The sequence below is a fragment of the Ranitomeya imitator genome, chromosome 1, assembly GCF_032444005.1.
Source record: "Ranitomeya imitator isolate aRanImi1 chromosome 1, aRanImi1.pri, whole genome shotgun sequence".
Classification (NCBI taxonomy): domain Eukaryota; kingdom Metazoa; phylum Chordata; class Amphibia; order Anura; family Dendrobatidae; genus Ranitomeya; species Ranitomeya imitator.
In genome coordinates, this window is record NC_091282.1 from 353464051 (window position 1) to 353536139 (window position 72089).

The 72089-nt window shown below is 43.6% G+C and overlaps 1 protein-coding gene across 10 annotated transcripts; it reads right to left on the reverse strand.

Annotated features, from left to right (window-relative positions):
- Positions 1-31209: 31209 nt before the first annotated feature.
- Positions 31210-52946, reverse strand: HNRNPC (heterogeneous nuclear ribonucleoprotein C). 10 transcript variants are annotated; one of them, XM_069760458.1, is made up of 10 exons: positions 52766-52946; positions 42397-42936; positions 41792-41903; positions 37280-37555; positions 36879-36957; positions 35034-35081; positions 34794-34951; positions 33548-33658; positions 32022-32158; positions 31210-31693 (listed from the first exon to the last, which is right to left on the reverse strand). In XM_069760458.1, the coding sequence occupies exons 3-10, from the start codon at positions 41796-41798 to the stop codon at positions 31613-31615; spliced, it is 897 nt and encodes a 298-aa protein (XP_069616559.1). In that variant the 5' UTR covers positions 41799-41903; positions 42397-42936; positions 52766-52946; the 3' UTR covers positions 31210-31612. The 10 variants fall into 10 exon arrangements, with proteins under 10 accessions (XP_069616559.1, XP_069616576.1, XP_069616551.1 ...); XM_069760475.1 differs by having other exon boundaries at positions 34818-34951; positions 42397-42426; positions 52766-52945; XM_069760450.1 differs by having other exon boundaries at positions 42397-42426; positions 52766-52945.
- Between the last annotated feature and the right edge of the window lie 19143 nt (positions 52947-72089).

The window sequence follows — 72089 nt, forward strand, 5'->3', positions numbered from 1 at the left end:
GTAGAGCAGCTTAGTATACATTTTTTGCAAAAAACGTATCAACCAAATACCCTGTTTTTTACATCTTTTACTAGCACTTGCGGATTACTGCAACATTTTTTCAAACTGAGTGTTTTTGGTTTTACTACTCTCTTTTGTGTCTTCAGGTTTCTTGGTGGTGTGTGAACATGATCATACAGACTTGTTCACTGTGCAAGTAGCCCATGTGTTCCTGTTTCCATAATTGTTCTCTTGTGTCTACAAGACTGGGGAGTTCCACCACTCCTCTTGGGCTATCTGCACAAAAGCTGTTCTACCCTGTATGCACACATGGATTTTTCCTCTCTGAACCCTGTTCACACAGGTTATATACAGATGATCAGGTTTTTAAATACATCAGATAGGGATTGCATACATTAGTTAGGACTGCTCTGATAAGGGTATACCGTGAAGATTGGTAGAGCAGCTTAGTATACATTTTTTGCAAAAAACGTATCAACCAAATACCCTGTTTTTTACATCTTTTACTAGCACTTGCGGATTACTGCAACATTTTTTCAAACTGAGTGTTTTTGGTTTTACTACTCTCTTTTGTGTCTTCAGGTTTCTTGGTGGTGTGTGAACATGATCATACAGACTTGTTCACTGTGCAAGTAGCCCATGTGTTCCTGTTTCCATAATTGTTCTCTTGTGTCTACAAGACTGGGGAGTTCCACCACTCCTCTTGGGCTATCTGCACAAAAGCTGTTCTACCCTGTATGCACACATGGATTTTTCCTCTCTGAACCCTGTTCACACAGGTTATATACAGATGATCAGGTTTTTAAATACATCAGATAGGGATTGCATACATTAGTTAGGACTGCTCTGATAAGGGTATACCGTGAAGATTGGTAGAGCAGCTTAGTATACATTTTTTGCAAAAAACGTATCAACCAAATACCCTGTTTTTTACATCTTTTACTAGCACTTGCGGATTACTGCAACATTTTTTCAAACTGAGTGTTTTTGGTTTTATTACTCTCTTTTGTGTCTTCAGGTTTCTTGGTGGTGTGTGAACATGATCATACAGACTTGTTCACTGTGCAAGTAGCCCATGTGTTCCTGTTTCCATAATTGTTCTCTTGTGTCTACAAGACTGGGGAGTTCCACCACTCCTCTTGGGCTATCTGCACAAAAGCTGTTCTACCCTGTATGCACACATGGATTTTTCCTCTCTGAACCCTGTTCACACAGGTTATATACAGATGATCAGGTTTTTAAATACATCAGATAGGGATTGCATACATTAGTTAGGACTGCTCTGATAAGGGTATACCGTGAAGATTGGTAGAGCAGCTTAGTATACATTTTTTGCAAAAAACGTATCAACCAAATACCCTGTTTTTTACATCTTTTACTAGCACTTGCGGATTACTGCAACATTTTTTCAAACTGAGTGTTTTTGGTTTTACTACTCTCTTTTGTGTCTTCAGGTTTCTTGGTGGTGTGTGAACATGATCATACAGACTTGTTCACTGTGCAAGTAGCCCATGTGTTCCTGTTTCCATAATTGTTCTCTTGTGTCTACAAGACTGGGGAGTTCCACCACTCCTCTTGGGCTATCTGCACAAAAGCTGTTCTACCCTGTATGCACACATGGATTTTTCCTCTCTGAACCCTGTTCACACAGGTTATATACAGATGATCAGGTTTTTAAATACATCAGATAGGGATTGCATACATTAGTTAGGACTGCTCTGATAAGGGTATACCGTGAAGATTGGTAGAGCAGCTTAGTATACATTTTTTGCAAAAAACGTATCAACCAAATACCCTGTTTTTTACATCTTTTACTAGCACTTGCGGATTACTGCAACATTTTTTCAAACTGAGTGTTTTTGGTTTTACTACTCTCTTTTGTGTCTTCAGGTTTCTTGGTGGTGTGTGAACATGATCATACAGACTTGTTCACTGTGCAAGTAGCCCATGTGTTCCTGTTTCCATAATTGTTCTCTTGTGTCTACAAGACTGGGGAGTTCCACCACTCCTCTTGGGCTATCTGCACAAAAGCTGTTCTACCCTGTATGCACACATGGATTTTTCCTCTCTGAACCCTGTTCACACAGGTTATATACAGATGATCAGGTTTTTAAATACATCAGATAGGGATTGCATACATTAGTTAGGACTGCTCTGATAAGGGTATACCGTGAAGATTGGTAGAGCAGCTTAGTATACATTTTTTGCAAAAAACGTATCAACCAAATACCCTGTTTTTTACATCTTTTACTAGCACTTGCGGATTACTGCAACATTTTTTCAAACTGAGTGTTTTTGGTTTTACTACTCTCTTTTGTGTCTTCAGGTTTCTTGGTGGTGTGTGAACATGATCATACAGACTTGTTCACTGTGCAAGTAGCCCATGTGTTCCTGTTTCCATAATTGTTCTCTTGTGTCTACAAGACTGGGGAGTTCCACCACTCCTCTTGGGCTATCTGCACAAAAGCTGTTCTACCCTGTATGCACACATGGATTTTTCCTCTCTGAACCCTGTTCACACAGGTTATATACAGATGATCAGGTTTTTAAATACATCAGATAGGGATTGCATACATTAGTTAGGACTGCTCTGATAAGGGTATACCGTGAAGATTGGTAGAGCAGCTTAGTATACATTTTTTGCAAAAAACGTATCAACCAAATACCCTGTTTTTTACATCTTTTACTAGCACTTGCGGATTACTGCAACATTTTTTCAAACTGAGTGTTTTTGGTTTTACTACTCTCTTTTGTGTCTTCAGGTTTCTTGGTGGTGTGTGAACATGATCATACAGACTTGTTCACTGTGCAAGTAGCCCATGTGTTCCTGTTTCCATAATTGTTCTCTTGTGTCTACAAGACTGGGGAGTTCCACCACTCCTCTTGGGCTATCTGCACAAAAGCTGTTCTACCCTGTATGCACACATGGATTTTTCCTCTCTGAACCCTGTTCACACAGGTTATATACAGATGATCAGGTTTTTAAATACATCAGATAGGGATTGCATACATTAGTTAGGACTGCTCTGATAAGGGTATACCGTGAAGATTGGTAGAGCAGCTTAGTATACATTTTTTGCAAAAAACGTATCAACCAAATACCCTGTTTTTTACATCTTTTACTAGCACTTGCGGATTACTGCAACATTTTTTCAAACTGAGTGTTTTTGGTTTTACTACTCTCTTTTGTGTCTTCAGGTTTCTTGGTGGTGTGTGAACATGATCATACAGACTTGTTCACTGTGCAAGTAGCCCATGTGTTCCTGTTTCCATAATTGTTCTCTTGTGTCTACAAGACTGGGGAGTTCCACCACTCCTCTTGGGCTATCTGCACAAAAGCTGTTCTACCCTGTATGCACACATGGATTTTTCCTCTCTGAACCCTGTTCACACAGGTTATATACAGATGATCAGGTTTTTAAATACATCAGATAGGGATTGCATACATTAGTTAGGACTGCTCTGATAAGGGTATACCGTGAAGATTGGTAGAGCAGCTTAGTATACATTTTTTGCAAAAAACGTATCAACCAAATACCCTGTTTTTTACATCTTTTACTAGCACTTGCGGATTACTGCAACATTTTTTCAAACTGAGTGTTTTTGGTTTTACTACTCTCTTTTGTGTCTTCAGGTTTCTTGGTGGTGTGTGAACATGATCATACAGACTTGTTCACTGTGCAAGTAGCCCATGTGTTCCTGTTTCCATAATTGTTCTCTTGTGTCTACAAGACTGGGGAGTTCCACCACTCCTCTTGGGCTATCTGCACAAAAGCTGTTCTACCCTGTATGCACACATGGATTTTTCCTCTCTGAACCCTGTTCACACAGGTTATATACAGATGATCAGGTTTTTAAATACATCAGATAGGGATTGCATACATTAGTTAGGACTGCTCTGATAAGGGTATACCGTGAAGATTGGTAGAGCAGCTTAGTATACATTTTTTGCAAAAAACGTATCAACCAAATACCCTGTTTTTTACATCTTTTACTAGCACTTGCGGATTACTGCAACATTTTTTCAAACTGAGTGTTTTTGGTTTTACTACTCTCTTTTGTGTCTTCAGGTTTCTTGGTGGTGTGTGAACATGATCATACAGACTTGTTCACTGTGCAAGTAGCCCATGTGTTCCTGTTTCCATAATTGTTCTCTTGTGTCTACAAGACTGGGGAGTTCCACCACTCCTCTTGGGCTATCTGCACAAAAGCTGTTCTACCCTGTATGCACACATGGATTTTTCCTCTCTGAACCCTGTTCACACAGGTTATATACAGATGATCAGGTTTTTAAATACATCAGATAGGGATTGCATACATTAGTTAGGACTGCTCTGATAAGGGTATACCGTGAAGATTGGTAGAGCAGCTTAGTATACATTTTTTGCAAAAAACGTATCAACCAAATACCCTGTTTTTTACATCTTTTACTAGCACTTGCGGATTACTGCAACATTTTTTCAAACTGAGTGTTTTTGGTTTTACTACTCTCTTTTGTGTCTTCAGGTTTCTTGGTGGTGTGTGAACATGATCATACAGACTTGTTCACTGTGCAAGTAGCCCATGTGTTCCTGTTTCCATAATTGTTCTCTTGTGTCTACAAGACTGGGGAGTTCCACCACTCCTCTTGGGCTATCTGCACAAAAGCTGTTCTACCCTGTATGCACACATGGATTTTTCCTCTCTGAACCCTGTTCACACAGGTTATATACAGATGATCAGGTTTTTAAATACATCAGATAGGGATTGCATACATTAGTTAGGACTGCTCTGATAAGGGTATACCGTGAAGATTGGTAGAGCAGCTTAGTATACATTTTTTGCAAAAAACGTATCAACCAAATACCCTGTTTTTTACATCTTTTACTAGCACTTGCGGATTACTGCAACATTTTTTCAAACTGAGTGTTTTTGGTTTTACTACTCTCTTTTGTGTCTTCAGGTTTCTTGGTGGTGTGTGAACATGATCATACAGACTTGTTCACTGTGCAAGTAGCCCATGTGTTCCTGTTTCCATAATTGTTCTCTTGTGTCTACAAGACTGGGGAGTTCCACCACTCCTCTTGGGCTATCTGCACAAAAGCTGTTCTACCCTGTATGCACACATGGATTTTTCCTCTCTGAACCCTGTTCACACAGGTTATATACAGATGATCAGGTTTTTAAATACATCAGATAGGGATTGCATACATTAGTTAGGACTGCTCTGATAAGGGTATACCGTGAAGATTGGTAGAGCAGCTTAGTATACATTTTTTGCAAAAAACGTATCAACCAAATACCCTGTTTTTTACATCTTTTACTAGCACTTGCGGATTACTGCAACATTTTTTCAAACTGAGTGTTTTTGGTTTTACTACTCTCTTTTGTGTCTTCAGGTTTCTTGGTGGTGTGTGAACATGATCATACAGACTTGTTCACTGTGCAAGTAGCCCATGTGTTCCTGTTTCCATAATTGTTCTCTTGTGTCTACAAGACTGGGGAGTTCCACCACTCCTCTTGGGCTATCTGCACAAAAGCTGTTCTACCCTGTATGCACACATGGATTTTTCCTCTCTGAACCCTGTTCACACAGGTTATATACAGATGATCAGGTTTTTAAATACATCAGATAGGGATTGCATACATTAGTTAGGACTGCTCTGATAAGGGTATACCGTGAAGATTGGTAGAGCAGCTTAGTATACATTTTTTGCAAAAAACGTATCAACCAAATACCCTGTTTTTTACATCTTTTACTAGCACTTGCGGATTACTGCAACATTTTTTCAAACTGAGTGTTTTTGGTTTTACTACTCTCTTTTGTGTCTTCAGGTTTCTTGGTGGTGTGTGAACATGATCATACAGACTTGTTCACTGTGCAAGTAGCCCATGTGTTCCTGTTTCCATAATTGTTCTCTTGTGTCTACAAGACTGGGGAGTTCCACCACTCCTCTTGGGCTATCTGCACAAAAGCTGTTCTACCCTGTATGCACACATGGATTTTTCCTCTCTGAACCCTGTTCACACAGGTTATATACAGATGATCAGGTTTTTAAATACATCAGATAGGGATTGCATACATTAGTTAGGACTGCTCTGATAAGGGTATACCGTGAAGATTGGTAGAGCAGCTTAGTATACATTTTTTGCAAAAAACGTATCAACCAAATACCCTGTTTTTTACATCTTTTACTAGCACTTGCGGATTACTGCAACATTTTTTCAAACTGAGTGTTTTTGGTTTTACTACTCTCTTTTGTGTCTTCAGGTTTCTTGGTGGTGTGTGAACATGATCATACAGACTTGTTCACTGTGCAAGTAGCCCATGTGTTCCTGTTTCCATAATTGTTCTCTTGTGTCTACAAGACTGGGGAGTTCCACCACTCCTCTTGGGCTATCTGCACAAAAGCTGTTCTACCCTGTATGCACACATGGATTTTTCCTCTCTGAACCCTGTTCACACAGGTTATATACAGATGATCAGGTTTTTCAATACATCAGATAGGGATTGCATACATTAGTTAGGACTGCTCTGATAAGGGTATACCGTGAAGATTGGTAGAGCAGCTTAGTATACATTTTTTGCAAAAAACGTATCAACCAAATACCCTGTTTTTTACATCTTTTACTAGCACTTGCGGATTACTGCAACATTTTTTCAAACTGAGTGTTTTTGGTTTTACTACTCTCTTTTGTGTCTTCAGGTTTCTTGGTGGTGTGTGAACATGATCATACAGACTTGTTCACTGTGCAAGTAGCCCATGTGTTCCTGTTTCCATAATTGTTCTCTTGTGTCTACAAGACTGGGGAGTTCCACCACTCCTCTTGGGCTATCTGCACAAAAGCTGTTCTACCCTGTATGCACACATGGATTTTTCCTCTCTGAACCCTGTTCACACAGGTTATATACAGATGATCAGGTTTTTAAATACATCAGATAGGGATTGCATACATTAGTTAGGACTGCTCTGATAAGGGTATACCGTGAAGATTGGTAGAGCAGCTTAGTATACATTTTTTGCAAAAAACGTATCAACCAAATACCCTGTTTTTTACATCTTTTACTAGCACTTGCGGATTACTGCAACATTTTTTCAAACTGAGTGTTTTTGGTTTTACTACTCTCTTTTGTGTCTTCAGGTTTCTTGGTGGTGTGTGAACATGATCATACAGACTTGTTCACTGTGCAAGTAGCCCATGTGTTCCTGTTTCCATAATTGTTCTCTTGTGTCTACAAGACTGGGGAGTTCCACCACTCCTCTTGGGCTATCTGCACAAAAGCTGTTCTACCCTGTATGCACACATGGATTTTTCCTCTCTGAACCCTGTTCACACAGGTTATATACAGATGATCAGGTTTTTCAATACATCAGATAGGGATTGCATACATTAGTTAGGACTGCTCTGATAAGGGTATACCGTGAAGATTGGTAGAGCAGCTTAGTATACATTTTTTGCAAAAAACGTATCAACCAAATACCCTGTTTTTTACATCTTTTACTAGCACTTGCGGATTACTGCAACATTTTTTCAAACTGAGTGTTTTTGGTTTTACTACTCTCTTTTGTGTCTTCAGGTTTCTTGGTGGTGTGTGAACATGATCATACAGACTTGTTCACTGTGCAAGTAGCCCATGTGTTCCTGTTTCCATAATTGTTCTCTTGTGTCTACAAGACTGGGGAGTTCCACCACTCCTCTTGGGCTATCTGCACAAAAGCTGTTCTACCCTGTATGCACACATGGATTTTTCCTCTCTGAACCCTGTTCACACAGGTTATATACAGATGATCAGGTTTTTAAATACATCAGATAGGGATTGCATACATTAGTTAGGACTGCTCTGATAAGGGTATACCGTGAAGATTGGTAGAGCAGCTTAGTATACATTTTTTGCAAAAAACGTATCAACCAAATACCCTGTTTTTTACATCTTTTACTAGCACTTGCGGATTACTGCAACATTTTTTCAAACTGAGTGTTTTTGGTTTTACTACTCTCTTTTGTGTCTTCAGGTTTCTTGGTGGTGTGTGAACATGATCATACAGACTTGTTCACTGTGCAAGTAGCCCATGTGTTCCTGTTTCCATAATTGTTCTCTTGTGTCTACAAGACTGGGGAGTTCCACCACTCCTCTTGGGCTATCTGCACAAAAGCTGTTCTACCCTGTATGCACACATGGATTTTTCCTCTCTGAACCCTGTTCACACAGGTTATATACAGATGATCAGGTTTTTCAATACATCAGATAGGGATTGCATACATTAGTTAGGACTGCTCTGATAAGGGTATACCGTGAAGATTGGTAGAGCAGCTTAGTATACATTTTTTGCAAAAAACGTATCAACCAAATACCCTGTTTTTTACATCTTTTACTAGCACTTGCGGATTACTGCAACATTTTTTCAAACTGAGTGTTTTTGGTTTTACTACTCTCTTTTGTGTCTTCAGGTTTCTTGGTGGTGTGTGAACATGATCATACAGACTTGTTCAATGTGCAAGTAGCCCATGTGTTCCTGTTTCCATAATTGTTCTCTTGTGTCTACAAGACTGGGGAGTTCCACCACTCCTCTTGGGCTATCTGCACAAAAGCTGTTCTACCCTGTATGCACACATGGATTTTTCCTCTCTGAACCCTGTTCACACAGGTTATATACAGATGATCAGGTTTTTAAATACATCAGATAGGGATTGCATACATTAGTTAGGACTGCTCTGATAAGGGTATACCGTGAAGATTGGTAGAGCAGCTTAGTATACATTTTTTGCAAAAAACGTATCAACCAAATACCCTGTTTTTTACATCTTTTACTAGCACTTGCGGATTACTGCAACATTTTTTCAAACTGAGTGTTTTTGGTTTTACTACTCTCTTTTGTGTCTTCAGTTCTCTGTAGCTCAAAAGTGGCTTTACCTGGGGAATGCGGCACCTGTAGCCCATTTCCTGCACACGCCTGTGCACGGTGGCTCTGGATGTTTCCACACCAGACTCAGTCCACTGCTTCCTCAGGTTCCCCAAGGTCTGGAATCGGTCCTTCTCCACAATCTTCCTCAGGGTCCGGTCTCCTCTTCTCGTTGTACAGCGTTTTCTGCCACATTGTTTCCTTCCAACAGACTTACCATTGAGGTGCCTTGATACAGCACTCTGGGAACAGCCTATTTGTTGAGAAATTTCTTTCTGGGTCTTACCCTCTTGCTTGAGGGTGTCAATGATGGCCTTCTTGACATCTGTCAGGTCGCTAGTCTTACCCATGATGGGGGTTTTGAGTAATGAACCAGGCAGGGAGATTATAAAAGCCTCAGGTATCCTTTGCATGTGTTTAGAGTTAATTAGTTGATTCAGAAGATTAGGGTAATAGGTCGTTTAGAGAACCTTTTCTTGATATGCTAATTTATTGAGACAGGTTTTTTGGGTTATCAGGAGTTGTATGCCAAAATCATCAGTATTAAAACAATAAAAGACCTGACAAATTTCAGTTGGTGGATAATGAATCTATAATATATGAAAGTTTAATTGTAATCATTACATTATGGTAAATAATGAAATTTAACACTATATGCTAATTTTTTGAGAAGGACCTGTACACATCGAGGTCGCCAGCTAATTCCATGCTCCCAAGGTCCGTAGGGGGTGCTGCAATTGAACCGCCTGTCATGGCTGCCTCCGGCTTGGAACGCCGGCCGGCGCGCACGCGCAGGCTCCGGAGCATGGTGGCTTAGACCGGAAGTGTCACTTCCAGTGCACGTCGCGCAGCCTCCAGCAGCAGCAAGGTGGGAGGAGAGCCGGGGAGCTACAGGAGGACCCCGGAGAGCTTCACCGCCCTGCTTTGTCCCACGAGGAGGCCCAGGAAGGGCGGGATGGAGGGTCCCAAGTCACGCGGTGCATGCGGAGATGGGAGCAGTCACCAAGGAGGAGAGCGGAGCCCCCCGACCTCAACTGCCCGGCTATTCAGGCAACAGTGCTCCGATCACCGGCCACGGCAGCATTATCTGAGAACCTCTCCATGCCCCATAGGGGACAGGAAAAACACTGGTGGTTGCAGGAAGGTGAGGGTATTCAACCTCTGATTTCCTGTCCCCTATTAGAGCAGGGAGACATCCTCCGATTCTGCTGTCGTGGAAGGTGACTGGAGAAAACAGGCTTGGGGGGGAGGGGCTAACAAGTGCTGAAGATGACGCAGACTCCTTTCTTCCCTTGGATGATGATTCTACCGCTGCACTTAGTATAACTCTTACCATTTTTATTATTTTGTTCATATTGAATCCAAGCAAGGTTGCTAAACTATGGAAGTCTGCTACTTTCCAGGAACCAGGGATCACCAACCATGCATTTGTGTGGGGAATATTAGGCTATGTGCACACGTTGCGGTTTTTGTGTGCGGAAAAATTTTTCCGCACCGTTTTTTAAAAGCCGCAGGTAAAACACACTGTGTTTAACTGCGCATTAACAGCAGATTTACTGCAAATTTCCTGCATTTTTTGTGCGGATTTCACCTGCGTTTTTACACCTGCGGATTCCTATTGAGGAGCAGTTGTAAAATGCTGTGGAATCCGCACAAAGAATTGACATGCTGCGGAAAATACAACACGTTTTCACATGGTTTTTTCCCGCTTTATGTGCACTGAGGTTTTTGTTTTCCATAGGTTAACATGGTACTGTACACATCGAAAACTGCTGCGGATCCTCAACATGTGCACATACCCTTCTAACCATAGTTACCTAATGCACATTTGTATTGCCTATTTGTACAGGTGTTTATTGTTACCAGAATGTACTAATACTACCATCTTCCTCACTTTAATTGGCACAAGTGCCCTTTCATGCTCTGATTTTAAAGTTTTATAGAAATGAATGACAAAACACGGGTAATACTTACCTGGTAATGTGTTTTTTTTCATGAACCATGACAGCACCACAAGAGAGGGGATCCGCCCTTTAAAGGTAACCTGTCACCCCGTTTTTTCAGTAGGAGATAAAAATACCGTTAGATAGGGCCTGAGCTGTGCTTTACAATAGGGTATTTTTTGTCCCCTGATTCCCTACCTATGCTGCCGAAATACCTTACAAAAGTGGCCTTTTTCGCCTGTCAATCAGGCTGGTCAAGTCAGATGGGCGTGGTCACAGCGCTGTTTCTTCCCCCACATCTTGCTTATGTTCCCGTTGGTGGCGTAGTGCTTCTCGCATGAGATTCGAACTCGGCTTCAGGAAAATGGCCGCCGCGATGTCCATCTGCGCACGCGCGGCATCCCGCGGCCATTTTCCTGAAGCCCCGGGAAGCAGGAGACTCCATCTGCGCACGCGCGGCCTCAGGAAGATGGCCGCACCCACCGATAAACCGCTGAATAGCGGCGAGCGCGCTCTTTTTCTACAGCTGCGCAAGTGCATTCGGCACTTGCGCATGCGAGAAGCACTACGCCACCAACGGGAACATAAGCAAGATGTGGGGGAAGAAACAGCGCTGTGACCACGCCCATCTGACCTGACCAGCCTGATTGACAGGCGAAAAAGGCCACTTTTGTAAGGTATTTCGGCAGCATAGGTAGGGAATCAGGGGACAAAAAATACCCTTTTGTAAAGCACAGCTCAGGCCCTATTTAACGGTATTTTTATCTCCTACTGAAAAAACGGGGTGACAGGTTCCCTTTAAGGCCAGGAAACCTTCAAGACAAAAAGGGCAGCTCCTCTCTCGGCATCATTTGTTTTACAGAGCATGATAGGAACTCCGCAGATTAGTGTACATTCAAAAATAATAGTCTTTATATTTCTAGCCCACTAACACCTCAGTGAGCGCCTAAGCATAACTATACACCGAATTAAAACATGATCAATAGGGAGGGAATATAAGGGTGCCATCATGGTTCATGAAAAAAACCCACATTACCAGGTAAGTAATACCCGTGTTTTTCCATCACCCATGACGGCACCACGAGAGAATTACAGAGATTTGTAGACTCTTAGGGAGGGATCACAGCCTGTAACACCCTTCTCCCGCATGTGGTCAGAGGAAGCAGACAGATCTAATCTGTAGTATCAGAAAAAGGTAGCTGGAGAGGACCAAGTGGCCACCTTACAGATCTGGTAGATGGAAGCGTCTGCTCTCTCTGCCCAGGATGTTGCCATGGCTCTCCTGGAATGGGCCTTGACATTCTGGGATAGTTCTACCTACACTACTATATGCTAGCATGATGGCTTCTCTCACCCATCTATAGTTTGTTTAGAGACTTTAAGGCCTCTCCTTGACCCGTGAAATGAGACAAACAAGGCCTGTGCTTTCTCCAAGGTTCTGTCACCTCTAGGTTTTGTAGGAGACATCTAACATCCAGGAAATTAAGCCTCTCCTGCTTCTGGTTACTAGGGTTAGGACAAAAGGATGGTAGGATCATTTCCCGAACCCTATGGAACTTTGACACCGCCTTGGGGAGATAAGCTGGGTCTAATCTTAAAACAATTCTGTGGTCCATGACCCGAGTGTAGGAAGAGTCTGCTGATCGTTGCATCCGAAAAAGATAAAGCTATAGCCTTAAAATAATTAACATGTTTATTTCAATAAATTTATAAACAAAAAGAGAAACAATATAGCAAAGGTTTAAAAGACTATGCGGATACAAAGTGCAAATGATATAATCGGACCAGACTATACGCAGGCAGTGTCACGGGTCATCTGACAGGAGTATAAAATATATAAAGTGCAGAGTGCAACCAAGAGCGTGGAGGCGCTTCTGATAACAAGTATGTGTGCTAACGTGCTATAGTGCACTAACTCTAAGCAGCAAAGAGGGGCTGGTAGAAAAAGGGCTAAGAAGCTTCACATAAATGTAGGTTATCTCAATAGGATATGCGGCCTAGCTAGGCTCCAGGGAAGTGAGCAAGCCCTAATAAACCAAGTATAAGAGCCTTAAAGAGTAACGCACAGTGGCGGAGACACATTACCTGTTAGCCGTGGAACGATTCCCCGACGCGCGTTTCGCGTGTAGCTTTTACGAGGGGTGCTTGCAAATCACCTACTCTACGGGCCGAAGTAAAGGTACCGTTACACTAAACGACTTACCAACGATCACGACCAGCGATGCGACCTGGCCGTGATCGTTGGTAAGTCGTTGTGTGGTCGCTGGGGAGCTGTCACACAGACAGCTCTCTCCAGCGACCAACGATCAGGGGAAAGACTTCGGCATTGTTGAAACTGTCTTCAACGATGCCGAAGTCCCCCTGCAGCACACGGGTAACCAGGGTAAACATCGGGTTACTAAGTGCAGGGCCGCACTTAGTAACCCGATATTTACCCTGGTTACCATTGTAAAAGTAAAAAAAAAAAAAAAAAAACCAGTACATACTCACATTCCGATGTCTGTCACGTCCCCCGCCGTCAGCTTCCCTGCACTGTGTCTCAGCGCCGGCCGTAAAGCAGAGCACAGCGGTGACGTCACCGCTGTGCTCTGCTTTACGGCCGGCGCTGAGACACAGTGCAGGGAAGCTGACGGCGGGGAACGTGACAGACATCGGAATGTGAGTATGTACTGGTTTTTGGGTTTTTTTACTTTTACAATGGTAACCAGGGTAAATATCGGGTTACTAAGCGCGGCCCTGTGCTTAGTAACCCGATATTTACCCTGGTTACAAGTGAACACATCGCTGGATCGGCGTCACACACGCCGATCCAGCGATGACAGCGGGTGATCAGCGACCTGATCATGAAAAGGTCCTGATCATTCCCCAACGACCTCCCAGCAGGGGCCTGATCGTTGGTCGCTGTCACACATAACGAGATCGTTAGCGGGATCGTTGCTACGTCACCAAAAGCGTGACGTTGCAACGATATCGTTAACGATATTATGTGTGAAGGTACCTTAAGTGCCACTAATAAGGCTGTCTTTAATGAAATTATCTTGATACTGTGTTCAATGGGACCTTCTGTTAAGGCTGATAACACTAGATTTAGGATCCCAAGGAGGAGGAGTAGGAGAAAGGGACAGAGTTTGCTTACAGGCTCTGATAAACCTTGCCACCCACCTATCATTTGCCAGGTCACAGTTAAATAATGCCGCCAACGCTGAAACCTGCACCTTGAGGGTACTGACTGCTAACCCCAACTCTAAACCCTTCTGCATGAATTCTAGTATGGCCACTATCGGGATTTCCCCCTCACATATTGGCCCTGAGACAGATAAAAATGTATTCCATATTCTCCCAGAAATTCTGGTGGTTATTGGCTTCCTGCTACTAAGCAGTGCAGACACTAACCCTGCTGAAAAACCCTTCTTCTCTAGCAGTGACCTCAAATTCCAGGCTGTTAAATGCAGCCCAGACTGCTGAGGATGACGGAAGGGTCCTTGCGTTAGAAGATCCTGGTCTTCTGGGAATACCCACAGATCAGACACGGACTTTGTCATTAGCCAGTAGAACCATGACCTCTTTGGCCAGAATGGGGCTATTAAAATTACTGTGTTATTGTCCTCTGATCTTTCTCAATACTGCAGGTATGAGGCATATTGGGGGAAAGGCATATGAGTCCTGATGTCCACTCTATTCTGAAGACGTCTACTGCCACTGGCCTGTCCACTGGACTTGCGGAACAATATGTCTGAACCCTCTTGTTGGCTCTCAAAACAGATCTATCATGGGTCAACCCCACATGTCTACAATCTGATTGAAAATTGACTCTTTTAGGGACCATTCTCCCTGCCTCAACTGATTGCAGCTTATATAGTCTGCCTTCAGGTTGTCTATTCCTCGGATATGCAGGGCCGACAATGATAGGAAATTATATTCTGCCAGACATAGAATCCTTTCTGTTATCTGCATCAGAGCTCGAGACCGGGTACCCCCTTGGTGATTTATGTAGGCCACTGCGACTGGTTGTCTGGTAGGACTCTTACATGTTGTCCCTGTAGTTGAGGTAACAGCCCGTTTAGTGCTCCCTCAACCACCAGCAGTTCCCATTCGTTTGATGATAGGTCTCTTTTTAGTGATGAGCGAGTATACTCGTTGCTCGGGTGGTCTCCGGGTATTTGTGACTGCTTGGAGATTTTGTTTTCATTGCAGCAGCTGCATGATTTGCGGCTACTAGACAGTTTGATTACATGTGGGGATTCCCTAGCAGCCAGGTAACCCCCACATGTAAATCAGGCTGGCTAGCAGCTGTAAATCATGCAGCTGCATCAACAAAAACTAAATCTCCGAGCAGTCACAAATACTCAGAGACCACCCGAGCACCGAGTATATTCGCTCATCACTATCTCTTTCCTCTTGGGACCATGGATCTTGGAGCCACATGGTGTCTAGGTGAGCTCCCCACCCCCAGGGACTGGCATCCCTTGTGACTACCACTACCCTAGAAGCCTTGTATACCCAGGGCACACCACTTGGGGCTGCTTCGATCTGCAACCATCAACTTAAGTGACCCGAATACCGAGTCTGGGAGGGTAAGCTTTTGATCTAATTGACCCTGTAGTGCTAGACCATTTTGTAGTATGCACCACTGAAGCTCTCTTGTATGGAACTGGGCCCATTTCACCGCTGGTATGTAGGTTAGGGACCCCAGCAACGACACCGCTTTTCTGAGTGTCATTTCACGCTTCTTCATTGATGCTAAGATTATTTGATCTTCTGCTCTTTTTCCTCTGGGAGGCAACACCGAATCTATTAGTAGCCCCAAGAACATCTGTACTGTTGCCGGTTTCAGTCTTGATTTTTTTTTTAACCCCTTCATGACCCAGCCTATTTTGACCTTAAAGACCTTGCCATTTTTTGCAATTCTGACCAGTGTCCCTTTATGAGGTAATAACTCAGGAACGCTTCAACGGATCCTAGCGGTTCCGAGATTGTTTTTTCGTGACATATTGGGCTTCATGTTAGTGGTAAATTTAGGTCGATAATTTTTGCGTTTATGTGTGAAAAAATTGGAAATTTGGTGAAAATTTTGAAAATTTCGCAATTTTCAAATTTTGAATTTTTATTCTGTTAAACCAGAGAGATATGTGACACAAAATAGTTAATAAATAACATTTCCCACATGTCTACTTTACATCAGCACAATTTTGGAAACAAATTTTTTTTTTGCTAGGAAGTTATAAGGGTTAAAATTTGACCAGTGATTTCTAATTTTTACAACGAAATTTACAAAACCATTTTTTTTAGGGACCACCTCACATTTGAAGTCAGTTTGAGGGGTCTATATGGCTGAAAATACCCAAAAGTGACACCATTCTAAATACTGCACCCCTCAAGGTGCTCAAAACCACATTCAAGAAGTTTATTAACCCTTCAGGTGCTTCACAGGAGCAGAAGCAACATGGAAGGAAAAAATGAACATTTAACTTTTTAGTCACAAAAATGATCTTTCAGCAACAATTTTTTTATTTTCCCAATGTTAAAGGAGAAACTGAACCACGAAAGTTGTTGTCCAATTTGTCCTGAGTACGCTGATACCTCATATGTGGGGGTAAACCACTGTTTGGGCGCACGGCAGGGCTTGGAAGGGAAGGAGCGCCATTTGACTTTTTGAATGAAAAATTGGCTGCACTCTTTAGCGGACACCATGTCACATTTGGAGAGCCCCCATGTGCCTAAAAATTGGAGCTCCCCCACAAGTGATCCCATTTTGGAAACTAGACGCCCCAAGGAACTTATCTAGATGCATAGTGAGCACTTTGAACCCCCAGGTGCTTCACAAATTGATCCGTAAAAATGAAAAAGTACTTTTTTTTCACAAAAAAATTCTTTTAGCCTCAATTTTTTCATTTTCACATGGGCAACAGGATAAAATGGATCCTAAAATTTGTTGGGCAATTTCTCCTGAGTACACCGATACCTCATATGTGGGGGTAAACCACTGTTTGGGCACATGCTAAGGCTCGGAAGGGAAGGAGCGCCATTTGACTTTTTGAATGAAAAATTATCTCCATCGTTAGCGGACACCATGTCACGTTTGGAGAGCCGCCGTGTGCCTAAACATTGGAGCTCCCCCACATATGACCCCATTTTGGAAACTAGACCACCCAAGGAACTTATCTAGATGCATATTGAGCACTTTGAACCCCCAGGTGCTTCACAAATTGATCCATAAAAATGAAAAAGTACTTTTTTTTCACAAAAATTTTATTTTAGCCTCAATTTTTTTCATTTTCACATGGGCATCAGGGTAAAATGGATGCTAAAATTTGTTGGGCAATATCTCCTGAGTACACCGATACCTCACATGTAGGCGTAAACCACTGTTTAGGCGCACAGCAAGGCTCGGAAGGGAAGGAGCGCCATTTGACTTTTTGAATGAAAAAATAGCTCCAATCGTTAGCGGACACCATGTCACGTTTGGAGAGCCGCCGTGTGCCTAAACATTGGAGCTCCCCCACATATGACCCCATTTTGGAAACTAGACCACCCAAGGAACTTATATAGATGCATATTGAGCACTTTGAACCCCCAGGTGCTTCACAAATTGATCCATAAAAATGAAAAAGTACTTTTTTTTCACAAAATTTTTATTTTAGCCTCAATTTTTTTCATTTTCACATGGGCATCAGGGTAAAATGGATGCTAAAATTTGTTGGGCAATATCTCCTGAGTACACCGATACCTCACATGTAGGCGTAAACCACTGTTTAGGCGCACGGCAAGGCTCGGAAGGGAAGGAGCGCCATTTGACTTTTTGAATGAAAAAATAGCTCCAATCTTTAGCGGACACCATGTCACGTTTGGAGAGCCGCCGTGTGCCTAAACATTGGAGCTCCCCCACATATGACCCCATTTTGGAAACTAGACCACCCAAGGAACTTATCTAGGTGCATATTGAGCACTTTGAACCCCCAGGTGCTTCACAAATTGATCCATAAAAATGAAAAAGTACTTTTTTTTCACAAAATTTTTATTTTAGCCTCAATTTTTTTCATTTTCACATAGGCATCAGGGTAAAATGGATGCTAAAATTTGTTGGGCAATATCTCCTGAGTACACCGATACCTCACATGTGGGGGTAAACCACTGTTTGGGCGCACGGCAAAGCTCGGAAAGGAAGGTGCGCCATTTCACTTTTTGAATGAAAAATTAGCTCCAATCGTTAGCGGACACTATGTTGTGAATGGAAGGTATGTAGTGTATGTCAGGTTGGTGTGTGTGTGGTGTAGTATTCACCACACACACACACACCTGACGTACACTATACCACACCACACCACACCAAACTGACGTACACTACGCCATACACACCCTGACACTACGTCAGGTTGGGTTGTGTAGTGTATGTTAGGTTGGTGTGTGGTGTAGTGTACGTCAGGTAGGTGTGTGTGGTGTAGTGTACACCACACACACACCAACCTGACGTACACTATACCACACCACACACCAACCTGATGTACACTACGCAACACACACCAATCTGACACACTACGTCAGGTTGGTGTGTGTGGTGTAGTGTATGTCAGGTTGGGGTGTGGTGTAATGTACGTCAGGTAGGTGTGTGTGGTGTAGTGTACACCACACACACACACACCAACCTGACGTACACTATACCACACCACACACCAACCTGATGTACACTACGCCACACACACCAATCTGACACTACGTCAGGTTGGTGTGTGTGTGGTGTAGTGTATGTCAGGTTGGGGTGTGGTGTAGTGTACGTCAGGTAGGTGTGTGTGGTGTAGTGTACACCACACACACACCAACCTGACGTACACTATACCACACCACACACCAACCTGATGTACACTACGCCACACACACCAATCTGACACACTACGTCAGGTTGGTGTGTGTGGTGTAGTGTATGTCAGGTTGGGGTGTGGTGTAGTGTACGTCAGGTAGGTGTGTGTGGTGTAGTGTACACCACACACACACACACACCAACCTGACGTACACTATACCACACCACACACCAACCTGATGTACACTACGCCACACACACCAATCTGACACACTACGTCAGGTTGGTGTGTGGTGTAGTGTATGTCAGGTTGGGGTGTGGTGTAGTGTACGTCAGGTAGGTGTGTGTGGTGTAGTGTACACCACACACACACACCAACCTGACGTACACTATACCACACCAACCTGATGTACACAACGCCACATACAGCAATCTGACACACTACGTCAGGTTGGTGTGTGTGGTGTAGTGTATGTCAGGTTGGGGTGTGGTGTAGTGTACGTCAGGTTGGTGTGTGTGTGTGGTGTTGTGTATATCAGCCTGGTGTGGGTGAGTTCTGTAGTGGAATATCAGGATGTGGCTAGTCCACGGACGTGTGATGAATTCTGAAGCATTCATTCAAACACAGTCCAGGTTTGTCGGGACACGTTTCACATTGGAAACGAGTTTCCCTTCTTATCCCCCTTTTATAGCACACCCGGCACCTTTTTTTTGCTCTCCCCTCACAGGGAAAATGTTGCACCGGTACCATACGGGAACCTTGAGTTCCAGGGGTGCTGGGGCCCGCTCCTTCCACGCCTCCAATCAGGGCCTTTATCACCGCCTCCTGGAACTGAAGGAAGGTGTTGTTGGTCTGGCCTGCACATCGTGATAGCACGTATGCGTTATACAGTGCCATTTGTACGATGTGCACAGCCAGTTTTTTATACCACACCTTCGTTTTCCGCATGGCACTATAGGGCTGGAGGACTTGATCAGAAAGATCAACTCCCCCCATGTGTTTGTTGTACCCCAGCGCACAGTCCGGTTTGTGGACCTGTGCTGGGGTACCTCGAACAGTGCTGGCCGTGGTGCCGGGACCATGGATTGTTGTCAAGAAAAAGACATCCCTTTTGTCTTTGAACTTGACCGCAAGCATGTTGCCACTACATTGGGCCCGGCTCTCACCCTTTGGGAGAACCTGCTCAATTAGTGACAAAGGGAGACCCCTCTTGTTTCTGCGCACAGTACCGCAAGCGACGGTAGCTCTGGCAGAGAGGGATTGAAAGAGTGGGATGCTTGTATAAAAGTTATCAACGTACAGATGGTAACCTTTATCAAGCAGTGGGTGGACCAAATCCCACACTATTTTCCCACTCACCCCCAGAGCAGGTGGACAATCTGGGGGCTGGATACTGCTGTCCTTTCCTTGATAAACTCTAAAGCTGAGAGTGTACCCTGAGGTACTCTCACAGATCTTGTAGAGTTTTATCCCGTACCTCGCCCTTTTGCTTGGCAGGTACTGATGGAACTGAAGCCTCCCTTTGAAGTGGATGAGGGATTCATCCACACAAATTTCCCTTTGGGGAATGTACACTTCAGCAAACTTGTTGCTGAAGTGTTCGATGACCGGCCGAATTTTGAACAGTCTATCAAAATTCGGGTCATCGCGAGGAAAGATGTCCGTATTGTCCCTAAAGTGGAGAAATTTATGAATCGCCTCAAAACGTTTGCGATTCATAACCATGCCAAATATTGGAGTTTGATATAAAATATCAGTACTCCAGTATTGGCGAATTTCTGGTTTCTTCACAATTCCCATGTGAAGGACCAGTCCCCAATATTTCATCATTTCTACGGAGTCAACGGGATTCCAAGTAGAAAATGATGAACTTGGGTTTTGGGCAAAAAATTGCAGGGTGTACAAATTTGTTTGCTCCACCATGAGACTGACGATTGACTCCGAGAAAAAGACTTTGAAAAAGTCTATCTCCCGGAGGTTGGCAGTCTCAAATTGGATTCCTGATTGGGGAATGAAATCAGGAATCCGTGGAGCAAAGTTTTCAGGGACGGGGGCACTAGTGCTAGGTTGGGCGTCACTAGCACTAGGTTGGGGGTCACTTACACTTGGCTCCGACTCTCCTCCCCTGGGCTCCGGCTCCCCTCCCCTGGGCTCCGGACGATTTCTCGACCTGCGACATCTTGGGGGTGGCGAGTCGGTGTCACTAGGGGAGGAAGAGTGGGAGGAATACAGAAAAGTGGGGTCCTCTCCCTATCAGCTTTGGAGGCAAGAAAGGAATATGCCTCCTCAGCTGAGTACAGCCTTTGTGACTGGGATGACTGGGATGAGCGGGACATTGTGTGTGTGGTGCGTGTGCGTGTGTAAAAAAAAAATCTAAACTTTATTATAGTGTTGCGTGTGTATGTGCGAGTGTTTGGTGCAACTCTTCTGCAGGAGGAGGCTATCAGGTGCGGGGAGCTGTCAGACGCGCGTGGGGGCTGTCAGGCGCGTGGGGGCTGTCAGGCGCGGGGGGGCTGTCAGGCGTGGGGGGACAGGAGGGGGCTGAGGAGATGCAGCGTCAGATGGAGATGAAGCTGGCAGCAGCAGGTGATCAGGGGGGCAGGGGGTGATCAGGGGGTGTAGGGGGTGATCAGGGGGGGCAGGGCGTGATTAGCAGTGATCACTAAAGAGGGTGATCACCAGGGGAGGAGGGGATGACAGACGTAGGGGGCGGTAGGAGAGAAGAAAACACAGCAGCAGGTGATAAAGGGTGGCAGAGGGGTGATCAGGTGGACAGGGGAGGGGTGGGGGGGTATTGGCAGGGAGTGATCAGGGGGGGCAGGGAGTGATCAGGGGGGCAGGGGGTGATTAGCGGTGATCACTGAAGAGGGTGATCACCAGGGGAGGAGGGGCTGACAGACGCAAACGCGGTAGGAGAGAAGAAAACACAGCAGCAGCAGCGGGTGATGAAGGGGGGCAGAGGGGTGATCAGGTGGACAGGGGGTGATCAGGGGGGTAGGGGGTGAGCAGGGGGTGATTAGCGGTGATCACTGAAGAGGGTGATCACCAGGGGAGGAGGGGCTGACAGACGCAAACGCGGTAGGAGAGAAGAAAACACAGCAGCAGCAGCGGGTGATGAAGGGGGGCAGAGGGGTGATCAGGTGGACAGGGGGGGGGGCAGGGGGTGATCAGGGGGGGTAGGGGGTGAGCAGGGGGGGGCAGGGGGTGATTAGCGGTGATCACTGAAGAGGGTGATCACCAGGGGAGGAGGGGCTGACAGACTCAGGGGGCAGTAGGAGAGAAAACAGCAGCAGCAGGTGATAAAGGGGGGCAGGGGGTGATCAGGTGGACAGGGGGGGGGGGGGGCAGGGGGTGATCGGGGGGGGGTAGGGGGTGATCAGGGGGGGGCAGGGGGTGATTAGCAGTGATCACTAAAGAGGGTGATCACCAGGGGAGGAGGGGCTAACAGATGCAGGGGGCGATAGGAGAAAAGAAAATAGAGCAGGAGCTGGTGATAAAGGGGGGCTGGGGGATGATCGGGGGGGGGGCAGGGGGGAGGGAGCGGAGGTTGGGGGGAGTGGAGGACAGGAGAGGGGAGGTACCTGTCCTCAGCAGCAGCGGTGGTACTGGCGGTAGCAGTGGGGGAGGCGGCGGTAGCAGTGGGGGATACGGCGGCGGCGCTCTGAAGAGGTGTGCGGCGGCGATCGCGGTGTCTGGGGGGGCAGGTGAGCAGTCGGGCACCTCGCTCCTCAGCTTCCACGGATGGGATGAAGCTGAGGAGCGAGGCAGACACTGTTTTTCTCTGCCCCTCCAGCTCTGATTGGAGTGCTAGCGTCACATGGACGCTAGCTCCAATCAGAGCTGGAGGGGGTTAAAAAAAAGGTCACCAGGAGCGATCGTAGACCCGGGGGGGGGGGGGGGGGGCAAAGCCACCCCCCCGGGGTGAAGTACAGGTCCCCCTGCACCTGCGGGTACGGTGACATTTGAATGACCCCGGTCACCGGACCCGCAGGGAAGCATTCCCGCCATGACGCCACATAGGCATCATGGGTCGGATTGGCACCGACTTTCATGACGCCTACGTGGCGTCATGGGTCGGGAAGGGGTTAATTTAGCTGCCATCCCAGCTTCTGTAATGTGTCCATGACTATCTTGACCTGTCCTTGACAATGAGAAAAACTTTTCCCACAATCAAGAAGTCATCCAGATACGGTATTATTAGAACTTAGAACATCCCTCAGATGCGCCGTGACTTCTGAAATCAGCTTTGTAAAAACTCGAGGGGCTATTGCTAACCCAAAGGGCAGAGCTCTGTACTAAAAATGGTTTGAGACTTTATTTGCACTGCCAACCTGAGAAACTTGCGATCCTGCTGGCGGATAGGGACGTGGTAGTATGCATCCTTGAGGTCTAGGACTGCCACGTAACATTGTGGGAAGAGGAGTTTTACTGCCAATCTTACCGTCTGCATCTTGAGTGGATTGGATTATCCGATAGCTGTTGAGACCCTTCAGATTTATAATGGTCCTTTAAGAGTTGTGTTTTTTTTTTTTAATGAGAAAAAGGGGGAATAAAATCCTTTCCTTCTTTCTTCCACCGGAACTTCTTCCAGCACGTTTCTTCAACAGCAACACGACATCTCCTCAGGCCTCGTTTTTCTTGAGAGGGCTGTATTGGAGTCTGTGTGTACCTTTGTGGCGGCAGCGCATGGAACCTCAACTTTAGGTCCAATCCCACGATCTGCCAAATCCAGGTGCTGGATGAAATCCTCTCCCAGGTGAGGAGGAAGTGAGAGCTTCCCTCCTACCTGGGAGAAGCAGTCACTGGGGAATTTCTTTGTGTCTCTGGAGGGCTTGCCGAAGTAAAAACCTCTCCCTCCCTTGGATCGCTTGTCCGTCCTGTCTTTGAAGTGCTGTCTCCTGGATCCGCGACCACGTCGAAAGGATTGAAAAGGTAGTTTAGGAAAATCTTTATCTTCGACACTTCATTTAGTGCCAGTCCAAATAAAACGTTACCTTCACAAGGCAGGGAGCAGAGTTTTACTTTCGCTTGAGTATACCCCGACCAACACTTATGCCATACTGTGCGACGTCCAGCATTAGCCAGTGCTGCTGACTTGGCCGCCAGCTTTGCAGAGTCTGCAGAAGCCTCTCCTTCCTAAGAATATGGCTGCAGCTCTGATGGCAGGAATTGCCTCAAAGACGGATTCTCTGGGGACTCGCAGTTACAGCTGATCTTCTAAATTGTTTATCCAGACCTTCAAGGATCTAGCCACACAAGTGGCTGTAATGGCTGGCCTTAATGCCCCCGCCAAGGCCTCCCAAGCAGTCTTTTAAAAAAACTTTCAGTTCCTATCCAATGGCTCCTTCAGGGACCCCCAAATCCTCAAACAGGAGGGAAGACTTTCTAGAGACTTTTGAGATTGCCACATCTAGTCTCGGTGCATTATTCCAGGATGAAGAAGCTTCTTCAAACGGATATTTATTTTTTAAAGAACCAATTGTGTTCTCTTTTCCAGTTTCTTGCATTCTCTTTTAATGAGATCTTGTAATTGCTCATTAATGGGGAAGGCCCTGCATTTCTTTGTAAGCCGCCAAACATTAGTTCCTGGGCCAACCTTTTAGCCTTTCCATAGTAGATCTGTCTTTATTAACTTGCCAATAGCTTCTACAGGGAACCTCTCGTCTTCCTCTGAACTACTCTTAGAGTATTGTGATCAATCCGAGTCCTTTGGTTCTGAACCTCTGGAATCTTGTGACACAGTAAAGGCAGGGATAGATCCAGCCCCTCTTTTGTGTGTCCATTGTGGGCTGTAATGTTCTGACTTCTAGACTTCGGACTGTATCAGGGATCTTAAGTTTTCAGAAAAAGTGGGAGTCTTCTGCAATTGTCCTGTCAATACAGCCCTGGCATAGCTTCTTATTCCAGGAGGCTCCTAATTGGCATCCGCATAGGGGACACTCCCTATTCTTAAGCTTGGACTTGCTTTTCCTACGGACCCCCTATACTCCACCCCAGGAATGCATAGAAAAAGAGAGGGTAGGAAACAGAACGAACAGACATTGTGCTGTACTTTCTCGGAGCTCACTCACCACTGGGACGCTTCAAACGGGTACCGGATCTGGAAGCTTAATGGTCTTCTCAATGTCTCCAGACTATGGACCCCTCCTTCCTGAAATCACAGGGATCTGCCTGTGCGCTGCCCGAGCAGCCCCCAATGCTGCTGTGGCGTAGCTGTCTTTTCCTGTGAGGGCAACGGCTTTTCTGTCTCCTACTGCTGGTGAGGCTGCAATTGCTCAGGCGACAAGGCTTCCATGGTTGCCACCGAATGCAAGCCTGTCGCTCCTTTAAAATAATGAGTCCTAAAACTAACAGAAGGGTGCCACCCCTTCCTTGTACACATCTGCCCAGCATGTCTTTTCTACCGATGCTCTGATTGCATTTTTGAATAGCGCTGCTCGTTGTCTAGGTATGCACAAACCCCAGTGTGCTCTCTGACGTGCGCCAGTTTTACCTTGCTGCGCACTCCCCCGCAGCCTCAGACCCCGCGCACACCCGGCATCTACTTCCGAAGCGCACTCCAATTGTTTCAGACCCTGTGCGCACCCGGCATTCCCCTTCCAGTGGCGCTGGGGTCAGTTCCGGTGTGACTCCCACACGTGCTACCGCTATGGTGCCTTGCGGCCATCCTCCTACCCGGGTCCCGGAACCACACCGCCAGATGCAGTTTTGTTGTGCACCCGAGGCCTCACAGGCACCAGGGAGGGCATGGTGGGTCTGCTGCACCTGCAGGCTGAAGAGCCTCTCAGCCACCAGGAGGGCACGTGGCTTGGAGCTTCCTCTTCACCCAGGGCACCGATGTGCCTCACAGGCTGCCATATTCCACAGGGAGGGCACGATAGTGTGGCCTCCATGGCTGATCTTTCTTCACTTGGACATTGCCTCATGGGCTGTGGCCATGCTTTCGCTCAGGGAAGGGCACGGCGAGACGTGGCCTCTGAGGCACAACCGGTACCTGGTGACGGATGCAGAAAATCACTGCCTGCCAAAACCCATCCGACCCAGCCATCCTCTTCTGTCTAAGGCTGCCGTCACACTAGCAGTATTTGGTCAGTATTTTACATCAGTATTTGAAAGCCAAAACCAGGAGTGGGTGATAAATGCAAAAGTGGTGCATATGTTTCTTTTATACTTTTCCTTTATTCCACTCCTGGTTTTGGCTTACAAATACTGATGTAAAATACTGACCAAATACTGCTAGTGTGACGGCAGCCTAAGGCTATATTCACACTTTGCGGATTTTGCTGCGGATCCGCAGCGGATTTGACCGCTGCGGATCCGCAGCAGTTTCCCATGAGTTTACATTTCAATGTAAACCTATGGGAAACAAAAAACGCTGTGCACATGCTGCAGAAAAATCCGCGCGGAAACGCTGCGGATTACATTCCGCAGCATGTCACTTCTTTTCTGCGGATTTTCAGCTGCTCCAATAGAAAACTGCAGTTGAAAATCCGCAGAAGAAAACGCAGTAAAAACCGCGATAAATCCGCAGTAAAAACCGCGATGGGTTTTCACTGCGGATTTTGCAATTCCGCTGCTGAAAAATCCGCAGTGGAATCTGCAAAGTGTGCACATAGCCTAAGGATTTCATCTTGGTTACAGCCGGGACCAGCTGCTTGGAAAGCATCACCAAACCAGGGATTCAAGCTTGAGGAGGCGAATTTTTGCCTGTAGGATATTATTGCAAGAGAGCTTGGCTGAGTAGATTACACAAGAAGGAAAACACACAGCAAGTCAGCAGGATCTAGGAGCAACATGGCAGATGTGACAACCTACATGGTGAGCTGCAGCATGTGCTACATGTTCACAGATCGACCAGAAGAAGAATCAAATTTCACCTGTCAGAAGTGTAGACTAGTGGCCCTTTTAGAAGAAAAGGTGCGGGGTCTGGAAGAAAGAATAGCAACTTTGAAACTCATCAAAGAGAATGAAGACTTTCTAGACAGAACAGAAGCATCTCTACTGGTCACAGAAGGTGAAAAAAGTGTCAGAGAACCTCCAAAAGCAGATGAGTGGAAGCATGTGACCAAAAGAAGCAAGAAGACCATGGAGAAATCACCAACCACACAACTGAAGAACCGATATCAAATCTTTGTAGAGGATGAAGATGGCACACCTAAGGATGAAGCAATACCAGCAAGCAAAAAAGAAAAGGGCACACAGCAACAAGTGACAGTAAAAAGTACAGCCAAGAAGCAACGAAGAGTGGTGGTGTTGGGAGACTCACTACTGAGAGGCACAGAAGCAGCCATCTGCAGACCGGACATAACTGCAAGAGAAGTATGCTGCCTTCCAGGTGCGATGATCAAGGATGTGACCGATAGGATACCAATGCTCTTCAGCTCCAAGGACGTCCACCCATTTCTTCTGATACATGTTGGCACCAATGACACGGCAAGGAAGGACCTACCGACAATCTGCAAAGACTTTGAAGAGTTGGGGAAGAAAGTAAAGGAACTGGATGCACAGGTAGTTTTTTCTTCTATCCTTCCAGTAGACGGGCATGGCACCAGGAGATGGAACAGGATCCTTGATGCAAACAACTGGCTAAGACGATGGTGCAGACAACAAGGATTCGGATTCCTGGACCACGGTGTGAATTACTGGTACGATGGACTCCTCGCCAGAGACGGACTACACCTCAACAAACCTGGGAAACACACATTTGCCAGAAGACTCGCTACACTCATCAGGAGGGCGTTAAACTAGAAGAAGTGGGGACGGGAAGAAAAACATTAGACTTGAACAAAGAAGACACAGGAAAACATACTCAGAAGGGGAGGTAAGAACATTTCTAAAACAATCCACAGCGAGGAGATTGGAACAAAACAAAATCCTCTAAACTGCTTGCTCGCAAACGCCAGAAGCCTGACAAACAAGATGGAAGAACTAGAAGCAGAAATAGCTACAGGTAACTGACATAGTGGGAATAACCGAGACATGGTTAGATGAAAGCTATGACTGGGCAGTTAACTTATAGGGTTACAGTCTGTTTAGAAAGGATCGTAAAAATCGGAGAGGAGGAGGGGTTTGTCTCTATGTAAAGTCTTGTCTAAAGTCCACTTTAAGGGAGGATATTAGCGAAGGGAATGAGGATGTCGAGTCCATATGGGTCGAAATTCATGGAGGGAAAAATGGTAACAAAATTCTCATTGGGGTCTGTTACAAACCCCCAAATATAACAGAAACCATGGAAAGTCTACTTCTAAAGCAGATAGATGAAGCTGCAACCCATAATGAGGTCCTGGTTATGGGGGACTTTAACTACCCGGATATTAACTGGGAAACAGAAACCTGTGAAACCCATAAAGGCAACAGGTTTCTGCTAATAACCAAGAAAAATTATCTTTCACAATTGGTGCAGAATCCAACCAGAGGAGCAGCACTTTTAGACCTAATACTATCTAATAGACTTGACAGAATAACAAATCTGCAGGTGGTTGGGCATCTAGGAAATAGCGACCACAATATTGTACAGTTTCACCTGTCTTTCACTAGGGGGACTTGTCAGGGAGTCACAAAAACACTGAACTTTAGGAAGGCAAAGTTTGACCAGCTTAGAGATGCCCTTAATCTGGTAGACTGGGACAATATCCTCAGAAATAAGAATACAGATAATAAATGGGAAATGTTTAAGAGCATCCTAAATAGGCAGTGTAAGCGGTTTATACCTTGTGGGAATAAAAGGACTAGAAATAGGAAAAACCCAATGTGGCTAAACAAAGTAGTAAGACAGGCAATTAACAGTAAAAAGAAAGCATTTGCACTACTAAAGCAGGATGGCACCATTGAAGCTCTAAAAAACTATAGGGAGAAAAATACTTTATCTAAAAAACTAATTAAAGCTGCCAAAAAGTAAACAGAGCAGAACATTGCTAAGGAGAGTAAAACTAATCCCAAACTGTTCTTCAACTATATCAATAGTAAAAGAATAAAAACTGAAAATGTAGGCCCCTTAAAAAATAGTGAGGAAAGAATGGTTGTAGATGACGAATGGTTGTAGATGACGAGGAAAAAGCTAACATTAAACACCTTCTTCTCCACGGTATTCACGGTGGAAAATGAAATGCTAGGTGAAATCCCAAGAAACAATGAAAACCCTATATTAAGGGTCACCAATCTAACCCAAGAAGAGGTGGGAAACCGGCTAAATAAGATTAAAATAGATAAATCTCCGGGTCCGGATGGCATACACCCACGAGTACTAAGAGAACTAAGTAATGTAATAGATAAACCATTATTTCTTATTTTTAGGGACTCTATAGCGACAGGGTCTGTTCCGCAGGACTGGCGCATAGCAAATGTGGTGCCAATATTCAAAAAGGGCTCTAAAAGTGAACCTGGAAATTATAGGCCAGTAAGTCTAACCTCTATTGTTGGTAAAATATTTGAAGGGTTTCTGAGGGATGTTATTCTGGATTATCTCAATGAGAATAACTGTTTAACTCCATATCAGCATGGGTTTATGAGAAATCGCTCCTGTCAAACCAATCTAATCAGTTTTTATGAAGAGGTAAGCTATAGGCTGGACCACGGTGAGTCATTGGACGTGGTATATCTCGATTTTTCCAAAGCGTTTGATACCGTGCCGCACAAGAGGTTGGTACACAAAATGAGAATGCTTGGTCTGGGGGAAAATGTGTGTAAATGGGTTAGTAACTGGCTTAGTGATAGAAAGCAGAGGGTGGTTATAAATGGTATAGTCTCTAACTGGGTCGCTGTGACCAGTGGGGTACCGCAGGGGTCAGTATTGGAACCTGTTCTCTTCAACATATTCATTAATGATCTGGTAGAAGGTTTACACAGTAAAATATCGATATTTGCAGATGATAGAAAACTATGTAAAGCAGTTAATACAAGAGAAGATAGTATTCTGCTACAGATGGATCTGGAGAAGTTGGAAACTTGGGCTGAAAGGTGGCAGATGAGGTTTAACAATGATAAATGTAAGGTTATACACATGGGAAGAAGGAATCAATATCACCATTACACACTGAACGGGAAACCACTGGGTAAATCTGACAGGGAGAAGGACTTGGGGATCCTAGTTAATGATAAACTTACGTGGAGCAGCCAGTGCCAGGCAGCAGCTGTCAAGGCAAACAGGATCATGGGGTGCATTAAAAGAGGTCTGGATACACATGATGAGAGCATTATACTGCCTCTGTACAAATCCCTAGTTAGACCGCACATGGCGTACGGTGTCCAGTTTTGGGCACCGGTGCTCAGGAAGGATATAATGGAACTAGAGAGTACAAAGGAGGGCAACAAAATTAATAAAGGGGATGGGAGAACTACAATACCCAGATAGATTAGCGAAATTAGGATTATTTAGTCTAGAAAAAAGACGACTGAGGGGCGATCTAATAACCATGTATAAGTATATAAGGGGACAATACAAATATCTCGCTGAGGATCTGTTTATACCAAGGAAGGTGACGGGCACAAGGGGGCATTCTTTGCGTCTGGAGGAGAGAAGGTTTTTCCACCAACATAGAAGAGGATTCTTTACTGTTAGGGCAGTGAGAATCTGGAATTGCTTGCCTGAGGAGGTGGTGATGGCGAACTCAGTCGAGGGGTTCAAGAGAGGCCTGGATGTCTTCCTGGAGCAGAACAATATTGTATCATACAATTATTAGGTTCTGTAGAAGGACGTAGATCTGGGGATTTATTATGATGGAATATAGGCTGAACTGGATGGACAAATGTCTTTTTTCGGCCTTACTAAGGCTACGTTCACATTAGCGTTGCGCGCCGGTGCGTCGACGACGCAACGCGCGACGCACCAAAAACGCTGCGTTTTGCAACGTGTGCGTCGTTTTGACGAAAATCGGACGCACGAAAAATGCAACTTGTTGCATTTTCGTGCGTCCGCGACGCTAGCGTCGAAAACGACGCACATGTCGAAAAACGCTAACAAACACGCGTCCCCTATGTTAAACATAGGGGCGCGTCGCCGCTGCGTCACCGACGCAACAGCGACGCACATTAGCGTAACGCTAATGTGAACGTAGCCTAACTATGTTACTATGTTGAGGGTTCCCCTTCAAGGACAGGAAACCGACTGATGCAGAGAGAGGAGCTGCCTTTTTATCTTGAAGGGAGGATCCCCTCTCGTGGTGCCATCATGGGTGATGTAAAAAGGTATGTTTGTTAATATAGCCGTTTAGCAAGGTAGTACTTATTCATCTAAAACGTGGCTTTTGAAAGCAGCTGCTTTACTGCCAAGAGCAGGTTTTGCATGCTGGAAAAATGCACCAAATGCAAGGTGTGAACATCGCACCAAGAGGACATCCTACAATAGAATAATATTCAGCTGCTCACAGGTAAGCAATAAAGTTAGTGTATACCAACTTACTAATGCTGCAGTTCAGGTTGATCACAGCACATTTATTTTTTTCTGCACAAGACACTTTCTCCAGAACAGTATTTCCATACAGTTAAAGCTTGGTTGCATACCGATCGGTTAAGTTACAAAAAACAAACCCAGAAGCAAGCATTTTTTGTACAAGTCTTTCTGCAGGTTTCTTCTATTTATAGACAAGACTATTAAGTTATAAAAACAAAGTTTATTTCTAAAGAAATGTAATTTTTAATTTCAAATTTTACACCAACTTCAACTGTAGCAACACAATGCTAAGAACATTGTCAAAAAGGTATAGCATAGTGGATGTTTTATCATGAATAAAAAACTAAAATGACAGGATCTAAAATTAAAAAGAAAAAACCCAGGGGAAAAAAAACAAACTAGTAGAGACCGCAAGACAACAATGTAAAAACAATACAGTTTTATTCTACAAGTCGCAAATAGGTATCAAAATGAAAAGGAGGCAAACGAAATGCAGAGTGCATAATAAACAGGCTTGAAGAGCTGGTGGAACGACTGATGGTACAGGGTGTAGCTATGAATCAACTATACACAACAGGCTGAAAAGTTCATCGGGGACCACACTTAAGATTCTTCCTCATTTACGCTGTCCCCTTCATCTTCTCCTTCTTCTGTTTCTTTGTCACCATCTTTTATTTCTTCAAGCTTATAAAAACAAATAAATACATTTTAGTTGTTAACAGCTCAGCTTGAGAGAACCATGATGCAAGTGTGGTAAGGTTAAAGTCACAAAAAATGTTCAAAATCCAAATAACCACAGCAACTTATCAGTCTGGATTTTATTCTCAACAGGACACATAAGGAAGGCAGATGTTTGTTATACTCTTTAGAGACCTCAGAATAATAAAGGACATGTAATTCATTCCTTTATCAGATTTTCCAGGGAAAACCAATGTAAACAGTAGAATTTGAATTGTTTGATCCACTAGTCTATTGTAACTATAATTGGTAGTTGATAGAGATAAGTGCTTACTGTGTCTTCTCCCTGATCATCATCATCCAGCAGGTCTCCCTCTTCTCCAGATTCACCAGCTTCCTCCGCCACCATTTTCACAACGGTTTCTTCTTTCTTTACAGAGCTGCTACTCTGATCATCATCTATTTTGGTCTCTGTAGTAGGAAAGGTTTTCAGTCACACTGTTGCACAGTAGTAAACATTCTGCTTTTAACCAGTTAACCCCTTCATGACATGTTTTGAACAGCTGACATGTGCCCACAACAGCCACAGGTGGAATCGTGATCCACCCGCGGCTATTAATCCGTTAAATGCCGCTGTCAAACTGACAGCGGCATTTTAAGCGCGGCTTTTAACACGTGATAGTGGGTCACTGATTGGTTGGCATGACAACCAGATCTTTTAGGCTACGTTCACATTAGCGTTAGGCATGTTTGCGTCGGGCGACGCGGTGGCAACGCATGCGTCCCTACATTTAACATGGGGGACGCATGCGTCTTTGTGCTGCAAGCGTCTGGCCAAGAAAACGCAACAAGTTGCATTTTTCTTGCGTCCAAATTTCGGCAAAAAACTACGCATGCGTCGCAAAACGCAGCGTTTGTGTGCGGTTTGTTGCGTTTTTGTTTGCGTTGTGCGTTGCGTCTCCGACGCAGCTGCGCACAACGCAAATGTGAACGTAGCCTTACAGATCTCTATGGTTGTCATTGCCAGCTTGCTATGAGCACCACCCGGTGGTCAGTGCTCATAGCAAGTCAGCAATTCTGCTACTAACAGGTGATCTGTTCATAGTCTGTATGTAGCAAAGCCAATCTGGTTATGGCCGCATGCCAAGAGTGAAAAAAGTGGTTACAAATATTAATATAAAAAAGTTAATCACTTTTTTGCTCCATTCAAAACAAAAGAAAAACTAAACACATTTGTTATCACTGCGTTCAGAGCCGTCAGAAAAAAAAAACAAACAAACACAAAACTAACCTGATTGCTGATAGTGTCTGCACTAAAATTGTATCAATAAAAACTTCAGCTCAGCGCTCAAAAAATAAGCCCTCACCCAACCAGAGATCACAAAAAATGGTGACCCTACTGGTCTTGGAAAAAGCTGCAAATTTCTTTTAACAAAATTTGGATTTATATTTCATTACTTAAAAAAACCCTATACACGTTTGGTGTCTATGCACTAGTAATGACCTGGAGAATAATAATAATGGCAGGTCCGTTTTAGCATTTGGTAAACATGTAAAAAAAAAAAAAAATCCCCCCCAAAACTTTGTGGAATTGTACTTTTTTTGCAATTTCACCGCATTTGCAATTTTTTCCCATTTGAGTACACGGTATGGTAAAACCAAAGGCGTTTGAAAGGACAACTTGTCTCGCAAAAAACAAGCCCTCACATGGCCATATTGATGGGGGGAAAAAAAATAAAGTTATGGCTCTGGGAAGGGGAGTGAAAAACAAATACAAAAATGAAAAATGGCTGTCGAAGGGGTTAAAATAAGAATTTCACATTTCAAGTCCCATAGTTCTCGATACAGGGACATGCTTACCTTGTTTTGACTGCTCACTCTCAATACGTTCCAAACTTTCCAGAAGAGAATCCACCCTCTGCTTTATCTGACTGAGCTCCTTTTTAATGGTCTGTAGATCATCTCCCTTTACTGTAAAAAAAGGTTGTTAGAAATACATAGGGAAGTCATGATATTTCTCTTTAGGTACCTACGGGCATATTTAATTGATACAGCAGTTTTCACAGACTTTTAAAGGTGCTCCAAATGAAAACATACCTCATTTGGTATGAAATGTCAATTAGCTCCCTCACTTCCACTACACCATCAGAAAGTGGCAGGAGTTTGAGCATACCATTAGTGCAGAAACAACTTGTGTATATAAAAAAAAAAGTTGTAAAATTCATAACATTCATAGCCAATTTTTTTTTTTTTTTAACCAGGGATTCGTAAAGCTTTCCATAGTGCTGCACCTACCCTTATTTGCCATCTGTGCACTCTACATTCCACATACTACATACCAATAACTTGGTAATGAACTAGTGCTACTGAATTAGTTTCCCTGGACTACTGATTAACAGGTTTTCCTCATCTTGACTCATTCCCCCACTATGCCTTTATCTCAAACTGCTTGCATCCTAATGTATTTAATGGTGCTTGAAAAACTGGTTCACATAGCTTTTGCAACTATTAGCTTATTGAATACAATGCGGTTGAACCAGTGTCCAAATAAAAGTACATTTTAACTTGGGTATCAACCTACATTTCTAGCTCTAGAAAACTGAGTACTCCCTTCTATCAACTGAATTGATAACTTGTTTTTATTGGGCTGCAATGTCTGATTTTGTGAGATGTGCAACCTAAATTAAAGGGGTTCTCTCACTAACAAGGTACATTTTAATCAATAAGTCTTGCATTAATACTTTCCACAGTTGGAAGTGTTTAAAACAATTAAAAAAAAAGTGTTCCAGTGCTGAGATAATCTTATAAATGTCTCCTTGCTATGTACTGTGTAATGACTGTCTGACCATACAGGGACATTGATCATTCCTCTCCTGCCCAGATGTGGTATGATCAGAGACAACCATTACACAGTACACAGCAGGGGAACATTTTATTTAAATAAAGTCCAATTGTGGAAATTATTGCAAGATCTATTGATTAAAATGAACTTTAAAAAAAATTAACTGTTTGTGGGTAAACCCCTTTAAGGGCTGCTAGATAGAATGACGCTGATTGAAAACCAAAAAAGTTTTGTTCACAAAATCATTAAAAATTCAGTGCTCACATCTAGTAGACTTTGAAGACCCACCACGCTGACCACTCTTTGAGTGGAATTCTCTCTTCAAACGACGGGAAACATTTCCGGAAACTCTCTGACGTTTTGAAGGTACAACAGCTCGGGCTATTGGGGGTGGTGGTGGGGGCACACGGGCTGCAGTATAGCTGTAATAATAGGCAGTAGTCAAATTTCCTGTACATAGTGACATCTGCAAAGCTTTCATTCTAATAGAGGTTATTCACATACGTGTCATAATAGTCCCGGTGAAAGTCATAGTCCAAATCAAAGGAAGACCTAAAAAGAAAAAGCACAGTTTGAAGAAGAGAAAAAAAAAAAAAAAAAAAGTGAAGCTTTATTTAGGATTGAACACTGTCAGACACTTCTGCACAGTTGTCATGTTCTCCCCACCACACTCGAAATACTGTTATATAACGTAGATTGTCCTCAATGGAGAGTGATAATGCTGGTAAAAGATCTATGCAGTGATGGCGCTAAATAAGCAAGAAAGTTCTTACATTTTGTTTGAGCTGAAACACGTTCATACTAGAACTATTCACTGTCAAAAAAATGTGTTTTTTTTAAAAAGGTGTATAAAATGTTTTTCAGGGAAGGAAATTGAGCAGAGCAATATATGTGATCTTTTCTACACCTGGCTACTAGGATACTAACAAATACTTTTTTCCTTCTGTCAGACATTATCTGCATTTCTATTAGTCAAGCAGATATCTAAAATTGGTAATCATACGAAAGAAACAAGGAGCCAAGAAAATCCCAAGTATAATTACCTATACAAATATGTAACATATACCATGAGACATCTTCATAAAAAAATACAAAATTTTATTGAAACACAGAAACATATACAAAAAATAAACATAATAAATAAGGACAGATGAGTAATGCGACAATGCATACAGGCAGTGCCAAAACTGTCTATAACTGAAAGGGTTCCCAAATTTATAGCCACAATAATACATGTGCCAGACCACAGTATCATAATTATAAGTAACCCAATGGGACCCATATACATCAGTGGGTGAGCCGCAGATATATAACACCAGACTCCATAACTCCATATGTGGAACATATACAAGACCCATAATGAAGATCGGGTATATGCAAAAAGTCACCGGAGGAGAGAGGCTGGAGAAAGTAAGGTCTCACCCATTATGACAGAAATGGCGCACTGCTCCGATACCCCAACGCGCGTTTCGCTGCTTCCTCAGGGGCTGCATATACCCCATCTTCATTATGGGTCTTGTATATATTCCACATATGGAGTTATGGAGTCTGGTGTTATATATCTGCGGCTCACCCACTGATGTATATGGGTCTCATTGGGTTACTTATAATTATGATACTGTGGTCTAGGCACATGTATTATTGTGGCTATATATTTGGGAACCCTTTCAGTTATAGACAGTTTTGGCACTGCCTGTATGCATTGTCGAATTACTCACCTGTCCTTATTATATGTTTATTTTTTGTATATGTTTCTGTGTTAATGTTTCAATAAAATTTTGTACATGGTATATGTTACATATTTGTATAGGTAATTATACTTGGGATTTTCTTGGCTCTTGTTTTTTTCGTATGATTACTATATTACTCTTTCAGGGGTATTTCCCATTAATATGGTCATGTTATGGTATCGGTTCTGGCATGTATTCAGATATCTAAAATGGTTTTAAGCACCCTATTGGCTCCCATAAGCTGCAAAATGTTTTTATTTTTATGTTAAACCTCTTGTAGACTAAAAAAAAAACAAAAACTTACAACTCTCCATCTTATTTACCACTTTGTTATTTTGAAAACCATCCAAGAATTGAGGGGGGGTTTGAGCACAATTCATGACACTACCCCCTTCCCCCCCCCCCCGGTAATGCTCAGTTGATATGGTATGTGATAGTTGTAGCCAGTCATTGCAGAGGTCACTGATTGCACTTTGTTACAGAGGTAACAACTCTGCATACCCAATCACATGCCAACAAATGCAAGTTAGGAAAGGTACAACAGTGTTTTGGAGAACAGGAGAACTTTAGAAAGTTGTGGTATAACACTGAAGCTTCCTTCGCCCATATATAAACTCACCCATACATATCAGCTGCTGATCTCTTGATTCCTCCTCCTTTTCCCCTGTTCACTTTGGGCTCAGCAGCCAAGTTGATATCTGAAAGAACGAAACAAAAAACAAACACCACTCTAATGCGTTCATCGCAATGGTCAAAGTTTACTTAAAATAAAATTATATATTTACGGAAAATATGCCTCGGAGCTCAAAACCAAATGAAATTCCAGTTTGGCTGTTAAAGAAGATTCCAGTTTCAAAGCCATAAGATACATTCACAAAAAAAAAAAAATAGACAATGTTTTACAAATATGTTCAAAATGTCAACCAAAGTCCATATAAGCTATTAAATGGCTTTGGAGAAAAAGAAAAGAAGAAAAAAAAAAAGAAAAGAAAAAAAAAAAAAAAGTTTCCAGTCACTCACCCAGGACCTGCCCAGCTATCATTCGTCCATCCTCCCCTGCTACAGCAGTACGGGCAGTGCGTTCATTGTTGTATTGCACAAATGCAAAGCCCTTGTGTACGGAGCAGCCCACAATCTTGCCATATTTAGAAAAGATTGCTTCTACATCTCCTTTCTTCACCACTAATGTGTTTAGGTTCCCAATAAATACTCTGGAGTTCATAGAGCGAGGGTCTGTTTTATTAGTGACATTGCTCGCCATGTCTCTACTACTATCTACAGTAGCAATTTGGAACCCTAGAAAAAAAAAATAGAAACTATTTAAAATACAAATTCGTTAACAAGAAACTTTAAGAAAAATAACTGCTGCACGATGAAGGCACATTAACCTATTAAGAGTAAGAATCATCTCGTGTGAAAACCTAGTTTGTGTTCAACAAGTTTTACCTACAGATAGATGTGGGGGCAAAATTAGCATTTATACTGTAATTATGTGTGCCTGTGTGCAGCGTTCTTCCATGTGGCAAACACAACACACCATTTACAGCAGTTTAGCGGCAAATACAGGCGATTCACTTGTTGTGAAACAGGGTGCCGTTTCTTTTTGCCAGTAGCGGTTAAAATCGAATACTATATGTACGAGCACCCTAACAGCCAGAACACAGGGTGTATATTAAAACAAAACCACTCAGGGTCACTAAGCTAATTTATCAACATTGTGGAAAATCTCGGCCAAATATGAAACTGCTAATAGAAGAAATGATGTGATGCAAATATATTCAGAGCATCACAAAGTGTTAAAAATCAGGTGGTGGCATGTTGTACACTTCCTATTCAATTAATTTGTTTTTTACCAAAAGCAAGAGTTGATTCGAGATTTTTTTTCGGCTTCTGGTGTTTTGGGACAAAAAAGGAAAAAAAAAAACCTGACAAAAATATCAACTAGGCCCGAGTCCAATGTAAAGTAACTCAGATAAAAAAGGTGGGACCTACAACCTAATGCATTTTAGACTGAAGTCTGTCAAAACCACTGTCATCAGCAGGATAGGACCAGTCTAATATGTACAGGGGTGCCCCCACTTTCCCCTTATAGTTATCAAGGAGAGAAGGATCAGGCCTGTTGGATTCTTATGGGAGCTAAGCTATCTGATTCTGGCAGCGGATCTTGGAGAACACAGTAGCACTAAGGGTACCGTCACACAGTGGCATTTTGATCGTTACGACGGCACGATCCGTGACGCTCCAGCGTCGTAACAATATCGCTCCAGCGTCGTAGACTGCTGTCACACTTTGCAATGTACGACGCTGGAGCGATAATTTCACGACGTATGTGCGATGTAGAAGCCGTTGGTTACTATGCGCACATCGTATACAATATCGTGCACACCTTTGTTACACCATGCGATCATGCCGCCACAGCGGGACACTAGACGACGAAAGAGTTTCAAACGATCTGCTACGACGTACGATTCTCAGCGGTGTCCCTGATCGCAGGAGCGTGTCAGACACACCGAGATCGCTGGAACGTCACGGATATATCGCTGGAACGTCACAAATCGTGCCGTCGTAGCGATCAAAATGCCACTGTGTGACGGTACCCTAAGTGAAGAGCCTGTGTATATCTATAACAGTCCACTAATTAATGTGTATGAGGGTCTTAACATCTATGGGATGTTAAAAGGGTTGTCCTTTGAACAAAGCGCATTTGTTCTAATGCAAATCTCCACAATTAGATTCAATTAAAAAAAAAAGTTTCATTGCTGATATAATCTTATAAATGTGCCCCTGCTGTGTGAAGGCTGTGTCTGACTGGAGGAACATGGTCTGATCATACATTTTCTGGGCAGGGGACACACACAGGACAGCAAAGGTTCAAGGCTGCTACTTTGTGGGAGATTAGAAACATTTAAAAACAGGACGGGAACTGTTTTAAGTCACAGAAAGTAGCAGCTGTGATCCCGTGCTGTAATGTCTGTATACCCTTCTCCTTCCGCTACACAGGAGCCGTGATATGATCAGACCACGTTCCTGCACGGTCAGACAGCAGTTACACAGTAGGGGCATATTTATAAGATTATCTCAGCACAGCAACTTTTAACTCATTTGTGAAACCTATTCCAAGCTCTATCCATTAAAATGTACTTTATTCACAGGAAAAAACCTTTTAAAAATATTCAAAATGTGTTATGACAGTTGGGCATACATTCTTTCAGTTTAACGAATAATTGATCAGAACTCAATGTTTTAGGGCAGTTATATGGTACAATGGGGAACATATAAAAAGGTCTAAGAGTAACCAATTTAATTTGTATTTAATAAATCAATAGTACACAAGAAAATAAGCAACTAATTTATATTATCAGAGATTTGCTTCTTTCTCTGCCAAAAATTGATCAGCAACCAAACTTCTCTATTCAGAGGTAAAATGCGTATTCAGTGAAGACATTTTCCTATTACCGAGAAAGAATCTCATACATAGCAACTACCATCTATGCAAAAGGGGGAAAAGGGTGGAGCTCTACCTCCTCCCCTCCACAGAAAATCTAATTAGCAGCCATCATTTCAGTAACGGGAGAGTCATCGCTGAATACAGATTTTTTTTATCCAAGAATTGAGTATATTGATGATTGACCAGCTTTGACAGAAGATTTCTCCGATAAGATACATTAAAGTTGCTTATTTTCATGTGTACAATTTAATTAAATAAAAATTAAAACAACTGCTACACTCAGAATGAGTGGCATCATGTGAGGGCACCTTCCTCCTGGTCAGAATGTGAAATCTCCATTAAAGGGAACCTGTCACCCCGAAAAATCGATGGTGAGGTAAGCTCACCGGCATCACGGACTTATGTACAGCATTCTGGAATGCTGTAGATAAGCCCCCGATGTAACCTGAAAGAGGAGAAGAGGTTAGATTATACTCACCCAGGGGCGGTCCGGTCAAATGGGTGTCTCAGGTCTGCTCCGGCGCCACCCATCTTCATTCCATGACGTCCTCTTCTGGTCTTCAACGCCGCGGCTCCTGCGCAGGCGTACTTTGTCTGCCCTGTTGAGGGCAGAGTAAAGTACTGCAGTGCGCTGGGCCTCTGACCTTTTCGGCGCTTGCGCACTGCAGTACTTTGCTCTGCCCTCAACAGGACAGACAAAGTACGCCTGCGCTGGAGCCGCGGCGTGAAGACCAGAAGAGGACGTCATGGAATGAAGATGGGAGGTGCTGTTCCGGACCTGAGACACCCATCGGAGCAGGACCACCCCTGGTTGAGTATAATCTAACCTCTTTTTCTCCTCTTTCACGTAACATCGGCGGCTTATCTACAGCATTACAGAATGCTGTAGATAAGCCCCTGATGACTGTGAGCTTACCTCAGAATCGATTTTGGGGGTGACAGGTTCCCTTTAAGGTTGAAGAAGCCATTATGAGACCAATAAAGCAAACTTGTATGCCTATTTCTGCCTATGGGTCAGAGATTCTTCTGATCAGTGGTGCCAAGCAGCAGAACGGCTGCAGGAAGACCCACTACGTCCATAAACAAGGAATGTTACATTGCAGCACATTAGGCGGGCCTTTTAACCCATTCTCTCGATAAGACTATTCCATGATCTTGTGCTGGCCATACACATTAGACAGTGGTCACCCCCACCATTTAGCAAAGTAGTAGTCACTGAAAAAAAACCTTTGCTGGCACAGATTATCCAAGGGAAGAAATGCTCTTCCATGAAAAAAACTTTGCTTGCAAACACATTAGTACATCCCTTGAATCTATAAACCTTTATCGAATGTTAATGGCCAGTAAAAGATGTGGAATACTTCAGCTCTCTGAAAACCTTTAGGCTGCACACTCAGACATCCATGTATGGACAGCAATACCCATAACCACGGCTCCCGAGACTTCGTTCAGGTGAAGAGACCTACGGATAGTCCAGGGGTTGCAGTCTACACATGGTTGTGCAAATGCAGCCTTAGGCCGGATTAACACATCCATGTGTCATGGTCTGAGTAAGGACCAGCCGCGGGTCTGACAAACTCATGAGCCTCCAAGACTTATATGAAAGCTGTCGAGTTCAGGGCAGGAGTCCCTCAGCTGGTCCATGCCTGGATAGCGACACACGGCTGTGAGAGTCCAGCCTAAGTCTGTATAGTGACTTTAGCAGCAACATCCGTCACATCCAAATAACAATAATATACGTGAACATGGTTGTGTTGCTTGCAAGTTGCAATAACTATGATGCATGTGCAGGTTGCGCAAAAATTGCGAGTTACAACATGAACATATTCAATTACATTATGGTGCGATGTAGCTGTGGCAAAGTAATTATTGGTTGTGTATTGTCACCAAAGTCACTATTTAGTACTAGCTTTATAGCACATTCTAATGTCCTCAGAGTTGCTCAGCAATTACAGACAAAACTTTTACAACTATGGAATAAGATGTATGAGCAAATCTGAGGCAAATAAAGTAAAGGGCCTTGGTTAACAGTAACATGTCATTGATGTACATTTTTTTTTACCTTAGTAAACAACCAGTCTTACCAGGCATCAGTAGATTAACTTGTCAGTGGTCTTTCTCCGTTCTCTGCTGCAGATTGTCAGCGGTTGGGCAAAAAGGTATGGGAGGTGGAGTGGGGAGGGGCAGGGAAAGGGCCTAAATGAAGGGACATTAACTGCAACTGTCAAAAATGCCACTGCCCACAATGGTAATGCACAGTAGGAAAACATCACAAGTGTTCCAACAGCATTACTAAAACTTTACCAAGGCTTGAATATATTTACGTTATAGCTGCATAAAGTAAAACGTACAACAAAGCAAGAAAAATTTTAACATCTACACATTATAACTGGGAGAAATTTAAATAGTTTAGCACAAAAATTGTAGATTAAAGCATAATTAAAAATTATAGACTCCTTCCCAAACCAACCCCCACCATGAAAAATTAAAAAAAAATATAAAAAAAATAAAAAATAAAAATGAACAGTGAAAAAAAAAAATTAGCATCTGTACCAATATAAATACACACAGTTTATATAAAAACTATAAAAAATTAGAAATACAGCAATGTTAAAAAGGAGACCAGTAAGGTAGGAAAAATTTTGAAAAAAAAAAAACAATTTAAAAACACAGGAAATGCGAGACTTACTGTAGTTGGCGTTTCAAAAAAAATTCTTCGCTGTGAAAAAAAAAGGAAAAAAAATTATGAAAATAATCCAAATCAGGGGAAAAAAAAAATTGTAGAGAATTTCAGTAAAAAGTCCACTTAAAAATACTAGCAATTCTTAAAAATGATTTTCTTGTAAACTGTCACTTGTCAACATGATTAGGTAATATACCCCAAAAATATTGCATTGAAGGGATGGGAAGGGGAGGGTTGGGGGTAGGCAGGTGAAAGGTTGTTCTGAGCACATAGGTGCAGCATTCTGTTCTTCTGTATTATATATAAAAAAGTTAAAATTCATAATAGCAGCAAATATTGGAGAAGTGGTAAGATTAATTTTCCCCAAGTCTCCCAATGGGATGGTGCTTGAGCACTTGAGGCTATCGAAAGCACCTGAACTACTACATGTGCACTTCTCTATTGGCAATAAGGAGAAACAAGGGGAGTGGAACATATTTAAGTTCTTTCAGAACAGGTCAGGGAAGGTAGAGGGGAATTTGGAGAACTGCTGCTCAGATCTCTGTCCTGTGAAAAGGAGAATGGGAGAATAGTTTAGATTCAGGGGAATTGGAATAAGGAATACTATAGGGGTAGAAGGGGGAAAAAAATAAAAATAGTGAACACGTAGCACTGCCTCCATCCAAACATACATACATACAGAACACAAACTAATTACAGCACATACCCAATAATGATTTACAAGTATACAAAAACAATGACCCTACTTAGATCCAAGAGTGACAAGACAGGCATTTCATCCTTATGGTTAAAAAAAAAAAAAAAAGAGCCAACACAACACGTTTCTTAGAGATCACGTGGGTTACATCTGCCAATAAGGGACAAAGAATAAATCCCTAATTGTTAAACTTTCATACTATTTTCTTTCAAAAGTCTAAAAGGAAAGCTTGGATTTGTTTAATTACAAAGGATGACGCACAAAGCACCAGTAAGGACTAACCAGAGTCAGCCGAGTATTGTCAGGTCTCACATTTAGCAATTTGTTCTAGGGTGGTAAACGACAGCAGTCAAAAATCCTGACAGGTAAAATTAAATGGAAGGTGTCACAATGAACGTTTATTAACCCCCTTTACCCCCAAGGGTGGTATGCACGTTAATGACCAGGCCAATTTTTACAATTCTGACCACTGTCCCTTTATGAGGTTATAACTCTGGAACACTTCAACGGATCCTGGTGATTATGACATTGTTTTCTCGTGACATATTGTACTTCACGATAGTGGTAACATTTCTTTGATATTACCAGCGTTTATTTGTAAAAAAAAAACAAAAACGGAAATTTGGTGAAAATTTTGAAGATTTCGCAATTTTCCAACTTTGAATTTTTCTGCAATTAAATCAGAGATGTCACACAAAATACTTAAGTAACATTTCCCTCATGTCTACTTTACATCAGCACAATTTTGGAACCAAATTTATTTTTTTTGTTAGGGAGTTACAAGGGTGTTACAAGGGTTGAAAGTTGACCAGCAATTTCTCATTTTTACAATATTTTTTTTTTTTTTGGGACCATATCTCATTTGAAGTCATTTTGAAGGGTCTATATAATAGAAAATAACCAAGTGTGACACCATTCTAAAAACTGCACCCCTCAAGGTGCTCAAAACCACATTCAAGAAGTTTATTAACCCTTCAGGTGTTTCACAGGAATCTTTGGAATGTTTAAATAAAAATGAACATTTAAATTTTTTTTCACAAAAAATTTAATTCTGCTTTAATTTGTTTTACCAAGGGTAACAGGAGAAAATGGACCCCAAAAGTTGTACAATTTGTCCTGAGCACGCAGATACCCCATATGTGGGGGTAAACCACTGTTTGGGCGCATGGGAGAGCTCGGAAGGGAAGGAGCGCCGTTTGACTTTTCAATGCAAAATTGACTGGAATTGAGATGGGACGCCATGTTGTGTTTAGAGAGCCAGATTGAAACCCCCCAAGCGACACCATTTTGGAAAATAGACCCCCTAAGGAACATATCTAGATGTGTGGTGAGCAGGGTGGATTTGATTTAAATCTAACCGATTTAAATCACGATTTAAATCACTAGTCATTAAGGCTTGATTTAACCCCTTACCGGCATCGGACGTACTATACCGTCCGATGCCGGCTCCCCTGCTTTGATGCAGGGCTCCGCGGTGAGCCCGCATCAAAGCCGGGACATGTCAGCTGTTTTGACCAGCTGACATGTGCCCGTAATAGGCGCGGGCAGAATCGCGATCTGCCCGCACCTATTAACTAGTTAAATGCCGCTGTCAAACGCAGACAGCGGCATTTAACTACCGCTTCCGGCCGGGCGGCCGGAAATGACGGCATCGCCGACCCCCGTCACATGATCGGGGGTCGGCGATGCTTGTATATTGTAACCATAGAGGTCCTTGAGACCTCTATGGTTACTGATGACCGGTGGCTGTGAGCGCCACCCTGTGGTCGGCGCTCAGCACACCTCCATTTCTGCTACATAGCAGCGATCAGCAGATCGCTGCTATGTAGCAGAGCCGATCGTGCTGTGCCTGCTTCTAGCCTCCCATGGAGGCTATTGAAGCATGGCAAAAGTTCAAAAAAAAAGTTCAAAAAAATGTGAAAAAAATAATTAAAAAAAAGTTTAAATCACCCCCCTTTCGCCCCAATCAAAATAAATCAATAAAAAAAAATCAAATCTACGCATATTTGGTATCGCCGCGCTCAGAATCACCCGATCTATAAATTAAAAGTATTAACCTGATCGCTAAACAGCGTAGCGGGGAAAAAATTTGAAACGCCAGAATTACGTTTTTTTTGTCGCCGCGACATTGCATTAAAATGCAATAACGGGCGATCAAAAGAACGTATCTGCACCGAAATGCTATCATTAAAAACGTCATCTCGGCACGCAAAAAATAAGCCCTCAACCGACCCCAGATCATGAAAAATGGAGACGCTACGAGTATCGGAAAATGGCGCCATTTTTATTTTTTTTTAGCAAAGTTTGAAATTTTTTTTCACCACTTAGATAAAAAATAACCTAGTCATGTTAGGTGTCTATGAACTCGTACTGACCTGGAGAATCATAATGGCAGGTCATTTTTAGCATTTAGTGAACCTAGCAAAAAAGCCAAACAAAAAACCAATGTGGGATTGCATTTTTTTTGCAATTTCACCGCACTTGGAATTTTTTTCCCGTTTTCTAGTACACGACATGCTAAAACCAATGATGTCGTTCAAAAGTACAACTCGTCCCGCAAAAAATAAGCCCTCACATGGCCAAATTGATGGAAAAAAGTTATGGCTCTGGGAAGGAGGGGAGCGAAAAACGAACACAAAAACGAAAAATCCCCTGGTCATGAAGGGGTTAAATCAGTGATTTAAATCAAAGTTTCTACCTAACTGAATTTGACTCCGTAGAGGTCCCAGCCTCTTCTTCACGGCAAAAATGTTACAACATGAACAGAGTTGAGAAAAAGACCTTAATCCTATTGTTCTACAAACCTATGAATACAGAATCAAGCCCTTCAGTGCCAAGTCCAAGAAGTCATCTTCAGTGCCAAGTCCAGGAGTCATCTTCATCACCGCACTTCTCATGATGTTGCCTCATTCGCGCCACCAGGCCTTGCATCTCTTTGTTGCATCGTTTGCATTTTGCACGCATGCCTGCCTTACCGATAGGCGAAGGAGCTTCATTAAAATATTCCCAAACTGGGTCTCTTTTATGGCCTGCTGCCATTATAAGGAAAGAATGTAATAAACCTCAGATCATACACACAAACAGATCCAGACTTGTCTGTCTGTGGCTATGCTGCAGTATTGTGCTCAAAGTTTCACTTTCATTTTCTTGTCTGCTTGCCCTTCCTCCTCCTCACACTTAGATTCACATTCTTCTTGTGTTGTGCAGATCTATTCCACTCCAAACAATCAGAAACATATTGTCTAACTTCTTGGACTTGGCACTGAAGGGGTTGATTCTGTATTCATAGGTTTGTAGAATAGGATTAAGGTCTTTTTCTTAACTGTTCATGTTGTAACATTTTTGCCGTGAAGAAGAGGCTGGGACCTCTGCGGAGTCAAATTCAGTTAGGTAGAAACTTTGATTTAAATCACTGATTTAAATCAAGCCTTACTGACTAGTGATTTAAATCAGTTAGATTTAAATCAAATCCACCCTGGCTTTCTCCATTGTAGTTTATGGAAGATGCTGACAGACAAAACAGTTTTCAGTTTCCCATAAGCTACAGCTAATTAGGCAGTATACATACCTTGTCCATTTTACTTCATATACCCATACCTAGATGAAGACTTGGTCAAGGATGGGCCACACATGCACCATTAATAACCCATCCATACAGTGCTGTTTGACACTACTACCTAATGTGAAAAATACTTGACAAGCCACCAAATAGTTGAGAGCAACTCAAAAAATTGTAAAGGTCTGTAAGGGTATGTGGACAGCATCTTTTAGGCACTAAAATAGCTACATCGTTTTTTAAGCAAAAGATGCTTCAGGAAAATGCAGGCGGCGTTTTACTTGAGTCTTTCCAGACACTCCATATATAAAAAAGCAGCAACTCCCAAACAGAGGCCACCAGAAGAATGGACAGGTCACTCTTAGGCTACGTTCACACTAGCGTTGTGCGCCGCTGCGTCGGCGACGCACAACGCACCGAAAAACACGTGCAAACGCACGCAAAAACGCTGCGTTTTTCGACGCGTGCGTCGTTTTTTGACGAAAATCAGACGCAAGAAAAATGCAACTTGTTGCGTTTTCTTGGTCCGACGCTAGCGTCAAAAAAGACGCACGTGCCGGAAAACGCAACAAGCAAAAACGCATGCGTCCCCCATGTTAAACATAGGGGCGCATGACGCGTGCGTCGCCCGACGCTAGCGCGACGCACACTAGCCGAACGCTAGTGTGAACGTAGCCTAAGCCACTTCACAGCTTTCAAAGCCTGAAACTCTTAAAGGGACTCTATCACCCCAAAAATCGTATACAAACTAAGGCCACCGGCATATCTACAGCATTTTGTAATGCTGTAGATAATCCCCCGATGTAACCTGAAAGGTAATAAACAGGTTATATTATACTCACACGGGATCTCAGGCCACGCATGCATGCAGGTGCAGTAAACAAGACATCAAGTGATGTCAGTTGTCAGGCAGCACGAACTGCGCATGCCCAAGGCAGAATATGACCGTGCAGGCGCTTTGACAACTGAATAATGCCGAGGAGGCGGCGCCCTTCTCGCAGAGTGAAGGCTGGGGGCGTCTGGATGAGGGGGGAAAGACCTGCCTCCCTGGCGATTTCACAGGTATGAGGGACCAAATTCAAAAGCGATTATTTCTGCAGCGCAACGAATAATAACTTAAAGAGCCACCTTGTCAGAATGCAGCATTAGTGCAGCACAAGATGGCTCCTTTAGTTACAAATGCCTGGGGGGGGGGGGGGGGGGGGGGTGACAGGTTACCTTTAATGAGCTGGTTGTAATCAAAATACACCTCCCTGCCCAAGAATGCGGTCCCAGAGAACCTGCCCAGGTGCCTGATAAAAGATCAAGGGCTGCAAATGGCTCTGGGGCTTGAGGTTCCCCACCCCTACCCTGACGTATCCAGACTCAGCCAGGGAAGTGTGCACTTTTGGGTTCGGAGAGGTGGCAGTCAGCTAATCCACTACACTTTTTACATGCCCCTAGTTAGCTAAAGCATTGTACATACACAGACTATTGAACATAACTCGAGCTATTTCTGGCAATGCCACAGATTTAATGGAGGTGGCAAGCAATTGGGGCCATTTCTCCATTTATACAGAGTGATGCCCTTTTCTCAGGATAAGCAGGTCCCAGTGATCAGCAAGTTATTACCGTACCTTTCCACAGGGCTGAAGAGATTGACCCAACTTGGCATCAATGATATGGTTTTGACCCCATTACTAATAATGCTACAACATCCCTGATGTCACAATAGTTACTAGTTTTTTGGTTGGTGAATGGTGCTCAAATACATGAAACTTCAGTAAAGTTTGAAAATCCATGTTCCATGCGATTTCCTCAAATCAAAACCTGAAGCACATTGGGGTGAGGAGAGACTTGTGCCAGTTCAGTATGACCGCTATATACAAGCATTATAAAAACATCTGTCAAGAAAAAAAAAAGTATTTCCAGTAGAAAAGAGCGACCGACCAGTGAGCCTTGTGTCAGCGGCAGATTTTAAACACAGACCTGGGAAACAGCACATGTGCTGTGGAATAGGAGAAGTATGGCTTTGTCCTTTTCTTTTTTCCCCAAAAGAATGCTCTTATACAAATGAGACCTCAGACAGGCAGTGCAGCAGCAGGGGAGGAATGGGGCAGTGGGGTGCTCTTGACACCCTCACCATATGACAGCAGACCCATATGGGAGGGGGGAGCGACATTCATGAGCATAAAAAAAGTGACTTGTCTGGAATGCAACTTATCCACCCTCAGTCCCTAGCTCATTAATAAAGAGTTGTCTGTCCTGCAGTGGACGAACCCTATACAGCCATAAATAAGATACATGAGTCTGTCTATACTGTACCTTTGTATAGCATAATGGAAAAAAAAAAAAAAAAAAAAAAAAAAAAAAAAAAAAAGGTGTTCTCCATCAGAGCCTTATTAGATTATCCTCCCTTGAGGCAAAACTAACAGCTGTAGTACTTTTTTTCCATGTAACCAATTGCCAGCATAGTCTTTCTTCATACATGGAAAATCTGCACAGTGTTGGATTTAAAGACACCCCCTCTCAATGTAAATCAGACATTACAACAGCAAGGAATGCTTGGAAATTTGAGCTCTGGCCTATAATGCAAGCTAGAGCTTAGAAACAAGATTAGCAATGTAAAATAGTTTAAATTGCACACAACAGAGGCAGTCACACAATCTTTGTTTTTATATATTATTCACTATGGATAAAAAAAAGTTGCATTTGATACTATCCTGCCATCCTGTTATCAGCCTAGCCTCATCACAACCGGCGTCCCTAATCTAGCCTCATATACGCTGTCCACCATCAGAGATGGCACAGGGCAAGCCATACAAATGCTGTCTGCAATCATTGGGAGAGGGGGTTAGGCCTAGCCTTATAAACATCGTTCGTAATCAAGGAGGGTGTGGAGGTGTCAGGCCTAGCCTTATACACACTGTCTGTAATTGGGGAGGGGGTCAAGTGCCATCATTACATATAAAGAAAATAAGGGGAGTGGCTGTATGCAGATGCTTCCGCATGCATGGTTTTGACAATGCGGAGAAAAAAAAAGAAAAAAAAGAAATTGCAACCAGCTGCGTCCTACGCTGGTCGCCGCATCGTCAAAACGACGCATGCGGAAGCATCTGCATACAGCGGCAAGACCTGCGTACCTAATGTTAAAGATAGGTAAGCAGGCTGCATGTAGAAGTAGGCGGAGCTAGCGGCAGAGGGTGGGGCTTCACAGAGGAAGTCCGCTGCTCCTAAAAAAGCTAATGTGAAACCGGCCTTAACCCATTCAAGTCGCGGCCCCTTTTCGTTTTTGCGTTTTCATTTTCACTTCCCTCCTTCCCAGAGCCATAACTTTTTTATTTTTCCATCAATATTGTCATGTGAGGGCTTATTTTTTGCGGGACGAGTTGTACTTTTTAACGACACCATTGGTTTTACCATGTCTTTTACTAGAAAACGGGGAAAAAATTCCAAGTGTGGTGAAATTGCAAAAAAAGTGCAGTCCCACACTTGTTTTTTGTTTGGCTTTTTTGCTAGGTTCATTAAATGCTAAAACTAACCTGCCATTGTGATTCTCTAGGTCATTACGAGTTTATAGACATCTAACATGTCTAAATTATTTTTTATCCAAGTGGTGAAATAAAATTCAAAACTTTGCTTAAAAAAAAAAAAAAAGTGTGCCATTTTCCGATACCCGAAGCGTCTCCATTTTTCATGATCTGGGGTCGGTTGAGGGCTTATTTTTTGCGCGCCGAGCTGATGTTTTTAATGATACAATTTTGGTGCAGATACGTTCTTTTGATCGCCCGTTATTGCATTTTAATGCAATGTCACGGCGACCAAAAAACCGTAATTCTGGCGTTTCTGATTTTTTTCTTGCTACGCTGTTTGGCGATCAGGTTAATGCTTTTTTTTTGTTGATAGATCAGGCGATTCTGAACGCGGTGATACCAGATACGTGTAGGTTTTTTTTTTTAATTGTTTTTATTTAGGATGGGGCGAAAGGGGGTGATTTAAACTTATATTTTTGTCATTTTTAAAAACATTTTTTTTTTTTTTTTTTTTACTTGTGCCATGCTTCAATAGCCTCCATGGGAGGCTAGAAGCTGGCATAGCCTGATTGGCTCTGCTACATAGCAGCGATCATCAGATCGCTGCTATGTAGCTGAAATGCAGGTGTGTTGTGAGCGCTGACCACAGGGGGCGCTCACAGCAGGCCGGCATCAGTAACCATAGAGGTCTCAAGGACCTCTATGGTTACCATCCTGATGCATCGCCGACCCCCTATCATGTGACGGGGTCGGCGATGACATCATTTCCGGCCGCCCGGCCGGAAGCGCTGGTTAAATGCTGCTGTCTGCATTTGACAGTGGCATTTAACAGGTTAATAGCGGCGGGTGAATAGCAATTTCACCTGCCGCTATTGCGCGCACATGTCAGCTGTACAAAACAGCTGACATGTTGCGACTTTGATGTGGGCTCACCGCCGGAGCCCACATCAAAGGGGGTGACACGGCATGCGCAGTAATAGTACGGCGCATGTCGTGAAAGGGTTAATGATACAGAATAAAATATTAAGAACAAATCCATGGCAACAAAAATAAGGGAGTGGGGTGAGGAACAGGAATAATGGGCAAGTGTCCACGCCTTGAGCCCTTAGGCCATGTTTCCACGTAAGTGAGGGTATGTGCTCACGATGCAGATTTAGTGCAGAACTGCAGCAGATTTTTCTGCAGCAGAAACGCAGCAGAACTGCACTGTGATTACAGTACAATGTAACTCAATGTGGAAAAAAAAGCTGTGCACATGGTGCAGAAAAATCTGCGCAGAAACGCTGCAGATTTCAAAGAAGTGCATGTCACTTTTATGCAGTTCTGCAGCGTTTCTGCACCCCTTCTGCACCCCTCCATAATAGAAATCCATTGGTAAAATCTGCACAAAAAAGCACCTGTGGATTCTGCCAGGAGATGCAGATTTAGTGCAGATTTTATGCAGAAAATTCTGCACCAAATCTGCATCGTGTGCGCACAGCCTTAAGGCAGCGCTTTGGACACAGCAGATACCTGCTCCGTCCAAAGCGCTGCCGGCTTTTGTAGGGGCGGTGATTCCGCATGTGTTCATTGAATACATGCAGAATCACCACATCCAATACATAGGATGGTGCTATTTATCTGAGACACTGAGCATCTCTGCAAGATAAAGACATGCTGCGGTCTACAAAGACGCGCCACATGTGCATATACGCAGGTTTGCCACTTGTCTTAAAATCCCCTCCACTATGCTGTAACATCATGGCGCTGCACGCAGCGTCCAGTCCGCAGCAAATACGCCACGTGGAAACCCACCCTTAGTCCGGACACCTGCCTTGGTTCCTGTCTACACCCACTCATTCTTATCACCATGGACTCATTAATTTTAATCTGTATCATTATAAGTAGGGTTTTAACTTTTATTTCCTTCATCTCTGCCTGTTGCCGGCCTGGATTTGAGGCTTAAATTATCCACACTTGGTGGGGTGAACGTCCTCCACCCCCCAATAACATATGCCATTAGAGGGGAGAAGGGAACCTTACATTTTCCATCTGCGAGGGGGGGGGATTAGGCTGGGCCTTATATGCACATCGTCTGTAATTTGGGGGTGTGCAAGGCTATCATTACATATGCCACCAGCAATAAAGGAAGGGGGGCAGACCCTCTCTTAAATACGCCATCCATAGTTCGGGGATGAGCAGGCCTTCATTAGATATTCCCTCCCTAATCAGGGTGAGGGGGAACACAAGCCTCACATATAGGCCTGTCATAATAAGGGGGATCCAGGCCTAGCCTTATGGAATCGGGGTGGAGGGACCGTTCATGGAAAGCCCAGTCACCAGCACGTGTGTGCCGCAGGGCTCCGCCGCCGCACGGTGTGCACAGTGGCCACTAGGCGTATTACAGGCACACGCTCAGTCGCTACCGTTCCCTCAAGGCTCGGCGGGCGCCATGTTCTAGCCACGACGCGTAATGGACGCCAGGCAGCCGCTCTGTGGTAAAGAGGTCAGAGCAGAGGCGCCATCCCGCCCACACATCCCCGCACCCTCACACGAGGCACCGTCGCTCTGGCTTCCCTGCGGCCTTTGCACAGAGGCCATTTTCCGACACGTCTGGGCTCGATGACTCACCTCTTTCCGCCGCTCTCCTGGTCAGCAGCGCTGAGTCTCTGGCTTCAGCGAGTCGAGGACAGCACGGCTAAATGCTACGGATACAAGGAAACGAGCTAAGAACTAGCGGGAACCGTCTGCTGCTCTCTGCGCCTCTAGCACAAAATGGCGGCCACACAATCTCCTCGCCCGCTGTTAAGTGAGGAAAAAAAATGAGGACGTTATGAAAGACTAACGCGAACTCGAAAGCCAATTGGACAGGCGAATCGCCAGTCATAGGAAAAGGAAAATGGGTCCTCCAATAAGAAATGAGGGGCGGGGCTTATCAGTATCGCGTCACCCTGGAACTAAAGCTGACCAATCATTCTTTCCAGCGCTCCCAGCCGCCCGGTGATGTCACCATGGTGCACGTTACTATGGCGCAGGCGGTAAGGGAGCGCATGTGGGGGAGGAGCAGTGCTTCTCATTGTGTGACACGGGAAGCTCACAGCACGTAGGAAGCCGGTGTAAAAGGCGGGAATGCTGGGGGAAATGTCCCACAGCTCTAATGCGGAGTCCAGTCACGCTTACAGCACATAGGAAGTCGGTGTAAAAGGCGGGAACTCTGGGGGAAATGTCCAACAGCTCTAGTGGGAGTCCAGTCAGGCTTACATTTACAGCACGTAGGAAGCCGGTGTATGGCTACTTTCACACTTGCGTCGTGTGACGTCCGTCGCAATGCGTCGTTTTGGAGAAAAAACGCATCCTGCAAAGTTGCCCGCAGGATGCGTTTTTTCTCCATAGACTTGCATTAGCGACGCATTGCGACATATGGCCACACGTCGCATCCGTCGTGAGACGGATGCGTCGTGTTTCGGCGGACCGTCGGCACAAAAAAGTTCCATGTAACGTTTTTTTCTGCGTCGCGTTCACCATTTTGGACTCCGTCCCCTCCTCCCCAGACATTACAATGGAGCAGCTGATGCGATGAAAAATTGCATCCATTGCCCTTGTTCATTTATTTCACAACGTACGTGGGGCCAACGGAAGTGTGAAAGTAGCTTAAAAGGCGGGAATTCTGGGGGAAATGTCCCACAGCTCTAATGCGGAGTCCAGTCACATATCGCACATGGAGGCAACCTAGGAATATTGGGGCTCATACGAATGGCCATGTTAGACTGCACTGCTGCACTAAAGCAATAGATGAATGCTGAGCTGCACCACAGCTGCTTCGCAAAGGTTTTTCCCTCAGAGTTTGTAAAACCCTGTAAGCATAGAGCATGACACGGGCAGCCACATGTGTACGGTGTGGTTACAAGTGTACGGTGAGGGCTACGTGTGTATGGGCTCATTGCATGAAAGCTGGCTGGTTATATATCTCCCTATCCTCAGGGCTCGATCAGAAGAGTATTCAATTGTGTGCTACCAACAGCACACGCACCTATTAGGCCATGTTCAGTATTTGGTCAGTATTTTTCATCAGCATTTGTAAGCAAAAACCATAACGTTGAGCCCTAAAAATAAAAAAATGAACATTTTCACCATCAATATGTTTTTAGCACAAAATATAGCATTTTCATGAGCGAAACAGGAGAAATTGCACCATACAATTTGTTGTGTAATTTCTCCTGAATACGCCGATACCCAATATGAGGGAGAAAACTACTGTTTGGGTGCACGGCAGGGCTTGGAAGGGAAGGAGCGTCATTTGACTTTTTGAGTGTAACATTTCTTGGAATCATTAGCGGGTGTCATGTCCCATTTGGAGAGACCCTAATGTGCCTAAACAGTGGAAACCCCCCACAAGTGAACCCATTTTGGAAGCAAACCCCCTCAAGGAATGTATTTAGATGCGTGGTGAGCACCTTAAACTCCCAGGTGCTTTACAGAAGTTTATACCGTTGAGCTGTGAAAATAATAAAATCACATTTTCCTCACAAAAATGTTATTTTAGCCCCAAATTTTGCATTTCCATAAGGCAAACAGGAGAAATTGCACCATACAATTTGTTGTGCAATTTCTCCTGAGAACGCCAATACCCCATATGTAGGGGAATATTACTTTTGAGGCACAGTGCCAAGCTCAGAAAAAAAGAGGCGCCATATTGGAGTTCAGATTTTGCTGGAATGGTTTGAGGGTGCCATGTCACATTGGCAGAGCCCCTGAGATGCCGGAACAATAGAAGCCCCCTATATGTGATCTCATTTTACAAACTAAACCCCCCTTTATGAAATCATCTAGGGGTGCAGTGATCATAACACCACATGTGCCTCACTGAGTTTTATACCACTGAGCAGTGAATAAAGAACAAATTACATTTTTACCACTAAAATGTTGTTTTTGCCCTAAGTTTTTATTTTTTCTAAGGGCTAATACGAATTTTTATTACAACAAACTGAGGTCTATTTTTTCGACAATGCGCCAATACCCTACATGTAATCGGGTAATATTTTTCAGGCACAGTGCAAAGCTCAGAAGGCAAGGAGGGCAAGTTTTTACTGTTATGGTTTGCAGGTGCCGTGACCCACTGGGAGAGCCCATGAGGTACCAGAACAGTAGAGCTCACCATAAGTGACCCCATTTTATAAACTACACCTCTCAATGACTTCATCTAGAGGTGCAGTGATCATATTGACACTACAGGTGTGTCATAGAATTTTATACCATTGGGCAGTGAAGACAAAATAACTACATTTTACCACCAAAATTTTGTTTTAGCCCCAGATTTTACATTTTAACACAAGAAGTGGGAAAAATGGCACCACAATTTGTCCCACAATTTCTACTGAACGTGGCAATACCCCATATGTGGCTGTACAGTACTACTTAGCCATACAGAGAGACTCGGGAGGAACGGAGCGCTATTTGCCTCCTGGAACGCAGATGTTCCTAGAACAGTTTGTGGACTCCATATACAAAACCCATAATTGCTAGAACAGAATCCACCCTCGAGTGAGCCCATTTTGGAAACTATACCCCTTAGGAAATTTATCTACAGGTGTAGTGACGATTTTGACTTCATGGGTATTTTCCAGAAACAAGCAGCAATGAATAATGCCAAGTGAAAATTGCAAACTGTCGTTGTCACCAGTATGTTATGCCCAGCTTGTGCTTCTGGAGGCATTCACATATAAGTTAGGTGGGCTCTCATCGCTTCCGAAAAGCGAAACATGGATGCAATATGTGGTTTAGGTACACTGTGGGGCTCAGCATGGAGGGGGCATTTGGATTTGGGAGCGCAGAATTTGCTGAATTTCTTTTCACATGTGAGGAGCCATTTCGCTTTTCCCGAGCCTTTGTGCTACCAGTAACGTGGAAGCCCCCTATATTTCCGTTAACAGAAGACGGACCTGAATAAGCGCTTGCTTTTTTTGTAGATTGAGTTGAAGCTTATACTGGGAACATTTTAGATAACGTTTAGGATCACATTTATCCAGCTCTCTACGCTGAGCACTTACTTTAGGATTTCCATCTAAATCTCTTAGTGACATGATTCAGATGAAATTCACTATAATGAGGCAGCAGAGTTACTCTGGACTCCGTCTGGCCTATGTTCAGCGGGGTCCTTCTTTTCAGAAGTGCACAAAACTGTGGCCAACGGCACTTTTATGCAATCCTATAAAGACGGACACCGCCGGATCAAAGATCACGTGGTTTCCACAGTGCCTCCATCTGCCTCATTATAGGGAATCTTCTGCCAGGGGTTCAGGTATTTCAGAGATTTACATGGAAACCCCGATGTAAGCACTCAGCACTGAGCCTTACTGCTATCTTTGGGACGCAGAATGAAAAAATCAACAGCATGTGAAGAATTGATTTTATTTTTTTTACTCCTTTCTGTATAAATAATTAGGGGACTTTATTGTTCGGATCGGTGAGATTACAGTGATACCAGATTTATATCGGGTTTTTATGTTTGGCAGCTGTCACACACTAAGGGTATGTGCACACGTTGCAGATTTGCCTGCGGATTTTTCTGCACTAAATCCACAGATCTTGGCAGAAAACACATGTGCGTTTTTGATGCGGTTTTTACGCTTTATTTCACGGTTTTTGATGCGGTTTTTATGCAGTTTTGTATGCGTTTTTGAAAGCTAAATATAGATGTATTATTGAACAAAAAAAGGATTTGTGATGTCATGTCTTGTCCAACCTCATCTTTTACATTTGTCCAACCCACACTCCATTACACACATGGATAGACAGATAGATAGACAGATAGATACATAGCTATATAGACAGAAGGAATGAGATTGATAGATGTAGATAGATATATGGATAGTTAGGCTACTTCCGCACATCAGGTTTTTGCCGTCAGGCGCAATCCGGCGCTAATACAACTCTATGAGAAAAAAAAGGATCCGGTGGAAAAAATGTCATCTAAATCTCTTAGTGACATAATTCAGATGAAATTCACTATAATGAGGCAGCAGAGTTACTCTGGACTCCGTCTGGCCTATGTTCAGCGGGGTCCTTCTTTTCAGAAGTGCACAAACCTGTGGCCAACGGCACTTTTATGCAATCCTATAAAGACGGACACCGCCGGATCAAAGATCACGTGGTTTCCACAGTGCCTCCATCTGCCTCATTATAGGGAATCTTCTGCCAGGGGTTCAGGTATTTCAGAGATTTACATGGAAACCCCGATGTAAGCACTCAGCACTGAGCCTTACTGCTATCTTTGGGACGCAGAATGAAAAAATCAACAGCATGTGAAGAATTGATTTTATTTTTTTTACTCCTTTCTGTATAAATAATTAGGGGACTTTATTGTTCGGATCGGTGCGATTACAGTGATACCAGATTTATATCGGGTTTTTATGTTTGGCAGCTGTCACACACTAAGGGTATGTGCACACGTTGCAGATTTGCCTGCGGATTTTTCTACACTCTACACTAAATCCACAGATCTTGGCAGAAAACACATGTGCGTTTTTTATGCGGTTTTTACGCTTTATTTCACGGTTTTTGATGCAGTTTTTATGCAGTTTTGTATGCGTTTTTGAAAGCTAAATATAGATGTATTATTGAACAAAAAAAGGATTTGTGATGTCATGTCTTGTCCAACCTCCTCTTTTACATTTGTCCAACCCACACTCCATTACACACATGGATAGACAGATAGATAGACAGATAGATACATAGATACATAGACAGAAGGAATGAGATTGATAGATGTAGATAGATATATGGATAGTTAGGCTACTTCCGCACATCAGGTTTTTGCCGTCAGGCGCAATCCGGCGCTAATACAACTCTATGAGAGAAAAAAGGATCCGGCGGAAAAAAACGGATCTGTTTTTTTCAAAACTCGCCTGATGTGTGAAAGTAGCCAGATATATGGATAGATACATCTATGTATCTATAGATATATCTATCTATAAATATATCTATGGATCGATATAGCCATAGATATATAATAGAAAGGCCGATGTTTCTTAATGAGCATTTAATTAAAAAATAAAAAAGGAGAAAAAAAATGGCGTGGGCTCCCGTGCAATTTTCTGCACCAGAGGGGGAAAGCCGACGGCCAGGGGCCAATATTTGTAGCCTGGGAAGGGGTTAATACTCATGGCCCCTCCCAGGCTATGAATATCAGCCCGCAGCTGTCTGCGTAGCCTTTACTGGCTATTAAAATAGGGGGACCCCCCCAAAAAAAATGACGTTGGGTCCCCTTATATTTTATAGCCAGAAAGGCTACGCAGACAGCTGCGGGCTGATATTCATAGCCTAGAGAGGGACCATGGATATTGCCCCCGGCTACAAATACCAGCCCGCAGCCACCCCAGAAATGGCGCATCTGTAAAACGCGCCAATCCCAAAACTTAGGCCCTCTCTTCCCACTCCCGAGTAGCGGTGGGATATGGGGTAATAAGTGGTTAATGTCACCTTGCTATTGTAAGGTGACATTAACCCGGGCTAATAATGGAGAGGCGTCAATAAGACGCCTATCGATTATTAATCCTATAGTAGTGAAAGAGTTAAAAAAAAATTAAGACACAGCCAGAAAAAAGTATTTTATTATCGGGTGATGTCACCGCTCTATAGGACCTCCAGTGACACACTGACAGGAGACAATGGCTCCTGCAGTGCATCACTGAGAGGTTACCTTAGTTCACTGGTCTCACTTTATGCCATTGCTGCGTGGGAACTTTCTCACACAGCAGTGCCAAAAGTGAGACTAGGGACTATTTTTTACATTGGTGGAGGAATTCAGTGCGGAAGGATATCTTCCGTCATTGTATTCCTGGAGCCCCTAGAGAGCGGTCACATCAACTGATGCTGCTGATCTCCATGGGAGATCGTCGTGGGACACTCGTTTTTATTGGATTTCTGCGGATCAGGGAGTATATTGGTTGTTTATTATTTTAATATTTTTACAGGTGACACTGGCTTCGGGGACCAAGTGACAAGTGATGGTGAGTATGTACTCTATGTTATACGTACTGTAATTTATGTATGTATTGTATGTAATGTATGAATGTACTGTATGTAGTATGAATGTAGTATGTATGTAGTATGTTATATGTATGTATGTATGTATGTTGTATGTATGTAGTATGTATGTTGTATGTATGAGTATGCATGTTGTATGTATGTAGTATGAATGTAGTATGTATGTTGTATGTATGTATGTAGTATGTTGTATGTATGTAGTATGTTGTATGTAGTATGTATGTAGTATGTAGTATGTATGTAGTATGTATGTATGTAGTATGTTGTATGCATGTAGTATGTATGTATGTAGTATGTATGTTGTATCTAGTATGTACAGTACAGACCAAAAGTTTGGACACACCTTCTCATTTAAAGATTTTTCTGTATTTTCATGACTATGAAAATTGTAAATTCACACTGAAGGCATCAAAACTATGAATTAAAACATGTGGAATTATATACTTAACAAAAAAGTGTGAAACAGCTGAAAATATGTCTTATATTCTAGGTTCTTCAAAGTAGCCACCTTTTGCTTTGATGACTGCTTTGCACACTTTTGGCATTCTCTTGATGAGCTGCAAGAGGTAGTCACCGGGAATGGTTTTCACTTCACAGGTGTGCCCTGTCAGGTATAATAAGTGGGATTTCTTGCCTTATAAATGGGGTTGGGACCATCAGTTGTGTTAAGCAGAAGTCTGGTGGATACACAGCTGATAGTCCTACTGAATAGACTGTTAGAATTTGTATTATGGCAAGAAAAGCAGCTAAGTAAAGAAAAATGAGTGGCCATCATTACTTTAAGAAATGAAGGTCAGTGAGTCCGAAAAATTGGAAAAGCTTTGAAAGTGTCTCCAAGTGCAGTTGCAAAAACCATCAAGCACTACAAATAAACTGGCTCACATCAGGAAAGGAAGACCAAGAGTCACCTCTGCTTCTGAAGATTTTCTGAGTCACCAGCCTAAGAAATCGCAGGTTAACAGCAGCTCAGATTAGAGACCAGGTCAATGCCACACAGAGTTCTAGCAGCAGACACATCTCTACAACAACTGTTAGGGCTTTTTTCCATTTGCAAGAAACACGTCCGTGTCTCGCATGTGAAAACCAAGCTCTGGCGCCGGCACTCCAGAGCGGAGCATGCGGCCGCATAGCAACACATGGAGCTGCACGCTCCGCTCCCAAGTGCCGGCGCCAGAGCTTGGTTTTCACATGCGAGACACGGACGTGTTTCTCGCAAATGGAAACAAGCCCTTAAGAGGAGACTTTGTGCAGCAGGCCTTCATGGTAAAATAGCTGCTAGGAAACAACTGCTAAGGACAGGAAACAAGCAGAAGAGACTTGTTTGGGCTAAAGAACACAACAAATGGACATTAGACCAGTGGAAATCTGATCGCGTTGCTCTGAGGGTCTCTTACCTCCTCCTCCCTGCAGCAGGCCCGGATCCAAAATGGCCGCGGCATCCGGGTCCTGCAAGGAGGTGGCTTCACAGCGCCTGCTCAGAGCAGGCGCCGGGAAGTCTCTATGATTGCACGTCAGATCGCTGATCTGACACCGTGCACAGCACTGGGGCAATGTTATAGTGTAAAAAAAAAAGATATTCACATGTGTAAAAAAAAATTTAAAAAAAAAGGATTAATGCGAAGAAACCAGATTGTATCTTAATTACCCAGACAGCTACCTTTTTGCAAACCAATAAGAACTGACTTTTCATTTGTATATTGGCTTGTGCATTTAAGTGTTTATGTCTGGTGGTTCAAGAAGACAGACTTGCAAACTGATACCATTTAACATACAGTGTAAGTCTGTAATAGTGACTTGTACATAGTGTGTGTTTATCTTTGTTTATTGATGTGTGCTGATGTGCTAATTGTGCATTGAATTCCAGAACTAGCTTGGTGACTTCTAAAGCAGAGAAGGAAAGACTGTGCAAATGGATTGAATGGTGAAGTAGTACTATGTAATCTCATCACATCACCATTGTTTGCTATATATAAATGTTGAACTAAAGGACACTGGGTAATTCTAAAAATAGCTTACATGCCTTGGGTATAAAAAGAAACAGAGATCACATCCTGGGGGAGACTGAAGTACACAGAGCTACCAGCCAGACATTCTGCAAACCACCCAACAGACAAGAGAAAGGACTGCAGCCAATTCATCATGGCACCATCACGAGGGACACTGATTTTTGATTCTATAGGAAACAACCTAGGGGTTTTCGGCTCCGGTTGGAAGGACACAGATCTGATCCAGTGACCATCTCTGAACCATGGATATGTTTGGAGAAAGCCAGGTTTGGGACCCGCTGGTCGCCTGGTTCCATGGAGATGGTCAGATAAGCCAGGTGGTGACTCTCGTGTCAACTGGCTTTGGACCTTGTATGGACTCTATGGACAGTTCTTGGTCATCTCCCTATGCTTGTCGTTACCTCTTCTCTGTGCTTTCATCCACAGATGGAGTAGCGACCCTGGGAGCTCTGACATCATGTCATACTGGAAATACGTGGAGACGCAGTGATATTTTATATGCGCCCATGTAATCAAGCAATTGCAGCCATGTTGGGATTGTTCTGTTTGCTATCGTGTGCTGTGGTTCAATAAAGTATTGCCACACTGTTTTACCTTAACCCTGTGTTGTCTGTGTAGTGTATTGCCCACTGGGAGATAGAGCGGGCGTTCAGTGGTATGAGCCGTGGTCCATGCAGTCTTGCTAAAGACAGCCGGGCCAGCGGACGAGAGCACCCAATGACCCCGTTTCTCCGTTACAATTGTTCTTATAAATACATTTCTTTATCTAAATAAAAAAACAAAACAATAAAAGTACACATATTTACAGAAGTATCGCCGCGTCCGTAACGACTGACCTATAAAACTGTCCCACTAGTTAACCCCTTCAATGAACACCGTATAAAAAAAAAAACGAGGCAAAAAACACTTTATTATCATACCGCCAAACAAAAAGTGGATTAACGCGTTCAAAAAGACGGATATAAATAACCATGGTACCGCTGAAAAGTCATCTTGTCCCGCAAAAACCGAGCCGCCATAGAGCATCATCAGCAAAAAAAATGAAAAAAGTTATAGTCCTCAGAATAAAGCGATGCAAAAATAATTATTTTTTCTATAAAATAGTTTTTATCGTATAAAAGCACCAAAACATAAAAAAAAGCTATAAATGAGGTATCGCTGTAATCGTACTGACCTGAAGAATGAAACTGCTATATCCATTTTACCAAACACGGAATGGTATAAATGCCTCCCCCAAAAGAATTTCATGAATAGCTGGTTTTTGGTCATTCTGCCTCACAAAAATTGGAATAAAAAGCGATCAAAAAATGTCACATGCCCGAAAATGTTACCAATAAAAATGTCAACTCGTCCCGCAATAAACAAGACCTCACATGACTCTGTGGACCAAAATATGGAAAAATTATAGCTCTCAAAATGATGTGGTAACGCAAAAAATATTTTTTGCAATGAAAAGCGTCTTTCAGTCTGTGATGGCTGCCAATCATAAAAATCCGCTAAAAAACCCGCTATAAAAGTAAATCAAACCCCCCTTCATCACCCACTTAGTTAGGGAAAAATTAAAAAAAAGTATTTATTTCCATTTTCCCATTAGGGTTAGGGCTAGGGTTAGGGCTAGGGTTAAGGCTACAGTTAGGGTTGGGGCTAAAGTTAGGGTTAGGGTTGGGGCTAAAGTTAGGGTTAGGGTTTGGATTACATTTATGGTTGGAAATAGGTTTGGGATTAGGGTTAGGGGTGTGTCAAGGTTAGGGGTGTGGTTAGGGTTACAGTTGGGATTAGGGTTAGGGATGTGTTTAGATTAGGGTTTCAGTTTTAATTGGGGGGTTTCCACTGTTTAGGCACATCAGGGGCTCTCCAAACGCGACATGGCGTTCAATCTCAATTCCAGCCAATTCTGCGTTGAAAAAGTAAAACAGTGCTCCTTCCCTGCTGAGCTCTGCCATGCGCTCAAACGGTGGTTCCCCCCCACATATGGGGTATCAGCATACTCAGGACACATTGGAAAACAACTTTTGGGGTCCAATTTATCCTGTTACCCTTAAGAAAATACAAAACTGGGGGCTAAAAAATAATTGTTGTGGAAAAAAAATAATTTTTTTATTTTCACGGCTCTGCGTTATAAACTGTAGTGAAACACTTGGGGGTTCAAAGTTCACACAACACATCTAGATAAGTTCCTTGGGGGGACTAGTTTCCAATATGGGGTCACTTGTGGGGGGTTTCTTTTGTTTAGGTACATTAGGGGCTCTGCAAACGCAATGTGATGCCTGCAGACCAATCCATCTAAGTCTGCATTCCAAATGACGCTCCTTCCCTTCCGAGCTCTGCCATGCACTCAAATGGTGGTTCCTCCCCACATATGGGGTATCAGCGTACTCAGGACAAATTGGACAACAACTTTTGGGGTCCAATTTCAACTTTTACCCTTGGAAAAATACAAAAATGGGGGCTAAAAAAAATATTTTTGTGGAAAAAAAGGATTTTTTATTTTCACGGCCCTGCGTTATAAACTAGTGAAACACTTGGGGGTTCAAAGTTCTCACAACACATCTAGATAAGTTCCTTGGGGGTCTAGTTTCCAATATGGGGTCACTTGTGGGGGGTTTCTTCTGTTTAGGTACATTAGGGGCTCTGCAAACGCAATGTGACGCCTGCAGACTAATCCATCTAAGTCTGCATTCCAAATGACGCTCGTTCCCTTCCAAGCTCTGCCATGCGCTCAAATGGTGGTTCCCCCCCACATCTGGGGTATCAGCATACTCAGGACAAATTGGACAACAACTTTTGGGGTCCAATTTCAACTGTTACCCTTGGAAAAATACAAAACTGGGGGCTAAAAAATCATTTTTGTGGAAAAAAAGATTTTTTATTTTCACAGCTCTGCGTTATAAACTGTAGTGAAACACTTGGGGGTTCAACGCTCTCACAACACATCTAGATGAGTTTCTTAGGGGGTCTACTTTCCAAAATGGTGTCACTTGTGGGGGGTTTCAATGTTTAGGCACATCAGTGGCTCTCTAAACGCAACATGGCGTCCCATCTCAATTCCAATCAATTTTGCATTGAAATGTCAAATGGCGCTCCTTCCTTTCCGAGCTCTGCCATGCGCCCAATCAGTGGTTTACCCCCACATATGGGGTATCAGCGTACTCAGGACAAATTGTACAACAACTTTTGGGGTTCAATTTCTTCTCTTACCCTTGGGAAAATAAAAAATTCTGGGCGAAAATATAATTTTTGTGAAAAAATATGATTTTTATTTTTACGGCTCTGCATTATAAACTTTTGTGAATCACTTAATGGGTCAATGTGCTCAACACACATCTAGATAAGATCCTTAGGGGGTCTACTTTCCAAAATGGTGTCACTTGTGGGGGGTTTCAATGTTTAGGCACATCAGGGGCTCTCCAAACGCAACATGGCGTCCCATCTCAATTCCAGTCAATTTTACATTGAAAAGTCAAATGGCGCTCCTTCGCTTTCGAGCTCTGCCATGCGCCCAAACAGTGTTTTACCCCCACATATGGGGTATCGCGTACTCAAGACAAATTGTACAACAGCTTTTGGGGTCCATTTTGTCCTGTTACCCTTGGTAAAATAAAACAAATTGGAGCTGAAGTAAATTTTGTGTGAAAAAAAGTTATATGTTCATTTTTATTTAAACATTCCAAAAATTCCTGTGAAACACCTGAAGGGTTAATAAACTTCTTGAATGTGGTTTTGAGCACCTTGAGGGGTGCAGTTTTTAGAATGGTGTCACATTTGGTTATTTTCTATCATATAGACCCCTCAAAATGACTTCAAATGAGATGTGGTCCTTAAAAAAAATGGTGTTGTAAAAATGAGAAATTGCTGGTCAAATTTTAACCCTTATAACTCCCTAACAAAAAAAAATTTTGGTTCCAAAATTATGCTGATGTAAAGTAGACATGTGGGAAATGTTAGTTATTAAGTATTTTCTGTGACATATCTCTGTGATTTAATTGCATAAAAATTCAAAGTTGGAAAATTGCGAAATTTTGAAAATTTTCGGCAAATTTCCGTTTTGTTCACAAATAAACGCAGGTAATATCAAATAAATTTTAACACTATCACGAAGCACAATATGTCACGAGAAAACATTGTCAGAATCACCGGGATCCGTTGAAGCGTTCCAGAGTTATAACCTCATAAAAGGACAGTGGTCAGAATTGTAAATATTGGCCTGGTCATTAACGTGCAAACTAGTGATGTGACATTCATGAACGAGCCGACTCAAAGAGCCGGCTCTTCACTGTGAACGATAAGAGCCGGCACCCATCAGTGAGCCGCTTGTTATCTAGTGGCTCTCTGCTCTCCTCCCTGTGACGTTAGCCTGGTGGTGGAGGGGGAGGAGAGGAGCCAGGAGAGACTGTGCTGGAGGGGGAGAGAGGAAAGCTGCTGCTGAAAGTCCTGTAGGAGAGGAGTCGGCAGCAGTGCTCAGTGTTATCTCATTCACCCGGCCAATACAGAAGCAGGATGTAAATGAAGGCAGAACATGTGACCACAGAGCAGCGAGTCACAGCTCAAGTTTCACTTGTCATCATGCACTGTCTTCTTACATTTTTGGCTACTTTCACACTGCAATCCATCACAATGCGTCATTTTGCAGAAAAAACGCATCCTGCAAAAGTGTTTGCAGGATGCGTTTTTTCTCCATTGACTAACATTACGCGACGGATTGCCACACGTCGCAACCATCGCGCGACGGTTGCGCCGTGTTGTGGCGGACCGTCGGCCGCAAAAAAACGTTTTTTTGCAGCCGACGGATCGTCTTTCCGACCGCGCATGCACGGCCAGAACTCCGCCCCCACCTCCCCGCACCTCACAATGGGGCAGCGGATGCGCTGAAAAGCAGCATCTGCTGCACCCGTTGTGCGGCGGAGACAACGCTAGCGTCGGTAACCTCGGCCCGACGCTAGTGTGAAAGAAGCCTTTATTGGCATCCTGCCCTGTGTTCAGTAGCAACATCAGTCCCTTCAGAGAGAATTTTCTCCAAAACAGGGCAGATAATCACAGAGAGAAGAAACCGGATCAGCCCGTCCAAACTGAGGCACTTAGTGTTTCTTAATGCCAATTTGTCCTAATGACCTTCTAAAAATGTTTCACTGTTAAGTTATACTGCTGTTTTGCACATTTTTTGCATTTGTTTGATGTTCTTATAATGAAAAATAATATAAACAATGTTAATCTGTTAACTAGAAGGTTTTGTGTCATTATATTGGTGAGATTACTGAAGAGCCGATTCAAGAGCCGAAAGAGCCGGCTCTTCTTGCTGAGCCGAGCCGAAAGAGCCGATTCCCCAAAAAAACCCCGAAGTCCCATCACTAGTGCAAACCACCCTTGGTAGTAAAGGGGTTAAAGATGCTTTTTATTGCGAAAACTAGTTTTTACATCACCACATTTTGAGAGCTATAATTTTTCCATATTTTGGCCCACAGAGTCATGTGACGTCTTGTTTTTTGCAGGGCGAGTTCACGTTTTTATTGGTACCATTTTCTGGCACATGACGTTTTTTGATCGCTTTCTATTCTGATTTTTGGGTGCCAGAATGAACAAAAACCAGCAATTCGGGAATTTCTTTTGGGGGAGGTTATGCTGTTCCGTGTGTGGTAAAATTGGTAAGGCAGTTTTATTCTTCGGTGTAGTACGATTACAGTGATATCTCATATCTTTTTTATGTTTTGGCGCTTTTGTAAAATAAAAACTTTTATAGAAAAAATAATTATTTTTGCATCGCTTTATTCTAAGAGCTATACATTTTTTATTTTTCTGCTGATGGAGCTGTGTGGCAGCGTGTTTTTTGCCGGACAAGATGACGTTTTCAGCGGTACCATGTTTATTTATATCCGTCTTTTTGATCGCGTTTTATTCTACTTTTTGTTCTGCAGTATGATGATAAAGCATTGTTTTTTGACTTTTTTTATGGTGTTGAGTATGATTAAAGGCATTACCGTATATACTCGATTATAAGCCGAGATTTTCAGCCCACTTTTTTGGGCTGAAAGTGACCCTTTCGGCTTATACTCGAGTCATTGTCACCGGGGGGGGCGGGAGGTCGGCAGGAGAGTGGCGCGGTGACATATTCACCTGCTCCTGGCGCTGTCCCTGCATGTCCGATGGTCTCCGGGCAGCTCTTCCTGTGTTCAGCGGTCATGTGGTACCGCTCATTAAAGTAATGAATATGGACGCATATTCATTCCTGTAATGAGCGGTACATGACCGCTGAACACAGGAAGATGCCGCCAGCTCTCGGAAACCATCTGACAGTGAGACGCTGCCAGGGACCGCGCCGGGAGCAGGTGAGTATTGCGCAATAGTCACCTTCCTCGTTCCACCGCTGCGCGCCGCTCTGTCTTTCATCCTCTGCACTGTTCAGGTCAGAGGATGCGATGACGAGATTAGTGTGCGCGCCAACCTCTGCCTGAACAGTCAGTGCAGAGGATGGAAGACAGAGCAGCGTGCAGCAGTGGAACGAGGAAGGTGACTATCGCAAGTGCCGGGGGCCTGAGCGAAGAGAGGTGAGTATCTGATTTTTTTTATTTTAATCGCAGCAACAGCAAATGGGGCAAATGTGTGGAGCATCTCATGGGGCCACAATGTATGGAGCATCGTATGGGGCCACAATGTATGGAGCATCTCATGGGGCCACAATGTATGGAGCATCGTATGGGGCACAATGTATGGAGCATTTCATGGGGCCAAAATGTATGGAGTATCTCATGGGGCCACAATGTATGGAGCATCGTATGGGGCCACAATGTATGGAGCATCGTATGGGGCCACAATGTATGGAGCATCTCATGGGGCCACAATGTATGGAGCATCGTATGGGGCCACAATGTATGGAGCATCTCATGGGGCCATAATGTATGGAGCATCATATGGGGCCACAATGTATGGAGCATCTCATGGGGCCACAATGTATGGAGCATCTCATGGGGCCATAATGTATGGAGCATCTCATGGGGCCACAATGTATGGAGCATCTCATGGGACCACAATGTATGGAGCATCTCATGGGGCCATAATGTATGGAGCATCTCATGGGGCCATAATGTATGGAGCATCCTATGGGGCCATAATGTATGGAGCATCTTTTGGGGCCAAAATGTATGGAGCATCTTATGGGGCCATAATGTATGGAGCATCTTATGGGGCCATCAACCTTTATGCAGCATTGTATGGGGCAAATGTTTCTATGGAGCATCTTATGGGGCCATTATTAACCTTTGTGCAGCATTATATGGGGCATATTGTAATATGGAGCACTATATGGGGCGTATTTTGTATGGAGCATCTTATTGGGCCCATCATGAACTGTATGGAGCATTATATGGGGCTCCTGATTCAATATGGATATTCAAAAACACTTAACCTACTGATGTCTCAATTAATTTTACTTTTATTGGTATCTATTTTTATTTTTGACATTTACCGGTAACTGCTGCATTTTCCACCCTAGACATATACTCGAGTCAATAAGTTTTCCCAGTTTTTTTGTGGCAAAATTAGGGGGGTCAGCTTATACTCGGGTCGGCTTATACTCGAGTATATACGGTAACTAGTGAGACAGTTTTATAGATCGAGTCCAGGGTCGGACTGGGGTGTCTGGGGCCCAAGAGGGGAATGGACTCTAGGGGCCCACCCTACAGCTATATGCTAATATCTGTCATTATAGCGAAGCATCAGCTGTAAAACACAGGCGGCTGCTGCACATCTACTGTGTGCCCCAATAAAGGCCCCGTCACACATAGCGACGCTGCAGCGATACCGACAACGATCCGGATCGCTGCAGCGTCGCTGTTTGGTCGCTGGAGAACTGTCACACAGACCGCTCTCCAGCGACCAACGATGCCGGTAACCAGGGTAAACATCGGGTAACTAAGCGCAGGGCCGCGCTTAGTAACCCGATGTTTACCCTGGTTACCATCCTAAAAGTAAAAAAAACAAACAGTACATACTTACCTACCGATGTCTGTCCCCGGCGCTCTGCTCTGCTCTCCTCCTGTACTGTCTGTGTGAGCACAGCGGCCGGAAAGCAGAGCGGTGACGTCACCGCTCTGCTTTCCGGCTGACCGACGCTCACAGCCAGTACAGGAGGAGAGCAGAGCACAGCGCCGGGGACAGACAGCGGTAGGTAAGTATGTACTGTTTGTTTTTTCACTTTTAGGATGGTAACCAGGGTAAACATCGGGTTACTAAGCGCAGCCCTGCGCTTAGTAACCCGATGTTTACCCTGGTTACCAGTGAAGACATCGCTGAATCGGCGTCACACACGCCGATTCAGCGATGTCAGCGGGACCTCAACGATCAAAAAATGGCCCAGGCCATTCCGACACGACCAGCGATCTCACAGCAGGGGCCTGATCGCTGGCACGTGTCACACATAGCGAGATCGCTACTGAGATCGCTGTTGCGTCACAAAACTTGTGACTCAGCAGCGATCTCGCTAGCGATCTCGCTATGTGTGACGGGGCCTTAACTGGGATGTATAATTACGGTAGTTTACATTAATGGGGTTCTTGGTTAAAACAAGTTATCGCCGATCCATGGGCTTCACAGGATAGGTGATCGCTTAGGTCCGACCATTAGAAACTGCACCGATCGGAAGAATGGGGAAGTTTTATCCCTGACAGGACACTTTTATCACTATTTTAAAATGCAGCGGCAGGTGGGATGTCTGACTGCAGCTCCGTCATTCTCTTTGCGGCTTCCAGAAAAAAACAAGTGCAGCCACTGAGGGAATGAATGGATCAGTGATCTAGTTGGACATGCCACTCCACTCTAATGGGGATAAAAAGTTCCACATTTTGCTGAATTGGTCCAAGCAGTCAGACCCCCACCAATCAATACGTTATCAATTATCCTGTGGAGAGGTGATTACTTTTTTCCACAGGAAACCCCCTGTAAGTGCATCTCCGCCGCTGTGTACAAAGCATTAAAACGCTAATGGAAATAAAGAATCTTTTCCTAATTAATATCAGAGAGAACAAATGACCACCATACACAACACAATCCACTATACCAAGACCAATATTACCACATACAGGAAGAAATATTACCACACCATGACCGGACCACATAGTGACCAAATAATACTACATACACGGGGCAAATACCTTCACACCATGAACAGATCACATATTACCACCATACAGTGACCGTATAATATGACATATTAGGGCAGCACGGTTCAGAGGTTAGCACTGCAGCCTTGCAGCACTGGGGTCCTGAGTTCAAATCCCACCAAGGACAACATCTGCAATGAGTTTGTATGTTCTCCCCGTGTTTGCGTGGGTTTCCTCCAGGTACTCTGGTTTCCTCCCACATTGACAAAGACATACTGCTAGGGAATCTAGATTGTGAGCCCCATCGGGGACAGTGGCAATAATGTCTGTAAAGCGCTGTGAAATTAATAGCGCTATATAAATGACTAAAAATAAATAAAAATAAATATTACCAGCATATAGAGACCACATGATACCACATACAAGGAGAAATACTGCCACGCCGTGACCAGACCACAAATTACCTACACATAGTGCCTGAATACTACAATATTGATTATGAATGCAAACCACAATACTAACAACACTGTTATTACCACCAGTGACAATGTACAGTGCCTCTGTATATAGTGTCAGTGTACAGGTAATACAGTGATCACCAGTGACATTATACACAGGAGCTCTGTATATATTGTATAGTGTACTGGTAATACAGTGATCGCCAGTGACATTACACACAGGGGTGTTATGAAAGGCAATTCAGAATCACAATGGACATGGAGGTCAGAGCACATACAGTGAACTGACAATAACCCAAAATAATAGAACGAGCTCTGAGACGTGGGAACTCTGCAGACCGCAATCCCTAAGCTTATCAAACCACACTAAAGGTAGCCGTGGAGCGCTCCTGACCAGAACTTAGGCGCCTCGTCACAGCCTGAGAAACTAGCTAATCCTGAAGATAGAAAAATAAGCCTACCTTGCCTCAGAGAAATTCCCAAAAGGAAAAGGCAGCCCCCCACATATAATGACTGTGAGTAAGATGAAAACACAAACATAGAGATGAAACAGATTTAGCAAAGTGAGGCCCGACTAGCTGAACAGAACGAGGATAGGGAAGATAACTTTGCGGTCAGCACAAAAACCTATAAAAAACCACGCAGAGGGGACAAAAGACCCTCCGCACCGACTAACGGTACGGAGGTGGTCCCTCTGCGTCTCAGAGCTTCCAGCAGGCGAGAAAAACCAATAAAGCAAGCTGGACAGAAAAATAGCAACAAAATAACATAAGCAAAACTTAGCTTTGCAGAGCAGCAGGCCACAGGAATGATCCAGGGAAAAAACAAGTCCCACACTGAAACATTGACAGGAAGCATAGATCAAAGCATCAGGTGGAGTTAAGTAGAGAAGAAGCTAATGAGCTCACCAGATCACCTGAGGGAGGAAACTCAGAAGCTGCAGTACCACTTTCCTCCACAAACGGAAGATCCCAGAGAGAATCAGCCGAAGTACCACTTGTGACCACAGGAGTGAACTCTGCCACAGAATTCACAACAGTACCCCCCCTTGAGGAGGGGTCACCGAACCCTCACCAGAGCCCCCAGGCCGCCCAGGATGAGCCACATGAAAGGCACGAACAAGATCGGGAGCATGGACATCAGAGGCAAAAACCCAGGAATTATCCTCCTGAGCATAACCCTTCCATTTAACCAGATACTGGAGTTTCCGTCTTGAAACACGAGAATCCAAAATCTTCTCCACAATATACTCCAATTCCCCCTCCACCAAAACCGGGGCAGGAGGCTCAACAGATGGAATCATAGGTGCCACGTATCTCCGCAACAATGACCTATGGAATACGTTATGTATGGAAAA

Bases quoted from the DNA above. Each gene is read 5' to 3' on its own strand.
- HNRNPC (XM_069760458.1), bottom strand. The intron at 36,958-37,279 runs GTGAGTGACTGG...TCGTTCTTTCAG, and splicing joins GATAGCTGGGCAGGTCCTGG to ATATCAACTTGGCTGCTGAG. The intron at 32,159-33,547 runs GTAAGCATGTCC...TTCCTACTACAG, and splicing joins GAGTGAGCAGTCAAAACAAG to AGACCAAAATAGATGATGAT.